This window comes from Eupeodes corollae, chromosome 1 (assembly GCF_945859685.1).
Source record: "Eupeodes corollae chromosome 1, idEupCoro1.1, whole genome shotgun sequence".
Lineage (NCBI taxonomy): Eukaryota > Metazoa > Arthropoda > Insecta > Diptera > Syrphidae > Eupeodes > Eupeodes corollae.
The window spans coordinates 210534097-210595930 of record NC_079147.1 but is presented as its reverse complement, the minus strand read 5'-3'; the positions used below and the strand labels follow the sequence as shown (position 1 = coordinate 210595930).

Here is a 61834-nt window from a genome sequence, read left to right as displayed (position 1 = left end):
AGTGAACTAAGAAAATTTTCCAGTCGTTTGTGTAAGCGTCTGGTAGCTCTATTCGGAATAAACAAATTTGTTTGAAAACGACTATCACATTTTTTTGTGATAGCTTTTTAGGTATCAATTTGACTATCACCTTATGTAGATCAAATTCTATCATTTTGATTGTCATTTATCAACAATCACCTTAGCCGATTCCACCCCTGGCGTTTTTAGTAATATATTTTGTCAGCCCTGCGGATCGTTCCTATAATTTGTTGGCTTAAATTTGTTTTTATGAACTATTCAATTATACAAAATCATTTTTTTATGATTTTGTAATTGAACATAGGGGGATAAGAAATATGTAACAGTAAGCACTCCTATTGTATTCAAATATGAGAATTGTACTTTTCGAGTTTCGGACGAAATGTCAATTTTGCGTAGAAACTGGCGATGCATGTAGCGGTACGTACATTTTTAAACTGATCCAGGGTTGATTGGGGGTAAAATCAACATTTTTGCCGATTTCAGTGGTCAACAACATTACGTGTTTTCTAAAGCTATACTTTTCTAAGGGACTAAGGCGTCTTAAATTCGAATCTTACCTTTACATGTTTCTATTACATATGTAAGGGTTTTAAAACATGCCCCTTTAAAATGCTAAAGACAAATAAAAACGTTTTTTTAAGGTAAAGTTAAAAGACAACATATCCCTTAGATACAGATTATATTATTTCAGTATCTTACTTAGTTTTCGTAACTTTACATTAATTATGAGATGACTTAGAGTCTTCATTTAACTCTATCTAAAGTTTTGAAAAACCTTGAATGTTTATGTTCTTATATATTTCGTTTTAGAGTTAATTTTAAGTGTTGATTTCGAATCCAAACTCCAATTTTTACTACGTACATATGTATGTATGTAATATGTGCTCACTCAGAATTTGGAAAATCATAATGAATTTGATTAAAAAAAAAAATAGTTCATGAATTTATGTACATAGCTTCTATCGCCTATGTAAGCTTTCACAAACCTTAGAAAAAGTTTTTCCAAATTAAAAATTATGTGAAAACCTTTAGTAATGTTTTAAATTATTCTTATATAAGATCTTTTCTGAAGAAAAAACCTTGAATAAGAGATTGCTAATTTGATATTATATTCTGAGAAAACTTTTTTTTATATTTTTTTAACACAAACTGAAGTTTTTTTTCTTTCAAAATTGATTATCTATTAAACACAAGCACTTTTAAGATCTTAATAAATTGAAGAAATCTTTCTTTTTGAAGTTAGTTTCCTTTGGATGCTGTAGAATTTTGATTTAAACAAAAAAATCAAGAATATAAATTTCTCTAAAAACTACAAAAAAGACACTTTCGTTAAACTATTGGTTAATTGAAATACTACGTAATGTTATTTCCTACCTATTAATTTAATATAAAAGTTCTGAACTTCTCGAGAGTTGAAGTGAAAAAAAAACTCTACAAGGTGGAATCTTTGAGTACCGCCACACTATAGTTACTTCCCAACTTACGTGTTAACTTAATTTGTTTTGATTTAATTTTTAGGGAAATTATTTACTTAAATACACCCATTTACTTAAATTCAAGAACCAAACAAATTTCTCTCCAATTTTTAAGTTTGTTGCCTTTTTTTATCAAAAAACAAACAAGCTCATAAGTCCTAACCAAGTTGCCTTTAAATCCAACAGAGGATGTGTCGACGCTCTTCTTCATATTGACTATTTTGCTACAAAAGCTCTATCAGCAAAAAACCACATACCCACTCTCTCCCTTGATTTCGAAAAATAGGTCTCCATGTAGTTCTGAAAAATCTTACAAAATGGGGTATTTGAAGAAAAGTATACGGTTATGTAAGATCCTTTTTAACAAATAGAACTTTTTATGTAAAGACTAATAACGTCTACTCTTCCAACTACCCATTGTATAACCGTATACTCCAGGGATCACCTCTCTCGGTGGTTTTATTTATAATTGCATTTGACGATATAAACATAATTTTGAAAAAGCAAAAATTACTAGATTACTGCATTTATGCAGACGATATATATATTTTATGTAAAGTTAATGATATTGACAGAAGTAAAATCTTGTTTCAAATTGCCCTAGAAGAAATTATAGATTGGTCGAAAACGTCAGGCGCCAAATTGTCGATCCAAAAATGTAAATTGCTCCACATTTGTAGAAAACAAAACTGTGCACAACTTAATATTAATATAAACAATGTACAAATCCTAAATGTTAGTAACTTAAGTATTCTAGGTTTAGTCTTTAATAGAACGTATTCTTGGAAACAACACTGTATAGATCTTAAGAAATCACTATCTGCGAGAACTAATATTGTAAGATATCTAGCTTCAAATAAAAGAAACGTACATATAAATACCCTTTCAAACACTACGAGAATGTTAGTTTTAAGTAAGATTGAATATGGATATATGGGCATTGTCCTAAATCAATTTTAAATATAATAAAACCAACTTACCACACCGCAGCAAGGAGAAGTATCAACGCGTTCCCAACAACACCTATAAAATATATATTAGCAGAAGAAGGACTTCCACGCATAGAGGATCGAAGAGATACTATAACTGCTAAACTGTTTGCGAAACTGTCGTTTTCCAGAAATTCAATAATCGATAACGACTTCAAAAAAGCATCTGATCATAAACTTAAAAAAAGGATCCCATCCGTCATTGCTACGTTTCTTATGAAAGCAGCTGAGTTTGAACTACCAACTAAACAGGAGCGCCAAGTTACTCCTCGTATTCCCCCATGGTTCATCAACCCAGAATCTCTAACCAAGAGATATAAAGTTAATGTAGACCCCTGGACATGTAGGAATCCAGGGCAACGAATGCGCTGACTCAGCGAATAATGCTCCTGTATATAGCTTTAATATCCACACCAAACAAGATCAGCTAAAAATCATTCAAAAAGAGTCATAACCCATGACTGGAGTCTATACCATCATCATTACAAGAAACTTAACCCCAATAAACTCGCCCCCGTATACGCAACAAACGTTTCAAAACACAAAATCTCTAATTTTGTACGACTTCGACACACATCAACCTCTCATCAGCATCTCCTCAAAAAAATTCCGCCACCACTTTGTACAAATTGAAATACCAGGTTGGACCTGAATCACATCCTAGAACATTGCCCTGTATTGCAACCCATTATCAAAAATTTATTATGAAGTTTTCCAAAACCCTAGTTCCACAAATATCAACAAAATATGAGATTTTCTTTTAAAAACAAACATTTTAACTCAAATTAAAACTAAAATAAGAGCCAATAGTCTCCGCAGCTAGGCTCGTTAAACTAAGTATTACCATGTAATTTTAATTACCTGTTAATAAATAATAATAATTATCGAAATATTTTCAACAGGTTCACTCAAGACAGCATTTTTTTCGAATTTGCCTTCTAGCATCAGTTACCAATCAACGAGTACGGAGACTAAAAATGATAAAAATAATAGATAAAATGTTTTGGATATATCTAGTTTCAAAGTAAGACTTGAAATTTTTTTCTTATTAAAAAAAGTTATACAAAGATTGAATTGTATAGGAAAAATTTAACTGGATATTATGAGCACAGAGCAGCATCATTAACCACTAAATTTAAGGAATGTGAGCAACATGGAACAAAAAATTCTCTTGGTTCCAGGGTTCGAATTCGATTCTGAACACCCGCTTCATTTATTTTCATATTCGAATCATTATCATAACTTTGGCTTATGATTCAATATGAATAATTATTTTGCATTGTCATACTCTCTTTGTTAATTTTGGGACTCAGTGTGCATGAAATAACATTTATGTTGAGATTTTTTCTTTATTTGGAAACTTGGTAGGTGGGACTTTTAGTTCTGCGATATCTTGAGTTAAATTTTCATTGAATGCAAGAATGAAAGTGATGCTAGTCAGCGCCCAAGAGATAACTTAGCACAGTTGTGATGGATGTTTTTTTGAGACTATTTTAAGAATGTTTGTGGATAAAAAATTGCCAATAGTAAGTAGTACATATTTGTCTGCGCAAGAGCAGATTACATTTACTTGCTCCTGGTATGCGTGCGCCCCCTGAATTTTGGGGGCATTTGCACATCTTGCACATATGCTTTGGTCGGCCCTCCTTTACAAAACACTTTTAAGCGGGGACCTCTATGTTAAGTGTGTATTGATTCAGTTTTAGGAGATAAAGAAAACACTTGTTAACTTTTTTATATCAATAATTGTTTTTTTTAATAATATTATTTTGTTTTTATATTTTAATATCATAGTATGTTTGTTTGTGTGTCTGTTTTGCTTCTAATTCTTCTACATACTTAATAGCACATAATGACGTTAAAAGGTTCTTTTATTTAACTATTACATATTCCAAATATATCATATTATAATAAATTGTCTTGTATTTTTGTTTTTTTTTTTAATTGTTTTTGTTTACCAGTACAGTAATCATAATTTATCATTCAATTAGCATATTCCTTAGCTTCACAATCTAAAGGTTAGTTTTTATTTTTAAAGACTAGTAGTGTGGTTCATGTGAAATGCAAAATGTACTTTTTACAAATATTTTTATTTATGTCATGTGAAGGAGAAAAAAGTTAAAACATTTTTTGTCAATTGATTCTTTATGTTACAAAATGGAATTCAAAGTCCTATGGAACTCTACGAACAACTGCGTACTAGTCTTTAGTCTTTAGAGGGAAAAAACCTTAGAACCATTATTTTGGGTTGTTAAATTTCAAAATAAGATAACAATTATATTTTTTTTAATGAAACAAAGAATTAAAAAACGAAATAAGTAACGAATGATTTATCTAAAAGAACAAATAAATTGTAATGTGTCTTGTCTACCATTCAGCATCACCATTGGACTTTTGGAAAACATAGTCCTTGCCTCCAATGTTCATGATGCCGTCTTTGAGATAGAATTTCCATTTATTTCTCGATCTTGTTATCTGAAATGTTTTATTTGTATACAATTATTATAAAACAACAAAAATATAATCGCACCTTATCATATTGACATACGATAACATTGTCCGTGTCAAATAAGTCACTGGCATCTTCGTCTGTAACATCGTCTTCACTGTTCAGAGGCTCTTCTTCAGGCCCACCGTCATTTTCGCCATCCTCGTCTTCTTCTTTGTCTAAGTCATCGTCGTCTTCATTGTCCATGTTGTCGTCACTTTCTTCTGATTCATCCTCATCTGATGTATCAAGAGCACCATCTAATTGTTTGGCTGTTGTGAAATTTTCTAAACGAAATACAATAAAAATAGAATTAGTTACACGTTGAAAAAGAAATTATATATTTAACTCACTTTGCATAGAAGCGTTCTGTAAAGCAGCGTTAACATGCTGTTGTAATACAGACGAAGCCAAGGCCGTTGGCAACGACATAATCGACGAAATCAAATTTGCCGTGAGGATTTGTGTCAATTGATTCTCTTGTAGCGCCGACGCCGGCACGTGGATTGTCAGAACTCGTGATTCTGTATTCATGGTACCGGGTTGAGCAGGTAACGTAATCTAAACAATAACACACACAAAACATAAAGAACAAAACAAAATTTGCATGTCAAAGAAACATACATTGACTGGCATGATCTTATTTGGATCTAATGCTGCAACTGCTGGTATAGCAGACGCCGATGTTGTCTGTTGTTGTTGCGGAACAGGTTGATGACTGTTTTGATTTGGCTGTTGTTTTTGTTGTACTATCTGCTGTTGCTGTTGCATTTGCTGCTGTTGTTGTTGCTGTTGCTGCTGCTGTTGTTGTTGTTGCTGCTGCTGCTGTTGCTGGACCATAGCTGGTGGTTGCATCAATTGGTGTTGTTGAATTTGCTGATGCTGAGGTTGGTTTGGTTCTGTTTTAATTATTGTTCCATTCACAGATGAAATGGAATTGTTTATTTGATTTGGTTTAACGTCGTTACTTTGAGTTGCAGCTGTATTATTTTGAGATGATACTGCAGCTGCAGCAGCAGCGGCTGCGGCAGCGGCGGCCGCTGCGGCTGCTGCGGCTTTCTTTGATTTATTAGCAGCGGCCTAAATTAAATTAATCACACATTAGTAAATATATTTCAAAAATGTATAATTAAATTATTGTTAAGCAAAATTAAATTAAAAAAAATAGAAAAACAAAAATAAATAGTTCATACCTTTGATGGCTGTATCCAAGTATATGTTCATATTCAAATGGATAAACCACAGAAATAGATTATAGAGTGAATTTGAGGCCATGGTGTTAAGTAGTCAGTTGATATGATGATGCGATTCGGTTGTTGTGTGGTTGAAATTTAGTTATTTTGTTTTATATTTTTTTTTGTTGTTCAAGCAAGCGATAGTTGAAATTTATATTTAGTTAATTTTCAAATTAACAAACAAGAAAACACGCAGTAGTATTATAAGACAGCAAAAACACATTGTACACATGAAAGGGAATAACACGCTATTAAGGGTTCAACAAGGCAACAATTGTCGATAGTGAACACAAACCTTGCTTACCTTTGGATTATTTGCAATAATCGGTGGTGGCTGGGGCTCTGGCGGCTCGGGATTTAATTCGACCGCTTTGCTTGCCAACAGTTTCGTACGCCATATTTGTTTCATCTCTTGTAGGACTTGTTCGTCGACACCTTCGTCGAGGAATGCATCCCGTACACTTGAGATGACATCTTCAATAACAGTGTGATATAATTTCAACTGGAAAAATAAATTAAAAACAATTTAATTTATTTTAATTAAATATAGATATATAGAAATGTTTTAAGTTCATTGATATAATTTAAAGATGGCTTAAACTACCCCCCACTCCTATACTTTATTTCTCTTCATCAATTTGTGTTTATGTGCGGTATAAAAAATGTTCCAAACATGACTTTCCTTCTTACTTACTTACTAAGCGTTCAAGTGTTCTGGCCCAGTTGATTCCTCTTTTTTTCATGTTATGTCTACTTTTTGTACATTTATGAACACATGCAGTTTCCCAAGGAAAATGATAATGGGGCAAAGAAACTCCGAGCACAAAACTGGGTTAGTAAGTATCCTTAGTAGTTTAAATTTGTTTTTCAAAGTAATTTCCAAAAGAAAACACCATATTGTTCATCAATATTCATCAATATCGATTTACAAAGAAACAACTCTTATAAATATTTAAATTGTTTAAAAATAAAAAACAAATTTTCATAATTTCCCTCAACGGAATAATATTTTATTTAAATTGACATGTAGGGTGAGGTAATTTACTACTAATTGAGTAGACTGGTAAACATATTTGTGTCTGTTTTTAAAACAAAGGACATTGCACTTTTTTATTTATGAAAAGTTATTACTAAGATGGTATTTTCGATATATTACAAAGGCTAAGGAATGATTTGTACAGTCAATAAATGCATACTTAAAGAGAATTAGAGCTATGTTGTACCCATCTAGAAATGTATAAGGTTCTCATTTCATAATTTTTCATCTAAGTTTATTAATTTAAGTATTTTTTATAACAACAGAGAGTGGATCTTGTCGTCTTCCATATTGTTTACTTTGGTGCATAAATGCTTGGCTCTTTCCCTATAAATATGTGGCGAAAAGTTATTTATGTTTGTTAAATGATTTAGATCTGGTACTGTCATTGATTCCTAGAATGTTAAGGTGTCTATATAATTCTGAAGATATTCTTACTTAAACTTATGCAGTCTTTGGAGCGGTTTTGGTTATAATTGTTCTTGCTTAATTTAAGGGAGTTTTTTAGACATTAGCCTTTAAGCCTCCTTATATTTTTGATTTGGTTCTTAACAAGCTTCTCTTATTACACTGAAGTGTAAATAGTATGCAAGTTTTCTCAGTATATAAATACATTCAAACACTCTCTTTTTAATGTTATGGAGCAAGAGACGAGTGCCTTAAATGTAGCTTTACACTCTGGCACAAAACATGTATTTTGGTGTTATAATTTTTACTGAGATTACGTTCAGTGCATTTTGCTATTGCATACAATGCCGCACTTAATTATTGGCATAGCAAGCTTTTTAAACTTGACATTTTGAGCCTTGGAAACACGCTATTTTTATATGCATGTCAAGTGTAGTTCGTTTGATTAAAATAAGTTTTTCATGTTTAAAGAAAAAATATTGAAGTTAGAAAACACCTTATATCTCTAGCAAAAATTATTGGCACAGTACGTTTGTCTTGAAATAATTACAGCTTTCTGGCAGTTCTGTCAGCCAAGTTAAAAACTGCAGTTATAGTTAAAAAAAAGTCTTGTTTGTGTGGATATCAGTAGTTATTTTGGAAAATAAAATTTGGTTGCGAAAATAAAATAAAATGTATTATAATGAGCCCAAAAAAGAAGGAAACCACCGAATCGGAAAGAATAATAATTATTATTAACTTGCATATTCATGGAAGGTCATACGCGGATATTGGACAAATTATGGACAGAAACCGATACACAATTCGAAGCGTTGTGCACCGTTTCAAAGGGGAATCAAACTCCAAAAGTGCAAAATATTCTGGTTGTCCTCGAGTTTTGAATGCTCGTGAATGCAGCCGCATTGTACAGAGTGAAAGTTAACCCTCAAATTACATCTACTGAAATAGCTGCTGAAGTCAACTTAGAATTTGGGAAATCAGTTCACCCTATGACGATAAGAATATATTCTATGAAGCTGAATACAACGCACTTTTTGCTAGGCGTCAGCCAATGATTTCGCCAGTCAACCAGACGGAATATGGAATATGCCTTTGAGTACGGAAGCAAGCTAAACGCTTTTTGGGATGATGTACTCTTTTCTGAAGAGAGTAAGTTCAACGTTTTTCGTTGTGATGGTCATACAAAAGTCTGGAGAAAACCAAATACAGCACTCCAAAAAAATAACTTGGCACTTACAATAAAACACTGCGGGAGTGGGCGAGCTTGTTTCTATCGACGGAATTATGGACAAGAAAGTTTAAGTTAACGTTAAAAAAAAACTGAAAAAAGTGCTGAAAAGTTGAACTTAACAGTTCCAAAAACTGAAATAGCCAGCTGCATTCCTCCCCTTAAACAGTTCAACCGTAATACTCGCGCTTCTAGGAATGCTCATCAATATACACCCGAGCCCAACTTCGGTCGTACTGTCAAGTACAGAGATTCGTTCTTTAGCCGTACTATGCGAATTTGGAATGCCATACCACACTCTGTCTTTCCCACCTATTGCAATATTCAGGAATTCAAAACCAATGTGCACCGACATCTCCTTTCAAACCCTCTCTCCCTTTCCTAGTGCTCACACTGTGTCTACATAATAAGGGTAATATATCCCTTTGAGTGTGTGATTATTATTGAAAAAAATAAAAAAAACAGGCTCGTTCACGTTTCAGCACGACAAACACCCGAAACATACGGCTCACGACGTGCGTATGTGGTTCGCATATAACATTGAACATGTGCTTCAACACCCACCACAATCCCCGGATTTCAATCCAATTGAGCATTTATGGGAAGAGTTTGATAGACGATTAAAAAAGCGTTTGATATCTAATAAAGCTCAACTCAAACTAGCATTTAAAGGAATGGCAAAACATTGGAGAAAAAACGACCAACAATTTGGTGCATTCTATGCCAAGGCGTTCGGAGTTGGGTGTTTCAACTTAGCCACTCCTGTTGACGCAAAAATTCGGAGAAACCCAAAGTCTTGTGACTCTCAACCATTCTTGTGTCATTGCATTAAGGGAGGGGGGGGTTGGGGTGGTTTCTTACGGCAAATTTAAAAGTAAAACGGGCACGGATTAAGCACAAGGCCCCTGGCATGACAATCATACGCACAACGCAATACAAATTGTAATATCCCGACAAAATTTCAGCAGACATATCCTGAATCCATAGAGAGTATATTTACAATTTCATATACTTTTAATTCTAAAAGTCTGTTACCAGGCAAAAGACTCGACTTATATTCCAAAGAATAGTCAACGAGCTTTAAATATTTTAGTCATTATTGTGTTATATGTTTGTATTTGGATTGATAATACCCAATTACATCAGTTGTGTTTTTAAATCTATTGTGTAGCTTCTTAAATTTGATGCGATCAAGCTCAATAGAAGTCTATAATTTTTATTCTGAAAATTCCCAATTTTAAGTTTATATTTTTGTTTTTCGTTCATTTATTTATGCATCAACAATCTACTCAGTTTTTGATTTTAAATTTTTTAGATTAAGATTGATTTGTCTCAAAACCTATTTACTTGTGAACTTAAAATAAATTAAATCATTAATTAAATATATTCTTTGGAATTATAAATATTTAAATTTAATAAAATATAAAATAATTTAAAACACACCTATATTTGTATAGAACAAAATGTATTTATTATTATCAAACTGTTTTATTTGCTCTATTACTTTTTATTCATTTAAAAAAAATCCGTGTTTTGTTGTTATCCAACCCTTTAACAAACTTACAAATAGATAAAAGTCTAACATGTTATTTTATTTCATTTAATAATTATCTCTTATAATAGAGTTGTCATAGTCATGTAATCAAGTTATCAATTTAAAAAAAAATTGTTTGCAATTGAATACACTTACAGTCTGGTCCAAAAATTGTCTATTCTTGGGATGAGTTAGATATTAACAAATCTAAAAGTATTGTGTATTAATTTTGAAAATACACACAACTCTTCACCAAATTTTTTTAACTCTAAAAGTAACCAATGTTTAAAAATAAAAAAAATAAACTCTAAAAATTCCAATCGTAATGAAATGCCGATTATTATGCTAAATAGTATTGCTTGATGTTGAATAAACATAGAAAATCCTAATACTATGCATGTGATTTTCTTCTCTCAACAAACTGACGACCCTCATTGTCCAATTCACACGTGCAGTTGAATTTGAATACAATTAAAATACCTAAACTTGAACACACTGATTTAATGCTTTTGTATTTAAAAGTAGTTATCTCATTTATGTATATACTGTACATAATGTATATCACTTTATAACTTCAAAGAGGAGTTTCTCATTGAGTGTTGTTTCCGTTTTCACAGTATGTAATTCGAGGAAGCCTTACTTGGCTATTAAAGGTTTCATATTTCAAGATTTTATGAACTATATCGGTCTTGTTTAGTCCTTAAATTTACACTTCAATAATATTGTCGTCGACTTTGAAGTTAAATTATATTCTAATATATTTTTTTTGGGTGAATGAGTAGGATTAGGGATTTTCTAAGTAATTGCATTGGCTTATAACATTCGATAAACACATGCAACCCATCCATGCCCGTCTGTCAATTTTTCTAAAGATTTAACAAAATATTAACAACGATATTTTGTGTTCGATAAAAACAAAAATTGAAGTCAATATCTTTGTTTGTTCTCATGTTATTTGAGTCGAAAACTATTTCCTATCATTTTTTTAGTTTATTTTGTAAGTTTTCAAGTGTTTTTTACAAAATTTGTCAATTAGATTTTTCTTACAAATTAAGTTAGGTTAGGTTAGGTTGGAGTGGCTGTCCAGATGTCATTGACGCACGTAGACCTCATGGGTCCATTGTGATACCACTAATGAGGTTTCTCATGGGAGAGTAATGAACTTAAACAAACCATTTCGTACTTTTAATAATGTTAGAGAGACGTTTTGTGTTAATCGTTGCCAGTTCACTGTAATACCGAAGAAGGGATTACCGAGCAAGTTATTCCCTCTAATGGAGAGTGCTGGACATGTACATATAAGGTGTTGGACAGTTTCCTCTTCCTCCTCGTCCATGCAGCTTCTACAAAAGTAATTTGTGTAGACCCCTAGCCTCAGAGGATGTCTTCCTATTAGACAGTGTCCTGTTATTACTCCAATTGTAGAGCTTATATTTTGTCTGCTCAGAGATATTAAGCCTTTTGACCGTTTTAAGTCTATGCTTGGCCATATTTGCTTGGTAGCTAGGCAGGTACCACCTGTATCCTCTGTGACCATGTAGCATTTGTTGATTCTAGAGCATATTGCTTGAGAAAATATTTGCATGTAGCAAGTGGTGTTCCTATGTTATGTTTTTGTCTAACATAAGGTAGAAGTGTTCCGTTTTTGGCGAGCTCACCGGTTTTGCAATTTCCCGGAATGTCTCTTTGGCCTGGCACCCAAATGAGGTGAATGTTAAACTGTTCCTACATCCCATTCAGAGATGATCGACAATCGTGAACTGATCTGAAACTGTCTAGAATAGTAGTATGTCCAGTATTGTTACTGGTCCATTGAGAGGTGTCTCTAAGCCTCACACATGAGTTGGCTGCCACCATTTTGGAGAAGATATCAAGAGGTGTTAGGTTTAAAAGCTGTGATGTACATACCTGCTGACCGCTGGACTTTGATGAGCTAATTTAGATTTACCATCTTTATCCAGTGCGGTCCACCATACGACAGCTCCATAAATGTGTATCGGTCTGATTACCGAAGTGTATAGCCAGTGGGTTATTTTTGGGGAGAGTCCCCATTTTGATCCTATGGCCTTTTTACAAATAAAAAACGCTACAATAGCCTTTTTTACTCTTACATCAATATTCGACTTCCAATTAATTTTTAGTCTAAAATGAGAATTTTATTACCTTATTTAAGGTATTTTGTAGGAGTTCCGAGAGAATTTGGGGGTGCTTCCCAGATACGGATATTGCAACGTCGTCAGCATAGGCAATCACCTTGAAACCCTCTGCTTCCAATGATGTAAGTAGGTCGTTTACTACAAATTAACTTAAAGTTAGCAACAATATTTTTGATTTAAATACCGAGTTCCCGAGATTTTCATTCGATATTATTTCTGATAAAAAAATTTAAATGGGATTTTTCTAAGTACATTATTTTACGTTAATAACAAAATTTTGCATAGAATGAAACAATTTTGAACTCAATATTTGTATCTTTTCTGGAGATATTCGAATCGAACATTAGTTATTAATAATTGTTTGTTGATTCTTATTTTGTATAATAAAATTTTTAATAAATATTAAAAATAATAAATTTTGTAAGTAAAACAAGTTTGAAGGAAATATTCTTAATTGTTGCCAAAAACCATTATTTTGGAAGTTAAATCTTTTTTGTTTGTAAAAATTCTAGGTGACAATTTGTTTCAGTTAAAATTTAATTAATGTTGTTTCAAAATTATACTTGTTTAGCATTACGTCATATTATATAATATAAAACTTAATTGAAGTCGCTAGCGTTATTAGTTTTAGTTTTCGGTGCTATAAAAAACAGAAACCTACCCACTCTATTTTTTGAAAGTCCTTTCTTCATCTTTCGATGTTATAATCTGTATAAACGAAAACTTTACTCTCTACTGGTTCTTGAGATATATACTTGAAATGTTGATAAATGTCGAAATTTTTAATTAGACCCAGTTACAATAACTTCCTATTGGAAGTTTAAAGAAGTGACACCGAGTTCTCAAACAACATTTTATAGATCTATTGATCAATAGAGAAAAATTAAATATCAATTTTAAACCCTTATTGAACAGTGCGTTGAATATCGATCACCACTACACCTGCTGTTCACCGACTTCGAGAAGCTTTACGGAGGAGCGGCATCCCAGAAAAACTAATTGCTATTATTAAAGCAACATATGATGGATCCAAGTGCCACGTTCTACACAATGGTAGGTTGACAGATGATTTTTAAATCCGTAGCGGAGTCAGACAGGGCTGTATTCTGTCGCCAATATTGTTTTTGTTGGTGATAAGCGATGCACCGCGCTCAGGTTTGCCAGGTAGCGGAAGGATCCAATGGACTTTGACATCCTATTTAAAGCACTTTGATCACGCGGACGATGTTTGCTTACTCTCTCATATGATCATGATAACAACAAGTGTGGAGAGAGAAGCAGAAGTTGTGGAGCTGAAAATTAAGTCCGGCAAAACAAAAATGATCAGCCTCGGAACCCGACAATCCGCTCAAATAAATATTTCCTCGCAACCGGTGGAAAAAGTGGAGAGCTTTCAGTACCTTGAAAGTATCGTCTCCATCGAAGGCGGAATCGAACAAGATGTTATTTGCCGCATTGGCAAAGCAAAAGCGGCGTTAGATATTCTGTCGAAAATATGGAGTCCTTCATAGAATGACAGGCCGGGAACCTGTAGACTCTAAATACGAAGGCGTAAGTGGCAATGGATTGGATAAACGCTTCGAAAATGTAACGACTGCATTGCAAGCCAAGCAATGCAGTGAATTCCGTTCACACAAAAAGAGAAGCACATAGCGCAGGACAGTTGAGGCAGAATCAGCTTCACTAGGCAAAAGTTGGAGCGTCACATACCCGAAAACCGTACACGATGGCGCGTAGGCGTAGCAGAGACCCTATGCCCCTTAAATGGTTCCCAACGATACTGGTCTACAAGGTTTTCTTCCTGGCAATGAAACTACATTTCTTCGATGTGTTTGAGCCATTAACTTAAAAATCACTAGTTTGTAAATAGAGTCAAATGAAGACTTATAACCCGGATTTAGATGCAAATGCATTTTTTTTGGGCAGCCTTAGTAGCGAAAGAATCAGATAGTTTTCAATATTAAGAAATTTGCTTTGAAATAACATGCAATCGTTGGCGCATATTTTAATATAAATGTATATTTTGCCTCATTTAGCATATTTAAACAATAAAAGCATATTTTTTTGGGTTTTCGATGAGATTAAAATAAATCTAAAAGATAATTTTTTGTAGTTTTCCATTGATGAAACAATTGATATTCAGGGTCGATTTGTTTCAAATGTAGTTGTTGGTATCTTAAATCAAGATGAGGATAATAGCAACAAAAAATACTTATCAATGTTATTGAGCTACAGAAAACAAACCACGCTACAATCGCTCGAGCTTTTGACGAATCTGTTAATCTTTTTGGAGAATACATCGACAAAAATAAAATCCTTCTCTTTTTAACAGATACACTGAAAATATTTTATCCAAACATAATTCATAACACCTGCCTGGTTTGTAGGCCTGGTACATAGTTCGAACTATGGGATCCGCAGTGAGACTATAGTCAAGTTAGAGGGTTGCTACTTACTCAAAAACTAAATAAATTTAATGGACGAAGCATTTCAAAAATACATGCTGTAGAATTGCCAATGGGTTAATCAATTTGCAAAGAAATGGAAAACGTCCTTAAAAAACGAAGGATATGCAAAAATGAAAAAAATCTTCACATCCTTAAATGGGAATGAAGTACAGCGTTTAGATTGTCAATTTTTAGTTAATGAGATTGTTTCCTTTAAAAATGCCCCCCTAACGTCTGTTGACGTGGAAAGGTCGTTTTCTATTGTAAAAAGTTTTTTGATACCAAATTGCATAGGTTTAATTTTTGAAAACTTTTGAAAAAACTTCATGATCCACGCTAAAATAACATACTTACAAATAATGTACCTAATACTACATAAGTATTATTTAAAATACAATTTATACCTTAATTATGTTAACTTTTTTCTGTAAAAAAACTGTATTTTTTTTTTATTATTTCAAGGTACTTTCATTTTCTTTTTGAAAAGTTCAGCAGAATATTTTTGATTTTTATGACATATTTTTATTTTTGTATGGGAATTTTTAGGAGCATATTTCTTGTTTTTTAGAGCATGAGAATTCGGGCCCTACTTATAACTAATGAGATTTTCCAGAGACTAACTTTATCTAAAATGGTTTAAACTGTATCGAAAAGACAAAGCTTTGTACTTTGCAAAATCATTATACAATTTATTATTAAGGGATTATTTAAAAAACCCAATGTGATAGAAAAATTTTAAGGCATGATTTGAATTCTGGGCAACTTAACTCTTCAGGAAAATATTGTTTTGTTTGCGTAACAATAAAACAAAATTTTAACGACAAGTGTAATTATTCAATTATATTTTCCTAACTACTGCTTTGAAAAATTTTGATGGTATTGATAACCCCTTGAATGCGAATCTATTATTCTACTTGTGTTGGCAAACAAAATCTTTCTTTTAGCATATGATTAAGCTTTGTTGATATTCTAGTCTAAAAAGTTTAATTAAAAAAACTTTTCATGGCCCCAAAAATTAACTTCATAAAGCTGCTTTAAAGAATAGCCAACCGTCCCGCCAAATTTAAATTTGAAATATAAATCGTATGATCGATTTTCAGAACCCATTTACTTAATTCAAGCTCGCTCCAAAAGTAAATATTGCACAAAACCTTTTGTAGAATTTTATATCACTTGGAATATAAAAACTCTTATTTGTTTCTTTCATCACCTTTCTTTATCTGTTATCTATTCAGCACATGTTTATTAATAGCTTTACCTTACAGTTATTTAGACTCTTATAATGTTATGATCGGCACCACTTTGAACTCGTAGGATCATCGATAAAATTGGAAACTTGTTTCAATGTGCCCTCTTCTGTTTAGTGTCACAACTTTTAAGTGCTCCCATCAGAAATATTTTGCATTAAAAACAGAATGATAATAATGAATTGATATCTATTTTATTGATACTCGTGCAATATGTCTCCAAACAGATAGATAGTTCTCATTTTAATTTTATTTTTATTTTTACGATTTGATGATTTACTACTTAGCCGCGAAAAACAAACATTATTATAACATCTGCCGGTTTTGAGATGATTGAAAATAATAATTGTTACCATATCGTCGTTAACATTTCAAATAATATCAACCTAGGTACAATGAATTGAATTGAGTATTTCTTATCAAACTCTAGATTGTTGTTACTGTTATTTTTTTTTGTAATGTCATGAAAATTCTTCGAAATTACAGTGGGGAGAAAAAATTGATTATATGAAGATTTTGCTGTATTTTTTTTTTTGGGTGTCAATGCTTCTTTGTTTGTTTTTACACTTTGAATTACCTAGAAAGTAAGCGAAGCAATTTCTTTTTTTTTTAAATGTTGTACAAATTTACCCATAATTTCGTTTTGCTCGTCTTCTTTATTTTGTGTAAGGTCAAAATTGTTTACAAATAATCATGCTTGAGTTATCTCTTATCATTTTGTTCAAAGTGCAAATTTGAATAGGTTTTTCTTCGAATTCCTTGACTTAAATTCAATAAAAAGGTCAAGTTTCAATAACACAATGCTAAAGTATTTTTTGTTTAAACCAGTTACCTAGTTCTTTGGGACTATGTTTATTCGAAATATATAGTAGCTTTATAACCTAGGCAAGGTTAGGTTATGGTGGCTTTTGACGGAAAAGCAACACACTTAGACCAATAGTTGGTTCGTTGTGATACTACATGGATCTTAAGATACTGGTCACTAGGTTAATTGTAGTAAAAATCGTCTGCAGGAGCTCCAAGTCAAAAAGCATGCAGTGTTTTGTAAGGACTTCTCTAACGGAAGTAATGTGCAATATATTAAAATTTATTAACTATAAAATTTACAAGTTAGTACAGATTGTTAAGAGACTCAGCTGCTGAGGTTTCTGACTCTTTAAAAAACTAAGCTTATGTATTTTTTTTGTTAAGTAAAGAATGTTAAAAGTAAATAGTATAAATATTTAGAATTAAATATTTATGTTTTAAAGTTATTTAGGTTTATAAAGTTTTAAGAATTATATAAATAGATTTTAAAGTTATGTAGGTTTATAAAGTTGTAAATTTTTCTGATGTTATTTGGATCTAAGTTTCCTAGGATCCAGGTGGTTTATAGATTTGTATACTATAAGGGGGTGTTAAAAGTCAAGTATTCCAGCACCCATTCCTAGAATGTGATTAGCGTCCAAGATTGCTTTGCAGCTGGTACAAGTTGGGAGGGCTTTTTTTGTTAGAAGGTGTTGGTGTGTGAGAGCAGTGTGCCCTAGTCGTAGTCTTACCAAAGTAGTGTCCATCTGTCTTGAAGTTGAGGTTGGGTAACTTGGTTAAGATTTATCAAAGTTAATGGAACTGATGAAATGCTGGTAATTCTGCCAGTTATTTAGTCTATGTGCTTTAATTTTACTATTGACTTCACGTAATAAGTCACGTTTTGTCAGTGCTAGCACAGCATTTTCTGCTTTATCAGATTGTTTGTTACCAACAATCCCAGCGTTACAGGGAACCACATGAGTTTAAGTTTGTTGGCAGACTTAATGAGATGGTCTCTTATTCAGCTAATAATGAGGGTGCTGTGGTTGGGGTTTTGTATTGCAAGTAGAACTTCCAAATTGTCCGAACAAATCACAAAGTGATTACAAGTTTTGTTATTATCTCTGCAGTCTTTAAGATGGCAGTAGCTTCAGCGGTGAATAAAAGGAGGGTATTGTCCAGAATTCCAATGGACAGAAGGGCACCATCTTCGTAGGTTGAAGCAAACGATGTGCTCTATTGGGTTTTGGAACCGTCTGTGAAAATTATTTTCCAATTTTTGAACCTTAGAGCATCAGTAGTTTCTTTGAATAAAGATCAGTAGATGTATGAAGAAGAGTGATTTGTGTTGTGTTCAGTCATGTCCATGATAGAAGAGTAATCTTCGATGCACCATGGTGGGCAACCTGGATAGTATTTTTCGGGTTTAATAACTGGAAGTTCCATAGATTTGGCAATTGTTATAGCGGTAGAAATTGCTGAAGGGATACATTTAAGAAACTTTGAATCATCAAGCGTTTTGACGTCTTCATCAATAATTGAGCCTCGGCTGAACGGAAATTTTAGCTCTGGTTTCAAGAATACACTCTTTCTAGGGAAACTCCAGTTTCTGCCAAAATGACCTCAAAGTGGTACATCAGAATTTAAAATTTTCACACTTTTTCTAATTGATGTCGGTATGAAATTGAAATTTGTTTTTTTCAGTTCTAATGAGAGTTTAAGAAACTTTGAACTTGTTGTGTACTAGTTGCATTCCAAATGTCCTATATTAAAAATGCAAAGAGTCGTATGCAATATGCTTTATCTCAGTATCAAATCTCATTACTTTGGTCTTTTGCTTATTTTGAGATATATTTCACAAAAATGATAATGACCTAATTTGAGAGATTTGTGCATGCAGAAAAATGGTTTCATTTCAATTAAACGAGCGGAGCATACGGTAGCGTTATCACCTTAAAAAATAGACATATATGCTATTGCGGTGTTTTCGTTTTGAGAATTATTAAAGGGAATAATTCTGTAGCTAAATTGATCTATTTCTCATTGCAAATTCTCATGAGACTGATCAAATGAATTATACATTCCACACAATAGCCTTATTTAGAACACTTTAACTTTGAAGTGATCTAAAAAATTTGAACATTATGTTGTCTCAAAAATTTATCAAATAAGTTCAAATTGTTTGACTTAAAGGAAACTTGAAGGAAAGATGTTAATAGTAAAATTAAAACACTCTAAGTGTGTTGACTTTTAAGCCAGTAGCAACTTTTACCCAACTTAAACTTTAGAAAAAAACACTTGAATAAATATTGTGCTTTAGAATCTTTGTTTAAATGAAAACGAATAAAAGTAAGAAACAAGATTGTCCATAAACGGACCAATGAACTTCTGAAAACAAAAATACTGTAATGTGTCAATAACCGGACCTTTCGTTGTTTTCTGTTGTATTGTATTTGATGCAACAAGTGAAAGTTGTTGTTGTTGTATTATTGTATTCCTCTGGTATTTATGACTTATTTAAATTCTTTTGATTTTCATGTAACGATATTTTGTATTACCTTTAAAATTTAAATGCATGAAATTTAGTTCTTGAAGAGTTTTTGTTTTGAATTCAAGTTTTTGTAGCATAGCTGTGCGGATAATTATTATAGATTTAAAAATTAATTTAAACGAACAAAAGTTTGTCTTAAAATGCAATTTTTATTCCTACGGTAAAAAAAGGTTTACCATATTTTCAACTCTGTTCTGTTTTTGATTTAGTCAAAATTCAGATGACGGACATAAGTTACGTGAGACTATCTTAATTGTTGAACATTACAAGATTTATTATTCAGCTCTTTCTGTTTCCATGATGATCAATAACGATAATTAAAAAAGGGTTGAGGGGGTCTCTTATAACAACAGGGCGTTACGGATTTTGTGTAATGCCTTAGATTATATGTTTGTTCAAATTTTACTACACTTACAACTTTATTGTTTGATTAACCCATAACAAGGTGCTCCTATGGTAGAATAATTTTTGAGATACTACCTATTTCATCATATCAACTGTTGATAACGTCTATCATAAGTTGGCTCTTAAATGTATCTTTGAATAAAATAAGTGTTAAATAACCTAACGAAAATATGTGGTGTTAGTTAAAAGTGCAAACCTTTACTAAACAATAACTTTAAAATCAGAATTGTATTTTTCTTTATATCGAGCAAGTACCGAATGTGGAAATCTAGCAAAACAATTACACAAATTACTACCCCCATAAACTATGTCATAACTCATTATTACGAGCTACAATAACCACAGATTCAAGCGTAAAATTTCCAATGCATCATCGCCACCAGCATCATGCACACATTAAACCTGACACGAGTAACAAAAAGAAAAACAAAACATATCCGTTCTAAATTCAAATCAACGAGTTAAAAAATAATAATAAAAAAAAGAACAAACGAATAAACCAAATCATTACAAAAATTCCAGTTTCTAGTCCAGAGCTGAGCTCAACCCAGAAAGGGAAGTCGCAAAAGAGGTGAACATTATTTGATAAATTGCTGCAACAGCAGCCGCCTGCAGCTACAGCAAATATTGTGAAAATATTGTCTTAAAACAAACAAAAAATAAGGAAAATAACTCTGAAGGTGAGGTCTGAGGTAAGACATGAACTACTGATTATGCTTTCCAAATCGAAGCATCAATATTGAGCTTAACTTTCTCTCCCGACATCGAAGCAATCCACGGAAGGTAAAGACAACGACGAAGTAAGGAACACCCATCTTAGTCATTCAATTGGGAAACTTCCTCCCTACCTACCTACATAGCTACTCTTTCGCGTCTTTCGACAGCGATTTATTACGCAATGAATGTTACTGCTGGAACTTGCAAGTCTCTATAGAATGACCAGAGCCAAATGAGAGAGAAACTTACTTCGAATCGTGGTTCTGCATTATGTTTTGCAAATCTGTCAGAGTGCATAAAGCAAATCCCCTCGTGCGGGGTCGTCTCAAGATTTTGCACACTTTTTTTATGAAGTGTGATATGATAGTAACTCAGGAAGATTTAATTTATTTATTTTTGTTCTGAAAATAAGTCTTAAAAATGTAAATACGTCGTTTTTCCCTTGTGTCATTTTATTATCTCGGAACTTAATGACAAATTGTTTTCCATATGGTTTTAGCTTTTTGGGTTTGGTATCAAACTTGGATGGAAGATATTGACCCTTCTTCGATGATGTGAAATGGAAACTATTTTTAAACTTAAGGAAACACAACATTTTTGTATCCATAGACTTACCACTGAGGTTTGGCACAAGGCCGTTGGGACCTTTTTTTCAGCAATCTTGAAGCCTTTTCTGTTTTATCTCTGGGCCACAGGTGAACTTTAAAATTAAATTCTCTTTTCTTTCTTTATCTCTTCCCACCACACCGCACCGCACCGGCAATGTAATTGAGTCAACCTTTTGAAGTACGAAAAATAAAATGGCACAAGTTGGAGCGATCAAAACATTTCGTGACTTTTCTTTTAACTTTATCTTAAGGTGATGGAGAAAAATAAAAGAACTCAAAAATACCTCTGCCGAAAAAATTAACCTTTTTTTGGAAAATTAAAATCAAATGTCAGCGGTTTTTGACACAATAGTTGTTGGTTAAAGCGAGAGAGAAACGAAAAAGAAAAACGATAAAAGCAGAAATTCGACGACACTAAAATCTAGTACGTCCTTACGGGTCGAGTAAAATTCCAAGAATGGTGTAGTTGTTGCTGCTGGTGGTAGGGTAGCAAAGCGATAGCGAGACAACTACGACTGCCACAGTCAGACAAGACAGCGACAACAGACGAGATTACAACAACAAAATTCACATAACATCGGAGACAACCACATCGGTGGGCGATAAGGTAAAAATATCGCTCTCTTCGTCGCACTCACACACAATTGTATGGGCGATATGGACTTCGAGTTGACAACGAAGCCGAAGCCACTAGCGAAATGAAGGCTTTTTATACATTTGTCGTTGATTTTATGTAGCTGGTAGTAGTTAGTCAAGCTGTGATAACATATGTGGTTTTATTTAATTATCCAAGAAATTTACAAATAATGAAGACTGTGAATGTAAAATATGTGAATTTAATTGATTTTGGCTTCGAAAAATTGTATTTAATTCATGTTTTGATTGATTTAATGGGTTTTTTGATAAATTTGTGGATCGTAAATATATGCTGGATACAAATGTAGTAGATTTGTTACGAACATAATATTGTTTTGAACTTTCAAACGAATTCGACTCTGAATGTTTCATTTTGCAGGCATGTAATGTGACATTTTTGGACATAACATTTTGTCATATCAATTATGGCCTGATAGTGCATATGCTAGCTATGCTTCTACACTCGTATGAGGAAAAATTAATAATTAATTGTTGATCTAGGGCCAAACAAAGGTTATTTTTGAAGTAACTATTTCATCTATTATTATCAAGTACCAAGTTGAACCTTTGGAAGAGGGCTAGTAGCCCTAAGGAATTTTTCCAACGTAACGTTGGCTACTAGCAGTCTTATCTAGACGACTAAAGGTCATACATACAGGGTAGTATGCAGCTCACTCTAAAATTAAGTTCATATTTATGTCTCCAAACTCCAGTTAAAAACATGAGCATAAATTTGACATTAACTCAAGTTACAAATTTAACGATGTTGCTTCACGAGCATCGCCAAATTCTTTTTCTCCAAAACTCAAATTCTTTGCGTTGTTTTTTATGGCTCCAAAATACTTCTTCACATGGGGTCTTCATTTGACATTTTTGATGACAGGACTATCGGGTTGTCATCAGAGTATCCAATAGAGACCAACAATCCAACAACCAGTTCGTGATCCGGTCATCTCGAGCGGATCAAAATCCTGCCATCAAATTTGATGTTTGTGTTGTATGTTGTGGTGAGCATCCATTTTCCACAGTCTTTTTGAAATTAAAATTTCATTATGTTTAAATTGTCGTCGAGTGCCATTCATTAACTCAAAACTTTCCATACTAGGCACAGAATAGCTTCAAAGCTGTCGACCGACATCCTACGAAAATTCTAATAGTCTGCACCGTTCTAAGTCATAGTAAGTCCTTGAGTACGTGAGCCACCAAATCATGAAGTTCCCTTACTTCGAGAAATGGATTCACCCAAAAAAAAAGACATAATGTGCCTAGTCAAAAAGAAATAGGTTGCGGAAGAGAAGCTGGATTGCATTTTACTCTTGTGGAGAATCAGGGTCTGGAGCCAACACCTCAATATCAATTTTAATTCAAATTAAACTCACGAAATCCAATTTTTTTTATGACAGAACCCTTAAGAAATGAAAATAGCGTTGTGCTCTAATAAATTGAACGTAGCCATTGAAAATTTAGCTTGACTATGTTTAGGAGAGAATTTTGTATAACAGCTATATTTAAGCATGAGCTGCGTACCGTGCTTAATTTATTTGATGATTTTGGAAATAAAAGCATTTTTTTGTTTTATGAAAAGTACAAATTAAGAATTCTTACTAAACTTGGTCTACACAAACCCTTAACTCAAACTAGACCATTATTTTGTAAAAGATTTAAGGGCCGGTAAGGCAGTATGTTGTTGTCACTTAGCCGTCAGTTCGTCGTATGCCTATTTGACATTTGATTTTCTCCTCAAACTTTTTCATTTCTTTTCGAAAAAAATAAAGAGATTTAAATCATTTCAAAATGAATGTTCCCGGCCGAATATTCAATAAAAGTAACTTCCAAGTTCAATCCTTCAAACGAATCGGTATGAATTAATATTAACTTCTTGTTGTCAGCCTGTGAAATGTTGCTTTTTCTTTTCAGTCACGTTCTCAACAAAACCACAATTGAAGGATTCGCCGCCTGTTACCCAATCATCATCATCGTCTTCGTCGACAACAACAACTCCACCGCCACCTTCAAATCCTCAAGAACCAAGAAAACCCATAACTCTCACCAATTACAGATTTATCTATCCAGAATTTCTTCCCGATCCGAAAATCGAATGGCGTAATTCAGTTCGTGAGAAACTCGAACGCATGGATATGATAGAACGGCGGAAGCTTATCGACATCCCCGAGTTCTATGTAGGTTCAATCCTTGCTGTGACAAGTTCCGATCCGCATGCGGCTGGAAAAGTCAGTCGATTTGTTGGTAAGTTAAGTTTACCAAAGGTATATACAAACTTATGACAAAAACTCATCCTTAGGCATTTGCATTGACCGCGACCGTTGCGGTCTTCGAGCTCGTTTCATTCTTCGCAATGTTGTCGATCATCAGGGAGTTGAGATACTCTACGAAATGTACGATCCAACAATTCACAAAATCGAAGTTCTTCGCCTTGAGAAACGTCTCGACAACAAACTCTATTACTTGAGAGATGCTCTCCCAGAATATAGTACCTTCGATTTAAACATGGAAGCTGACATTCTCCCCGAAGGTACTCCAGTTCCAATCAATGACATCAAAGTCAAATTGAAACCACGTCCGTGGCTAGAACGTTGGGAACGTCAAGATCTTCTTGGTGTTTCGAACATAAACGAATACATCAAAGAGAAGCATATTCTCAGTGCGGAGAAGGTCAAGAAACCTTGGGAGAAATATGATTTAATGAAACAATACCGTAGCACTATTGCAGAAGAGGAACAAAAAGAAATCTTTGCCGAAGTACACTCGCAATTGCATCAATTGGAATTGGCCAGGAAGAAGATGAAGCGCAAGCGTACGTTTATTAGACCAACTAATTTAGCTTAAGGTTAGAAGAAATGTTTGTTTTTTTTTTTGCTGTTGTAATTTTATGACCTCATTTCTAACAAATAAATAAAATTAACGGGGTATACATAAGAATAATAGTTGCCTTGAACTCTGTTTGATAATTATCGAAATCTATGGATCAATCTTATCCGAAGAACTTTAAAATCCTCATTGCATCTTCCGTCTATTGTTGTATCAATATACGCGCAAGATTGCGTTGCTCGAAATGTTTAAGCAACTGAATCGTGAGGTTTCGTGTTTAAAAGAAAAAGCTTTCGAAGCTATAACCCCTACTTAGTAAGACAAAACAAAAACTTATTTATCTTGTTAATTATTTAAGTGTTTTATTTTATTTTTTAATTATTATTTCGTGAGAAAACTCGGTTTTCTATTTACAACTTATTAAATTCCTTCCAAATCAGTACAACCTATATTTATAGAACATTATAAACGATACTGTTACATTCCATCCAATTATCATCGTCATCAAATAGAACAAAAACACAATGGGAAGGGGAATTAAGAGCAACCGAGTGTTCTTCAGATGAGGTATACCTGAAAATAGACAAACAAATTAAAATAGTAAAGTACAAAAACACATACGACTTGGTCTTGCTTACAATTGTACCCCAAGAAGGTAATGTAGACATAATAACAAAAGGCCAACAACCAGAATGTATTTCCAATGAATCTCGAAATGAACCACGTCTGACTGATGAGCCAATTGTAAAAGAACAACTGGATAAAGTGCAATAGCATGAGGGGCGGAAAGAAGGCATTCAAATGGACATCGAAGGCATAGCCCCATTCGATGTCTGGTTCGAGATTACTGGAACGCATGTATCTGTTGGTCACAATCCAGTAGAACGTTGCAACCAAACACCCGGCAAAGATACAATCAACAAAAACAACATAGAATATGAACGATATGCTTTGCCAGAAGCTTAAACCGAGAACGTAAGCAAATCCAAGGGATGTCACTAGAATGATTTATAAAGGCTTATGAGGTTATCTCTTTAGGTTTTACTCTTCCAGCAAACTTACCACACACACAAATTAAAAGAAGAACCAGAAAAGCTGGATCGTCTCTTGCAAATTGGGATTTCGTCTCTGAAAAAATAGAATGGATCTTTATTTTTGACTGGAAACAATTGTGTTATAAACAAAAACCACTTACGTTTTCTATAGTTAAAATTCCTATAGACTTTCTGTGGTGCAATAAGTAGGTAGATCATTTGCCAGAGAGCAAATTCGAAATCCATTTGATTGAATTTCAATAATCTCCGTAGATATTTGTAGCTCTTTGATGTGGCCGAGAGACAATCACGACTATGATTTGCTGGCGGTGGCAAGGGTGATGTTCCACGGGAATAGTAGCTTCCTGTGCCACTGGCATAAGAAGGAGCCAATGATGGTGTGGGAGATGTTGAATGTTTCATTGTGAATTTTATATATGTATTTTAAAGGTTTTGATACAATTTTCGTTTCAATATTAAACTATGAGTTTTGGTTTCTTTTGTTTCACTTTTGCAGGAATTAATAAGTAGAAACTATCATTTTTTCTTTGTAATTTTGTTTTCGTATTTTAGTAAAGTCGAAGTTTTTCTCTTTATTTTTGATAATTCTGATTTTGACACATCAGTGACGTTTTTGTTGCAATGTTGTCCTGTCATTTTTTTGTGTGACGTATGAGTATTGACAGTAATGTTAACAAAGTGCAACATGGGCTCTTTTTAAAGCTTATCAAACATATCGCAACATCTTTATCCCATTGGAATTTTCAACAATTTCAAATTCATATTCTACTTGAAAATATTTAAAATATTTATGTATGTTTTCTTTTAAAATAGCACAAAATGTACTGTAATATACGTTTAGTGGTTAAAAATTTGGGCTCAACTTTCCATTACCGCAGCACGAATTTCAGAGAGGAAACACTTATTTCTATTTTTAATTAATTTTTAAAGTTCACTTTTTTACATACAAAACACACAAAAATGATTGATTTTGACATTTCTTCCCTGTTTTTTGTTCAGTGATGCCATAGTTGTTTTTTTTTCTTGGTAATTTCTCTTATTTAAGCGCTCGAATGAAAAAGTACTTTGCATATACCCAAACTCGCACCCACCCCAAATTCTATAGTGACCCCAAGCAGAGGGGTTGCAGAGGGGCAGCCCCCCGTTTGCAGAAATGTAAAATTAGTTATGTTTTGTTTTAACAATTTATGTTTTTTCATTGTGTTTCAATATTTTTTCATCTTTTCGTATCTGGTTCTTGAGATAAATGTATATAATCTGCAGACAAAATTTCTTACAATAATTTCGTTTTCGTCGAGATCAAATATTATCTGAAATATTATGTTTACCCACTTTTTTCGCTGTAACATATATAACCTTGATTGCTGATTCCAATTTGGCTTTTTTAAATGTAAAAATTAAATAAAAATTCAGTTTCCTCTTACGAAAGGATATTATCTTAAAATCACCTGTTCAAGTTTTAAGCTAATGTCCATGATCAAAAATGCCTAATACACATTGATATGATCATCCTTTTTATCTCAATAGTAAATCAGTAGTAAATCCTTAATTATACAATTACATTCTTTTTGTTAAAGTAGATTTGACACTATGCAAACAGCAGGAATGTTAAGATGACATACGAAACTTCCTTTGCAATCAACTTTGAACTAAATTTAACAAGTTCTTTCAGGTGTACCTAATTTCGAACTTTATTTCACTTACTTATACCTTCAGAAACTACAAATTCAATAAGTTTTATTTGTACTGATAGTTAATTTATTCATTTTGAATTTTACAGGGAAGCTTTTAATACAAAACTTGATATAAAATACAAAATTAGCTTCAGTTTAAAAAAAATATGATCATTTGACACTAAGTACACCTGAGTTAATTGTAGAGTAGACTTTTATTGACTAGCTTTCTAGGAGACTGCAATCAGATACAATGAACTCTCCTTAACTTCAAATCCCTTATGTCTTCTGAACCTGCAAAATTATTGTGCATATAGTGAGTCATATATTCTGATGTCGGGATAATTACTAATCTAATAAGTGCGTTTTCAAGGCATTCTGATGGGATATATACAACTACAAATTGAGTTATAATTTCTGCTTTGACAGACATTTGACATTTCGTCTTCAAAGTCAGTGGAATTCACTAATTTTGACGTTTTGCAATCAGCAATAAAATCAATCGTTTAGTACTAAAATGGAAATAAATCATGTTATATCTTATATTTGATTTGATTTAATTTGAAAACCAAAGATAATTATAATTTCCCAAACAAACAATATTTCTTATTTCATAATATAACAGTTCATTGATTTATAGTGCAATTATGCATTCACAACGCTAGTTGAATTTTGATTTTAATGTGACTACATTAGTGAACGCCCCCTTTAAATGAATATTGAGTTGTCACAATTCCTGTATATCTTGAAAAAATAGTGATCATATTTGTCAAATTAATCTATTTTTTTATTTATGTATATTTTAAATTTTGCTTAATGTAATTTAGGCCGCAGCTACACCCACAACTATTTTCCGTACTTACCGCACGAACACATCCCACATTGGCATGAACTTAAATAAAATAGAAAAAAAAAATTAAAATGCACTGTCGCCATATTTATTTCGTTTTTCATTCTCGGAAGAACTTTTCATCGCCGCAAAAATACTTTTTAACAGATTGTCCTTTTAATTATTGAATATTTTCCATAAAAAACACTCAAATATACACAAAACATCGTAATTCAACGGCGCATTATGTTAATAAATAGAAATAAGCCATAGTTTTCTCAAGAAATCCAATTGAAAAGAATTCTCATCCAAATCCAACTCCAAAAGGTGCATAGAAAAGCAAAACAAAAAATATTAGAATAACCGATAAGTGCGTGTGGTGTGATTCAACAAAACAAATTCCATGAAAAAGAAAATAGAAATAGAACAAAAAAGAATGTTGTGAAATAAAATTAAGTTAAAAAGTTGTAAGAATTTTAATAAAGTTGCTTTTAAAACTAAAAAAGCTAAGTACACAATATAAATTTAGCGGCGTGGGAAGGTAATCATATCACAGCTCAAAGTGGATGCCCGGAGTAGCCTGGGTGTTCCCCAGGATTATTCAGGAATGGTCGGCCTCGCTGGTGGTGGGCATTTGTATGCCAATGTATCGCCGCAGGATAGTAAGTTTAAAGTTGATAGTTTTTGTTTTAACTCAATGCTGAATGGAATTATGTTAACATTTGCAGCGATCATTGTTCGTGAAATGAATTCAATGCCTCCGCCCCCGACTTCGGCGCCAACATCCGCTGACGCATGCTTGAGCATTGTGCATTCGTTAATGTGTCATCGGCAAGGTGGTGAGAGTGAAGGATTCGCCAAACGCGCAATAGAATCTTTGGTCAAAAAACTCAAAGAGAAACGAGATGAATTGGATTCGTTGATAACCGCCATAACAACAAATGGGGCTCACCCTAGCAAGTGTGTAACGATTCAAAGGACCCTCGATGGCAGGTTGCAGGTAAGTTTTTAAATAAATTTAATTTCTTGACTTAAAATTCATATTTAAAAGCATTAGCATTAGAAGTATATAGCAAGGGACTTATTTGCCCTTAACCTTGAATGTTGAAAAGAAAGAAACTAAATATCTTTAAATAAATCGTTCTTATTTACTCTATTGCCCTTTAAGTAGATTACATAATTAAAACAAGATTTTAATTGCCGAGATTAAGGGCGTTCCAACGATTTTCATAGAACTTTCTAAATGTTAAGTATTTAGACCATAGTCTTGATTTTACAAATCAGGTAGTAATTCCCTTTAAATAAAATTCAAGGACTAGAAACTGGTTATACTAGGAAAACAACAACAACGATAACCCTAGACAAAATAGACCCAATGGAGCTCTACGAATGTAAAAAAACGACAAGCAAAAATAACAAAGAATGAACAAAATACAAGTTTCTTTCTGTATTATGGCTTTATTAGTAGGAACAAACATTCCCAAAAATTAAGGGACAAAACTTAGTTGTGCTAGTTGGTCAATCCCATTCTAGAAAGTTGCACCTTTATGTCCCTTATGTCATCTAAACTTGCCCAATTACTTTTCTCATTTTTTTCAACTAAGAGCTCTGTATTTCTTTTCTTTCCCCCCTTGAATTTTGTCATAGAGAATAATTGAAATTCTCAGAGTTTTGAAAAGAAATTTAAGAAACTTTATTTATACATACTTCTGTTATGGAAATACGCAAATTTCTGAGGTCTTAAAAATATCAACAATCTAATTCGTTAAGTAAAATATTGATGCCAACGTCATATCATATCATAAATTATAACAAACTCAAAACATGTGAATGTTTACAATATATAGAATAAAAATACTTTAACTCTCCATTGCCTCCCAACACACTGTGAAAGAAATAAATGATAAACTTAACGGCTAGCCAAGCCTTAATTATTAACTTATCAAATGTTACTAGTTATCAAAATAACAAATATTTTTTAAATTAAATTTAATATTTTACAAATAGTCATTGATCATCATCCATCAAGTTGTTCCTGTAGACTATTAGGGGCTCTGGGCCCAATAGGATTTGGGGGCCAAAAAAGTAGGCATAATATATTTTTTTTAAATTCTTTAGGTTACAAAAATGATTTTGATAATTAGTTTTTTTTTGTTACATATTTTTACTTTTTATAAAGAACAACAAAAAAACATAATTCAGATATTTGTTTATACTTTTAAAATTTTATTAAATTAACCTTTCATAGTTAATCTTTATACTTGATTTTTGATAATTTGTATTTCTCTTTTGGTTGGTTTTTAATGTTTTTTTTTTACATTTTTTTTAATATTATGTTTTTTTTTTTTGTATATATATGTATGTATGCATATGTAAGTTTGAGTATACAATTGAAGGCATACTTTTCTGACTTTGTCAGTTGCAAAAGCATGAACTAAGTCATCAAATTCAATTTCCTGCAGTAATTCATTTACAATTGATAAAATTGGCAAGCTGTTTAGTCTTTCTTGTAGCATTGTGGTTCAAAGTTCATTTTTTATCCGGTTCAATTTCAAAAATGAACGCTCTCCACTGCAGTTTGAAACATTTGGAAATGTGTTCCCAATTTCATCCACTGTAATTAGACTGTACAATTTTGATATTGTAATAAGATCTTCATTTACATCTTTATTGAATTTTTTTAAATACTGTTCGAGGTGCAAGCATTCTACCTTAAGTTCTTCTGCATTAACATCTCTAGGGTTTTTTAAAAAGTCAAATATTGCAATCGACAAAAAAAGACAAACAATGCATTCATTTCTTGATATTAATTGGAGCGAGTTGATATTTTAAACTTTTCTTTTCCAATCAGCTGGACGGATGGTGCAGGACTATCAAAATATGTGACAAACGACCTTTGTACTATTTTTCGTTGCAATCAGTCTTTATAATTTTTTTGATTTTGAATCCGGATGCTTATTTATGAAAGAACAAAGTAAATTAGCAGCAACGTCAATCGTTATTGTTTCTATTTGAAGGCTCTTGCTGCATCAGCTTGTGCAGACTTGGCTTATGTTCGATATGAGAAAGGTCGGGTGTACTGTCAACACTTAGGAAAAAATATTTTGCCGATCTAATTTCATATAAAATTTTCATTAGGACTTGTTTTCCCATTATATCAATGAATTCGTTGGAAATATTTGATGATAAATAAGAAGTGAGTTTTTTTCGTGAGTTCACACATGTTTTTAAATGATCTGCGATAAATGAATCATCATGGGACAACTTCGTGTTTGTTTGTGGAGTGAGTTGAAAAGTCAACATGTGAGCAGAACTATAGAGTAGAACGAAAACAGAGTTGTTAAAATAAAGTTGACAGCGTGTGCAGGCCCTGGCCTATTTTAATACCATATAGTCGTTAGATCTGTGGATTATAAATGAGATGTTTTAACAATAATAATATAGTATTATAATTTATATAATAATAATATAATTCTAGAACGATCCAGCGAAAGGACATCAACAGAGTAAATTACAGTTTGCTTTTCGTGTTTCCTCAACTGCGGCAATGAGTATTGCTGCATGTTTTCTTATTGACTAGAGTCCCGTACATACCTCAGTGACCCTGGCTGTATCACTTTTGTTTAAGAGATCAATAGAACGATTATACATAGCTAAGTCACATCTTTCTCAATATAATACAGCAGGTTGGATTCTTCCTCCTGCGGTTGAATGGAAAATATTGTGCCCTTCATAGCAAAATATAATTAGCGAACACTAAAAGAGTTTTGTATCCCTCTAATCTGCCAACATTGCAATGACAGGGAAAGATAGAGGGTGGCAAGGCATTCCACATTCGCGTAATACGGCTAAGAAATGATTCTCTGTACTTCATAGTACGACTGAACTTGGACTCAAGGGAAAATTGATGGGCATTCCTACAAACGCCGGTGCAACTGTCTATTTCACTTAAGCATAGTCCGTTAAAATAACGCTAAAACAGGGTGAGACAAGAAACGACGACGATGTTCGAGTGACGTATTCGAGTTAATGATGGTTATGCAACCAATCATTTTAAAAGCTCTGGCTCGGGCCAATATAGGTTTAGATTGTAGCCAGATGAGACGGAGAGACATTTCTTGCATCCACTCAAAAAACCTAGACATCTTGCTGCATTTTTGGCGGCATCGCGTATGTGATTGTTCCACAAAGGGGTGGTTGCTGATGCACATTCCGAAGATTTCGAGATTTTCAGTTTCGTTGATGCAAAGGCCACTCAAAGATAGTGGCAAAGAGTGCGTATCTTGCTTTAAGTATACAAGTTTTCAATCGAAAACTTTTATTAAAAAACATCAACATTTCATCATTACTTATTTTAATCATAAATCATTCAACCTTGTCGTTCCATACGTTCTGGTAAAAGTACAAAACACAATAAGACAAGAACTTTATAATATTTATATTTACATTCATTGTTGTTTCATTTATTTGGTCATATTATAAGTTAAATTTAAAAAGTAATTTCACTCAAAGTGATCGTCCTCACCTTAAATGCCAGCCCTTAAATATTGTGGCCTTCAACTTATAATGGCCAGCACCGTTTCTACTGATATTATTGAAATTGCTTTCGTGAGAAGTCCTCAGGCAGACTCTCCAATTCTGACCACAAAAAATATCTTAAGGATTATCATATGGACTTCCCAGGAGCAAATATTAAGATTCTCTAAAACCTACGATATTGACCCTAACGCTCTTTTGTGTTGTCTTGGTTTAGTTTATCTCACCAAATAACTAGAAGAATCCATTTATCTCCATTGAAAAGGGGTATTTGTTGAACGCTTTACCAAACCTTCTACCACATCTCTAAACAACCGTTGTCGCTTTCCTTCCCAAACATTTCGGGATTAAACACTTTCGAGCTAGATTTTCAATCAAACTATTTTAGAAGCGTAGTGATGGTAAAGTTTGAACCTTAGAGCAATAGTTTGTATCGTTTTCTTTGTTTTAAACTTATTCTAAAGTAATCATCTTTTCATTCGAAAAAAAAAAAGATTTTCATGGTCAATTCGCTCAATAATAGGCATTTTACTCTTTCCGCAATAACTTTAGAGTTAAGGTATTAATAACTGATCTGTTGAGCGTCAATAGCACTTTATGTGTAGATGCTAGCTAACCAGCATTGAAATGGATCTAGTGAACATATTCAATGCTCTGGACATTATTTTTCTATTCCAAAGGGGGTTTAGAAATGTTCGTTTTCGTACTACTTTCATAATAGTACAAATTAGGACAGCGCGCGGAAGACTACTTTTTGGTCTGTCATATTTTCTTGAAGACGTGGCAAACTGGTGGAGAGCCCGAATTTCTTTAGAGACTCACTCCATATTAATAGAAGCGAAACTGAAAACAAATTAACATAAAAAATATCATATGGTTGTTTTGAGTAGCGAGGTCCTGAAGTGTTGTAACATAATCTATAGCACTTTTAGGTATAATGAAAGGTATGATAACTATAATTAGAACAGAGCACAGTTACTTATAGAACTTTCATCATATTCATTTGCCATGGCCCATTAAAATTGAAAATCCATCACATATCAAATTTTAATTGCGGGGAACTAAATATTTCTTTTAATTTTATTTATTTGGAATCGTTTTTTTGTTTTTAGGTTGCAGGTCGTAAAGGTTTTCCTCATGTCATCTATGCCCGCATCTGGCGTTGGCCCGATTTGCATAAAAACGAATTGAAACACGTCAAATACTGTTCATATGCGTTCGATCTCAAATGCGATTCAGTTTGTGTGAATCCGTATCATTATGAACGTGTTGTGTCGCCAGGAATCGATTTGTCCGGCTTGAGCCTGCAATCGGGTCCTAGTCGAATTGTCAAAGACGAATACTCGGCTGGTCCAGTGGTAGGCGGTGGTGGTGGAATGGACATCGATGGCAACGACATTGGTACAATACAACATCATCCGTCACCATTGGGCCCCCAAGGCTATGGCTATCCACAGGGATCCGGTAAGAAAGACACTATCGTATTATTATTTTTGCTTAAGCATTTTATTATTATTATCTCTATATAAATGGATTTTTATGAGTTTTACTTCTTCTTCTACTTTGAGTTGCTAACTTATTGTGTAGTAGAGATGTTTTTTCTTCTTATTCTTATTCGTATTTGTATTCGTATTCGTATTCTATTCTACTTTATAATTTTATTTCATTTTGGTTTTTCGTTTTCTTTTTTCTTTATATCTGTTGACACTTTTTTGCTGCCGTTATTTAGTGCCTGATCCAAGTCAAATGAGTGCAATGTTCTCGGGACGAACTATACCAAAAATTGAACCGACCGAGGGTCCGCGGAGTCCATGGATGGCTCCACCACCTCGGTTGGCACCGCATCCGCTCTGTAAGATTTATGATTTAAAGTTTATTATTTTTTTTTCTGTTTGTTTAAGTTTTTTGTTTGCATTTTGGTCTATTTCTTGTTTTATTTTTGAATTTTTGGGTTTTGCATTGGTGTTGTTGTGTTCATGGCGACAGTGATAATTTTATTTGGTGGCAGAGTTGCTTTAATGGTTATTCTTTTCAGCGGTTTCACACGTAATGCCTTTGCAAGGTCAAGGGTCAATAAACCCTGCCTCTGTGATGCCTCCACCGCCGCCTCAAGCACAATCAACGCAATCCACACAGTCGTCTCTGCAGGTGAGTTTGTCCGGTGGCGGAGGCGGCGGCGGTGGTGGTGTCGCCTCTGACGGCTCCAGCCATCTGGGGCAAACATCACCCACAGAATCGAGCCAGCAATCACAAAGTAGTGGTGGCAGTGGTGGCGGTGGAGGCAGCAGTTCCTCTGTTGGTTCCGGACAGGGATCCTACTATGGACAAACGGGCTCATCACAAATGCCAAATGCCGAAGGGAAATTTGGGTCGTCGCTAAATAATGTTGGCGCTCCTTCAGGCTCGCCTCACATGCAACAAAACGGTTATGTGACAATGGCTAGTCAACAGCCGAACACACTGCAGACGCAGACATACACGCAACCGCCGCCGCCACAGGGTGTTGGCGGGGTTGTTGCAGCTGCTGCTGCACAAGGAACCTGGACAGGGTCTAGTACACTCACGTATACACAGTCAATGCAACCTCCGGATGTGCGATCACACCATGGAGGCTATTGTGAGTAGGAGAGGAGGCAGTTGAAGAAAGAAGAAGGAACTATTTGTTTTTATTTTTTTTTTAATAGGGAATGCACCCATTTCGGGTGATATGACTGGACAACCAAGGTTGTTGTCTCGTCAGCCAGCTCCTGAATACTGGTGTTCTATTGCGTACTTCGAATTAGACACTCAGGTTGGAGAAACCTTCAAAGTGCCCTCATCGAAGCCTAATGTTATCATCGATGGCTATGTGGATCCTTCAGGTGGGAATAGGTTCTGCTTAGGAGCTTTAAGTAATGTTCATAGAACGGAGCAGAGTGAGAGGGCTCGGTAAGGTTTAAAAGTGTTGGAATAGAAGTTTTATGATCTTCATGTTGGTATTTAAAGATTACACATCGGCAAAGGTGTGCAGCTAGATTTGCGTGGCGAAGGGGACGTTTGGTTAAGATGTCTGAGTGATAATTCGGTATTTGTTCAAAGCTACTACCTGGACAGAGAAGCCGGACGAACTCCTGGCGACGCAGTCCACAAAATATATCCTGCAGCTTATATAAAAGTAGAATTTTCAACTGAACTAGTAAAACTTATAGTTTTTTTTTTAATTATTTTTATTTTTGTTGAAAAAGGTATTCGACCTGCGACAGTGCCATCAACAAATGCATTCACTTGCAACAAATGCTCAAGCAGCTGCTGCAGCACAAGCAGCAGCCGTAGCTGGATTACCTAGTACACAGCTTGGTGGAGCACCAAGAGGTAAGTGTCGGTGATGATAAAATGAAACCTACCCTACCCTCTCCCTCAGAGGTATTTGTGTACACTTTACTAATGTCATCCCCTGCTGTTGGCAGGTATTACAGCGGCCGCAGGCATTGGTGTCGATGACTTGCGTCGCTTATGTATTCTACGTTTAAGTTTCGTCAAAGGCTGGGGACCTGATTATCCACGACAATCGATCAAAGAGACTCCTTGCTGGGTGGAAGTGCATTTACATCGCGCCCTACAGCTGCTCGATGAAGTCTTGCATGCAATGCCTATCGATGGCCCGCGAGCAATTTCATAAATCCCCTAAGAGTTATCTCTTAACAACACTCACATCAAACAAAGAAAAAAAAGAAAACAAATAATAAATATACAAACACACACTCTCTATTTATTGATTAGCTTCCTTTGTCCAATTTAGAATTTTTAAATAAAACAAAATCAATAAATTGGACAAAGTGAGTGAAAGTGAAATATTTTTGCTACAAACAAATAATAAAATAAAAAACAAATCGTTAATTTATAAAAAGAAAAAAAACATTAACAAAAGTATTCGTTAAATCGATAAACAAAAGTCAAATATGCAAAATTGCTTATTTTATGTAATTTTTAAATCGACAAAGACAAACAATAATTAAAATTGTTTAAAAAAGATAAACTTAATGAAAATTTTTATGATTATGATACAAAATTTAAAAAAAATTATTTATCTCTTCTATCGCCTTAATGCAGCAGTTGCAATTTTATTTTAGTTCTTTTTTACACATAATTTGTTAAGCTTTGTTTCGGTTCTTTTTGTTTCTGTTAAAGGTTCATATGGACAAAAGAGAAAAAGAACGGGAATGATATGAAATATTTTAGAAATGTTTCTTTAAGAAAAAAAAACTACATTTATTGGCTTTTTGCTTGTTTTTTGTTTTAGTTTTTTTTTGTATTTTGTTTTTAATAATATTAAAAAAAAATGATAATAACCAAATAAGAAAATTAAAAAAAAAAAATTAAAAACGTTTTGTTTTCTTTTTTCGACGAAATTTGTTTTTTTTTTCTTCTGCTTAATTGAAATGTTTTTCTATCTTAATGTGAATTAAAAAATCAAAGCTAAACTGACGTTTAAAACTCAATATTTAGTGAGTTGGGCGGTTACAGAAAGATCGCGAAAGGAATCGGGACCTAACAATTGCAGAGTTTTTTCAAACCGAAAACTTTTCGATCGATTTTTTGTATCAGTAATATTTAAAAATACGCGGGTATAAGAATGGCCCATGCCATAAATAATTAACTGATTTTTTGATTCAAAATTGCGGAGTAATTTCTGTGACTGAATGAGACATACAACGTTGTAGAGCTTAATTCTAAGGCATCATTTTAGATTACGGGCCCAGGGCTGTAAACCATAAGGTTGAGACAGTATGTCAAACGAAAAGATTTTTATCTTTAAAAGGTCATTGAAACGCTGAACAATATTCAACTCAAAAAATATCTTGCAGAATGAAAGCATCTTAACGATCGGTTTCGAACAGTTTAATTCAAGTAGTATTGGACGGGTTCAAATTTGATATCCACAAAATAAAAGCTAATGTGCCCAGGGCTCCGTTTTGTTCCTTGCTTATTTTTATAAATTATATCTTTTTCTGAAACTTCCAATCCACAAAACTGTTTTGCTGATGACAGTACCCTTAGCTTTTCATATTCGGTTTTAAATGTCCTTCCTTGTCCTTCGGATGTGGACTATCAACGGAAATATATGATAAGCGTAATCCTCCCCTAATGCCACTATCCATGGTTGTATTGTATTGAGGATATCTGTGCATCACAAAGCACTTGTTATGGGGCGATTATAAGGTGATTATAAATTTAACATCGCCAAAAATGCAAGTTTTTTTTACCCCTTTTAATGTGGCTATAATCTACAGAGCTTTTATTCGTCCAAAACTCGAATATAACTCTTATATTTAGCTAGTGCCTAAATAACGTACTTGACCCCTTAACAAAAAAAAGAGAGCTCTAAAAATGATAGGAGATCGTTCTCTTACCGAGACATTTGCTTCTCTTGAACACCGCCGAAAAGTTTCATGTCTAAAAATATATAAATAAATTAGGTGGCGCAACAGTCCGTTGAAAACTAGGGCCTAGTGACTTACAACTCTTAACCATTCCTGTTTCTGGGTAATGTTGTCAGAGATGGAGTAGACCTACAGTCCTCGGAGAATTTGTCAACTCCTCGCAAGAGACAATACCCGTGAAAAAAAACTTTAGATGGCATAGACATAAAATTAGGTCCTTAAAATAGAACTTAAAACTAACTTCAACTACTTAAAACTAGAACAACCAAAGCAGCGACTATCTAACATTTTTTTGTTGTCCTTTTTTTTGCAGCATGAAACCGCGGTTCTCAGATCGCCATTGTGTCATTTCATTTCGAAGGTAAAAGTGATTAAGTAATTCGTGGTTGGGGTGAATGCCAACATTTCCCTTGTACACTTACTGGAAAGCAGCTCCCACCGCCTCCACTTTTTCCTTCTGATCTTCATTTATAAAAGAAGTCATCGTCAAAAATCTTCTTCTGAATCTATTTGCGCTGTCCTGAGTACGTCACTGTTCTCTTCAGTTCTTTGGAGTTACAGACGCAAAAGGTCATTATCGCTCTTTTTCCTAAATATTATGTTGATTTTAGAAAACATACTCGGGCCACTGGAATTAAGTGACCGGATCCCAGTACTTGTTAATTAATAACCTGTAGTTCTTCTTAATCAACACATTGATATTTTTTATTAACGACTTCAGTGTCCTAACCTCCAAGTCGTGTGTGTCTGTAAGTCGTCTGCATAAGTTGTTGAGTCTTGTCAGTAAGCCACTCTTGTGCCTGCGTAATTCATCAATAGTCGCGATTCTGTAGGCATCAATTTGGTCCCTTTCTTTGTACTTTGGTATTGTACGTTCACTCGTTCGTTTTATTGTTTCGTTCATCTGTTTTAAATGTTGGTTAATTTCTGTCTTTGTCAGGTTTCTGTTGTTTGTTGAGGGTATGTCACTCGAACGAAGTTCTAAAACGAGGCCAGCACATCTTACTGTAAGTGCGCTGCAACGTATTACTCCAACTCCACGCGCTTATTCGGAATCTGCATTACAGCAGCCAGTCCGCAGTGATCATTGTCGCTAGAAGCTCGACGCCATATTCAACGCTGTAAACATTCATCAAATCAAAAAGATGGTTACCTGTGGAATTGATTTCCCCTATCTTTATGTTTTGAGTTCAAATCGGCGGCCAAGATGAAATAGTTTTCTTCCAATCTTAAGCAAAATAAGTAAACTGCCGAGCTCCAGCCGCATAAGCCGATATCATATACATCCGCTTCCCTTCACAGCTAGGACCTTTAGAGATGCATAAAACGCAAACTTCTAGCGTCCTAAGCTTTCGGAATTTATTGTTATGTATGACTTTATAATTAATTCCTTTTCGTATAAAGAGAGCGACACCCCCTTGACTGGAGTGGACCGGTCTTTTCTTACGATATTGTAATTTTTATGAGTTAATTTGTGTTTGTGGTTTAGCTTGGTTTTGCTAGCCATAAACACATCGGGAATGAAGTCTTTCAAAAATTTGAACATGTTTGCTCTTCGTTCAATCCTAATCAGTGAACTTATTCACAGCTAGGACCTTTATGCGGGTCTCCGGCAGCGCGCCCATTATGGTCTAAGTTGCACCAGGCCAGCTAACATAGAGTTGAGATGATCTACGCTTTTGCCTTGCTCCTTTATCTGACTTTGCAGGCCTGTTAGTTGACCCTGAAGGCTCAACAACAAGGCTAAAGTGTCAATCTGTCACGGAGCCTTTGGGACAACAGATGGTGGAGCCTGTCAGTCCAACGCACTAACCATCATGCCACGGGTACTACTGAAGCCTTATGTCTATCATTATTTTATCGATATTTTCACCAACAATGCCCTAGTGAAAAAGCCAATTGTATGCCTACCCTCAAACAGTTTAACCGTAATACCCGTACTTTTAAGAATGCTTATCAGTTTACCCTTGAGACCAACTTCGGACGTATTGTTAAGTGTAGGAATTCTTTTTTTTTTTACTGCACGAATGTGGAACGCTTTACCAGACCCAATATTTCCAACTCAATACAATATGCAAACATTCAAAACTAATGTGCATCGGCATTTATTTTAAAAATAAGCTTAAGACAATAACTTGTAAATTAACACCTTTAATAAAAAATGTTAGTTTTGGAAAGCTAAGTAAGTTTTTGAAATCTTGCTGAGTGGATTTGATCTCGAACGACCTTCTGTTAAATTAAGATAAATTAAGATTGATATTAGATCTATCGAACTAAGTTCTTCAGAAATTATCCCGACATTTAATGACGTAAATTTACTGATTGCTATAAACGCTTATCAGTAAAACATTTTAGATTCCCTAATAAAGTTCCGGTCCTTAATAAAGTTCACCTTTTAAGTTTCAGTTGAATGAAAAAACATGATCAACTGTCATTTTCAAAGAAGTAGACTTGACTTAATAGTTAGGGAGATTTTTCTTGACTAACTTTCTATTCAACTTTCCATTAAAGTTGCCTTAATTGGAAAGTAATTCTTTGGCAGATACTAGAAACTTGCCTAACTTTCAAGTCCCCAATGTCGTCTGAACCTGCCCAATTTCAATGAAGTATCTTCAAATATTAATTTATTTAATCTTAACCGTAATAATTTCAAAAGTAAGACATTATTGTTATTCATATATTAATTGACTTTTGCAATGCTGTTATTTATATGTTAGCTTCGATATTGATTTTAGGTAAGATTCCAACTGGAATTCAGGTCAAAATCCCTATTGGCACTTTAAGCAGTGAGAAATCCACCTTATGTAGGTATCCCCTATTCCCCTAATCCAAAGAACCACATCAAACTTCAACTGGTTGCTTCTGACACTTCATTCCAATGACCGCGTCCAGAAAACAATAACAAACCGCAAATTTTCTCGATTTTCCTTTGCACTTTAGAAAGACACATATTTTTTTTATTTACATGTTGCGCCTTTTCTTTTGAATTTTCCTAAAATAGAATTTTTCACTTTTTGGGGGAAAACTATATTAATCCACGTGAAGTTCGTTGAAGAAAGTTCTTTTCTACTTCTACCTGAATCCAGAAGATTCTTGCACTCTGTGTCTGACGAAACAAATAAAATCTTTTATAAATTAATACGATTTCACTAAGCGGTGATTCATTATTAATATAATTTTTTACCAAGAAGAAGTGTACTTAAAAAAGAAACGCGAGTGAGTTCTTTAAACTATTTCGTCGTCTTTATTAATTCTAATTATAAGAATTTCGAAAATATAAAAGACAAAAATGACAAATTCCGACGCAGATCTTGCATTAACCTACAAAGATAAGGGCAACGATGCATTCAAAGCAGAACACTGGGAGGATGCCGTTCAATATTATTCGGAGGCCATAAAGTTGGGCGAAAAGCACAAGGACCTACCAATATTCTACAAGAATCGGGCTGCTGCATATTTGAAGAAAAGAGAGTTCACAAAAGCCATTGACGATTGCACTGAGTCACTACGTTTAGCTCCAAATGACCCCAAAGCATTGTTTCGTCGTTTCCAAGCGTACGAAGGTTTGGAAAAGTTCGAAGAAGCTTACAAGGATGCAACAGAGCTGTTCAAAGCTGATCCCGCCAATAAGGCTATTCAACCTGCCTTGGCTAGGCTGCATGTCATAGTACAGGAACGGGCACAGAAAAATGCCAAAACGTCGACAAAAGTAAAACAGATGTGCGAGTTGGCCTTCGACATTGAAACTCCATTGGAAAAACGACGTAACGCAGTGAACAACCTGCTGGTTCTGGCTAAGGAGGAAGTTGGGGCTGATTTGATAACAAAGGAGGGTGTTATTAGCAGGATCGCCAGCCTGGCTAAGAGCGAGAAGGACCAACAAATCTATGTGAATATAATCCGAGTGATTGCAGAGCTTTGTAACAAGAGTGTGGATCGCACAAAAATCGTGCTAAACGAACTGGGAGTTCCATGGTTCTTGCAAGTTCTGGATAGTACAAACGAGGAGCGTGTTTCGGCTGCCCAGTATTGTCTACAGACGATTCTGAACTCGCTTTCAGGGATGGAGAACAAAGTGGACAGCAAACCGGATCCTGAATTGAGCAAGAAATACCAGAAGGAAATCGATACGCTACTGACTTGTTTGGTGTACACAACCACAGATCGGACAATTTCTGGCCAGGCGAGAGATGCTGTCATAGAACTTCTGACCCGAAATGTTCATTACACTGCCCTATCGTGGGCAGAACGATTGGTTGAGATTCGGGGGCTGCATAGGCTGCTGGACGTTTGCTCGGAGCTGGAGGAGTACAAGTACGAGAGCTCCATGGCTATCACACCCTCTTCGCGGACAGTGGCATCTGTGTGCTTGGCTAGGATCTACGAGAACATGTACCACGATGACCTGAAGGTGAAGTTTGCCAATCAAATCGATGAATATGTGAAGGATAAGCTTCTCTCGCCAGATCTTGAGTCTAAAGTAAGAGTCACGGTTGCGTTAACTTCGTTGCTATCTGGAACACTGGATGTGGGCAACAACATCATAGGACGAGAAGGTAAACTTGGGTGTCTAAAGTTGTTTGAGGTATTAATATAACAAACCGATATCTTCTTGCAGGTATTTTACAGATGATTCTCGTGATGGCGACAACTGAAGACATCCTACAGCAGAAAGTCGCGTGTGAATGTATTGTTGCTGCTTCATCGAAGAAAGACAAAGCTAAAGCACTCTGTTCTCAAGGAGTTGATATTCTTAAGAAACTCTATCACTCCAAGGATGATGGAATCAGAGTGCGAGCTTTGGTGGGTCTGTGCAAATTAGGAAGCTATGGCGGTCAAGATGCTAGTATTCGCCCATTTGCGGACGGAGCAACTAAGAAACTTGCGGAAGCTTGCCGTCGTTTTCTGGTCAAACCTGGAAAGGATAAGGATATTCGTAAATGGGCTGCAGATGGTCTGGCCTATTTAACTCTGGACGCCGAAGTTAAGGAAAAACTGATAGAAGACCAGCCTGCAATTCAGGCCCTGATTGAAATCGCCAGAGCAGGAGATCAGTCGTGTCTGTATGGAGTGGTTACTACTTTCGTGAATTTGTGCAATGCCTATGACAAGCAAGAACTGCTGCCTGAGATGGTGGAGCTGGCTAAGTTTGCCAAACATCACATCCCCGAGGAACACGAACTTGACGATCCTGATTTCATCAATAAGCGTATAATGACACTCGCCAATCAGGGTATCACGACTGCGTTGTGTGCTTTGGCAAAGACCGAAAGTCACAATTCACAGGAACTCATTGCGAGGGTGCTGAACTCCCTTTGCAGTTTGCAGGACGTTCGTGGTAAAGTTGTTCAGGATGGTGGCGTAAAAACTCTTCTGAAACTTGCCTTGGAAGGCACTGAGAAGGGTAAAAGACAAGCTTGTCAGGCACTGGCTCGAATCGGGATTACCATCAACCCAGAAGTGGCATTTGCTGGCCAACGTGCTCACGATGTCATTCGCCCTCTGCTGAATCTGCTCCATCAAGATTTCACAGCTCTGGAGAATTTCGAATCGCTGATGGCATTGACGAATCTTGCTGCGATGAATGAAAGTGTCCGCAAGAGGATCATTAAGGAGCAGGGTTTGTCTAAGATCGAGTTCTATTTGATGGAAGACCATGTCTATTTGGTTCGAGCTGCTGCTCAGTGTGTCTGTAATTTGATTATGTCACCAGAGGTGGTTGAAATGCATGAAAAAGAAAACGATCGCGTGAAATTCTTGTGTCTGCTGTGCGAAGAGGAAGACGAAGACACAGCCAAAGCAACCTCAGGTGCCCTAGCTATGCTCACATCGGTAAGCAAAAAATGTTGTGAAAAAATCCTCCAGAATCCCAAATGGCTGGACAATATGCACACACTGATTGCTAATCCCAGTCCCGAAGTCCAACATCGAGGTGTTGTTGTCATTTTGAATATGATCAATGCTGGCGAAGACATTGCATCGAAACTCTTCGAAACGGACATTATGGAATTGTTGAATGGTCTATCACAATTACCCGATGATACGCGAGCAAAGGCGCGTGAAATCGCTGCACAATGTCTGGTTGCAGCTGAGAAGTATAAAATTATTGAAAAATCCGACAATGCTGAGATTCCGGATGTTTTTGCTCAAGCTAAAGCGCTGGAAGAGGTCGAGGAAGATTAAAGACCGAAACAGAGACCGGGACAGAAAGAGAATTCTTATTTCTCTGTGTTCTCGAGATTATTTTTGATTGTATTTTTTATTCAGTATCAAAGTTTTGTTTGTAGTTTTCCTTTTTTTAATTCATATTTTATTTTCATTGATTTGTCGTTGTCGTTTTTTCATTAAAAATTGTTTTAATTTTATGCAAAAAGAAATATATATTTATGAAACATTTTCTAATTTTGTTATTTTTATTTCTATTTTTTCGGTGAAAATTGGGATATGGGATGTCTATAGTCAAACCCTAGAGTGATTTTCTCCAAATCATTAATTGATTGGGAATTAGAATTGGGATTAAAGAATTTAAACAGTATTTTTTAACGGTACTTTACTTTGGTTGGCGCTACCGCCAGGAGTGCTCTTAGCCAGCTTACTCGATCTCTAGCTTGTTGTCTCCAGTTTTGAATACCAAGTAGGCGTGTATCGGTTTTATGAGTTTGAAGCTTCGATATTCATTCGCAAAACATGATCATCTAGCCATCGTAATTTTTCAATGCAAAGTTTTTTTACCAGTGTCAAGTCACATGTACACATTGTACGGTTGTATGTTTGTTGTGTGATGACTTTACAAATCGGTTTATAGATCGTGCATAGAAACTTCCTCTCGAAGATACCAAAGGGTCTCTGCTTCTGCTCCATACAACAAGACAGCGATGATGAATGTTTTGCGCAACGTTTCCACTCCACGTTGTATCATATTTAACCTTTCTTTAAGTAATGGTGAGTTGATAGATGAATGGAAACACTCGGTTCGGTTGAAAACTACCGACCAATTGCAAGGTTTTCGAAGCTGTAGTTAAAAACAAATTGTTAAATCTTATTCACAATAACATTTTAGTTTACCAACATGGTTTCTTAAAAGATAGATCCATTACTACAAATTTTTCAATATTTTCAAATTTTTGTTCATCGTAGATGGAAACGCGTTCTCAAGTCCACACTATTTTTTAAAGGCTTTCGACGGCGTTCAACATAGTGTTCTCTTGCGAAAAATAGAGACATATGGATTTCACTCTCAGCTCCTAATGTGGATAAAGGGTTATTAAGTACATAGAAAAAAGTGTTAAGAATTGATTTTGCCTTGTCTAAGTAAATTATACATTTGTTGGTGTTCCTCAAGGTAGTCACCTTGGACCACTTCTTTTTATTATTTTCATTAAAGGTTACTTTTCTGAAATGTCTTTTATTTGCTGACGATTTGAAAATATTCAGCTCCATAAATTCATCGAACGATGTTCAAAAATTAAAATCTATTTAAATAATTTAATTAAATGGTGTTTAAAAATAAAATGGGCTACATTTTAAGAATAAGAAATGTACCGCTGTGACATTTTCTAGAAGTCATAGTCAATTATATTATATGTACCTATATATATATATTTAAAAAGTGTAATCCGAGTTCACCAGAAAATTATAGAGGCATTTCAGTTCTGAGCTCACTAAGAAAACTGTTTGCACAAATGTTGAACGTTAGGCTTGTGAATTGGATTGAAAGAAATAATTTGATAAGTCGATATCAGGCTGGTTTCCGCGTGGGCCTTTCAACTACTGATCAAATTTTTGCTCTTACGAGCGTTTTATCGACAAAAAGAAGCCCCTTTTTCGTCGATTTTAAAGCTGCCTTTGATACCATCAACGGAAGATCACTTTTACATAAGCTAGCAGTTATTGGTCTTTCAATCAAATTTATTCGGATTTATGAACAACTTTTATTAAACACGTCACAAGGCTGTATATGGAGTCCGCTGATGTTCACTCTTTTTATCAATGACATTGAAAATAAATTACGGGGAGGCGTCAATTATGGCGATTTATCTTTGAAGGTTTTTGCTGATGCTGATGACATGGTGGTGTTCTCTGATAACCCAGTAACATTGCAGCTTCAGACAAATAAACTTAAACAATATTGCGATACGTGGGATCTCAAAATCAACATTATGATTTTTAAACCTCAAAACCGCTCAGATAATAATGTACGAAATTGGTACCACTGTTTTAGTTGTCAGCGAGTATAAATATCTTGGTTTTACTATCACTCATAATTTGAACATACAAAATTATATTAAAGAGAAACTTGTACTAGCCAAATCAGCTATAAACTCGATGTGGTCACATTTTATTTCAAAAAGCTTCGTGGACCCTACATCGAAATTTAAGGTCTTTGAGGCTACCGTGAACAGTTCCTTTTGTTATGGGAATCAAGTGTATAGATACCCATATCTAGAGGATTAGAAAGTTATTCAAAGATACTTTTTCAAAAGAATCTTCCGGTTGCCGCTTAGCACGCCTAAATACGCCATATGTATATGTTGAGCCAGGGCTTCCGCAAATGTATGTTAGAAATTTAAAGGCCAACACAGACTATCTTATTAAAGTTATGCATAGACCTGATAGTAATCTGCACAAGCAAATCCTGCTTATATCACTCCATTGTGTATAGTCACCATTTAGAAATAGGTATGCTCTTGCCACAGCACATAATTTAGGAATGAATCTAAATGCAAAGAACAAAAAAGAATGGTTGATGAGGAAATGTACAAAACTAATCTCGAAAGGGCTAGGGGATCACTTTCTAGAGCAACCTATAGCCGTCTTAATTTGGATTTGGGTGTTAATAATTATTTCTGTGAGGACCTTTATGCTTCTAATATAAGTTTAATATTTAAAATACGGACTGAAGTTCTTGAGCTCAACTACAGGCCACATAGAACATACTTAGATGCAATTTGTTCACTCTGCAACTCAAACCAAAATGAAGATGTTTACCATTTTTTAGTAACTTGTCCTATTTAACATGAAATCCGTAGATAGAAGCTTCTTTTCGTCGGAAGACGTGTTTTTAACGGGGAGTATGGTTGGAAATTGCTGGTACGCTATGGCTCCCATGCAAACAATTACAGTAATTGTTATTTGAGTCTGTTTTGAAGTATCTACATAAATAAGCAAAACAATTTTTTTTTTTAGCTAAACCCAATATTCCATAACTTTAACCTCTTAGAGTTCGCCTTTTTTCCGTTTTAACTAAAATAAAAGTCCATATTCTCTGAAACCTTTCAACTTCTTAGCCATCTTCGTTTTCTTAGTTAAAAACAAGAAAAAATTAAACTTAAATATTTTGAACAATCATTTAAAGTACTTAATTGTTAATTGTTTTCTTTATTCATTGTAACACATATTTATTGTTAACTATTCTTTTTCTTCTTAAAAATAACTTTGCAATTTTAACAAAACAACATTTAAAAAGTTGATCACATTTTTGCAATATGTATACATTATGTTCTTTATTTTTGTATCCATAATTTTATACTCTTTTTTCTCAATGTAAACGTCTTGATAATATTTGGCAGACGGCTCTAATGCCATTCTTGAAAGTTTTTTTCTATTGTAAATTATTGTGTATCGTTTTTAATGAATAAAGATTTATCTAAAAAAAAGAAGATTTATCTATATTATATGTAATTATAAACTAGAAAAGACATTCAAAGATATTCTAGTCTTGTCAGACCACATGTAGAACATTGAACTGTTATATGGAGCCCCTTTACAGTGTTCAGCAATTGTCGTATAGAAAAAGTTCAAAAAAGGTTCACAAAGTTTGCCTTACGAAAAATGTTTGTTTTTTTTCTAATGTTCCATCTTTTAGGACGAGCTGTATTTTGATTGATCTAAGACCTCTTGCTCAAAGAAGAAAATTAAACTCAATACTTTTTGTTTTTGATTTCTTGAATTTTAATTTTAGGTTTTGTTATCTATATTTAGTATTCATGCGCCTTCTCCAACCTTGCAGCCGCTTAACCGTGATTTTTTAAATGTTCCTTACCGCAGTACTAGCTATGCTAAGCATAATCCTATCCCAAGAGCTGGTATGGATTTTAATGAATATTATTTTGCAATTGATTTTAATATTAATAGAAATGTTTTGAAACATAAACTAGTAAATTTGTTATAATGCTATATGTAAACTATGTATTTTATTTAAAAGTTTTATTAAAAAATTTTGATAAATAATAGTGTGTAACTTTTAAGACAAATAAATAAATATCAACTGTTACTTAGTGTAAAGAAACGGGGATTAGGAAGAGTTATTCTACACTTAATTTCAGCACTGATGGCATTTGCAGAATTAACAGCAGTTCCCTGGAAATCGAATTTTTTGATCACCTCGAAGTTATACATATCAATGGTCACTTTCTGACCAAGTCTGCAGTATCAACCATCACTACTCTGCACCAAACTGCATTATTATAAAAGTTTAAATTACGGGCTTATGGTATGCATCCAAATATTTATTGAAATTGTTTAAAAAAATTGTCGACCGAGCTTTGTCTGTGCCTGCTCGGCCATTTATGTGTCCATCCTTGTCTAGGGGAGTGCTAACTTGCTCTCCTTTCAAACTACACGCTTTATATATGTATATCATTCTGTACTAATTTGTGAAGTGACGAAAAATATTCTGCGAATTATAAAGAAATAAAATAAAATGACATGTGTAGGTTTTCGATTGTTTCATGGCTTCCTCTGTATTTCCATTACATCTATTTTTATGAATTAAAAATATATTTAAATAGTTAAATTATAATTCTCGTGCTCGTTTTTTTCTTGAAATGAAAAGTTCGGTTGTTGTCATTGCATCTCTTCCATCGCATTACTTCTTGTGTAGCTTGACTTCTTTTACTTGCGGTTGTTCAGTTTACCCACCTTACCATTCTTGTCTAGATATTTTTCTTAAGAGATCATAAAACAAATGCTTCTTCTGAAATCTTCTTCGACTGCAAGGAAATAAAACCCAGCATTTAAATTGTATTGTTTCTTTATTTCATTTACTTTTCGAAGAAAAATAAAACAAAACAAAACCTGAAAATAAGACAAAACGCACATACAAATAAATGCTACTACATATTATTATTATATTATAATAATTGAAATAAATAAATTTCTAGTTTGTATTCTCAATTATTATTATTCTATTCCGATGGTCGGTCGTTTGCCATTGCAATTCGAGCCATTAGATCTGCTTCAACGTCTTTCAGAGCATTTTTGTATTCACAAATCTCCAAAGCTTCCCATTCAGCTTTGAAAGCATTCTTTGGATCTGGTGGCATGGCCATGGCTGCTCCAGACATTTGATTTTGAGTGAATTGTGTTTGATCGGCTTGGTTGTTCTCGCCCAATACCAGGGAATAGATGCTCCTTAATCCAAAGACATTGAGGAAATACCATGAAGCTGATGAGACCCAAGCTGCATCCAAAGAAGCCAACTCGACACCACGTTGCAACATTGGTTTGAAGCGCAATGTCAGAGGAAATGGAACTTTGGTTGTGACGAAACCAGAGAACATCCAATTGATCCAACCACCGATTATGACCATTGGCAGGACATTTGTAAAGTTTCCTTTAACCATTTCCGAGAGCATTGCTGTGGGATTGGTTGGATTTGCTGCCACTGGTTTGGGAGCTTTGAAGTAACCATATTCCTCGTGATTGAAGAAACTCTTACGCATGGCATAGGAATATTCAGTCAGGTATTTGCCATTTTCCCTAAGTAAACGAGCTCGAATCATTGCCTGACTGTCTTGGATTTGACTCAATTCGACTTGTTTTTGGCTCGATATTAGGATGGATATGTAGTGGCGAATGATTCCGACGAGGAATGTTATCACAATTATGGGTAAAAATACCCACACTCGAATATTAGGATCTATTAGAAGTTCAGTCATGTTTTATCTTTTCAATTTTTTCCGATTCTGATTTTTAATTAATTTTCTTCCTTTTTATTTCTCGACTGCCTTGCTGAAAAAAGTGACAGCACCTGTCAGAAAGAAAATTAATGTCAGTCGTGGAATATTCCAAATTTTGATTACAAATGTAGAAATGAACGAGTACAGTACGAATGGAAAATTGAGACTGAGGCTGTTATAACACTATTTAATAAATTGATGGAATTATTTTTATTATTGTTAAAATGTTTTATCTGTAACCAGAAAAATTTAAAAAACGATGAAGAGTTTTGATTTTTTAATGTAAACACTACGTTTTTATGATTACCTTAACGAGGCAACTAGTTTTGTTTGTTTAACAGCATTTTTCTCTTTGACTTTGACGTGAAGCAATTGTTTTTATTGGTTGCGTTCAATTTCGTGTTTGATTTGCTACTTTGGAAAGGTGAATTTTTAGATAACTTTTTGAATGAGTTGAATAGCTGAATTGATATAGTTGTCAAAAAATAAAATAATTTTCAGCTGTTCTCGAAAAGCAAATACAAATTTATATAAAATAAAATATCCAAAAGATAACTATTGTTAACGATCGTAACTACTGTCGATTCTTAATGTTATGATTGTTACGAATCGTATTAATATGACGTTATAACACCGTTTCACTCACCATTTTTAAGTGTCCAATAATTACGATTTATGTATAACAATATAAAATACAAGTTAGCTTGAGAGCTCAGTTCAGAGTGTTGAATTGTCAAATTGAATAACATGTTTACAAACAAATTATCATTTCGGGCTTGGGAAAAAACAAATATATTACAAATTCGTCATCATAATAAAACCACAACTTTTCATTGCCCAATAAATCTATGTTTTTCTTTTTGCTTTTAATCTTATTGTTAAAAAGGATGAAAAAGTATTTTTATTCATCTCATTTATTATTATTCTCAATTTTCCTTCGCTATTTATTTGTTATTTAAGTTATACAAATATTTAGTTTCCATTCTGATATTGAAAGATTGACACATCAAACTTTTTTACCTAAATGATCCTAAGAAATTTCAACAATAGGTAACAATGACATTTGAACATTTCGTTTGACTTGACACCAAAAGTTAAAAAATCTTAAAAAGAGAACAGACCTATTATTGAAACAGTTGGATAGCTTCCAAAAGTTGGAGGCAAACAACTTCTCCATCATCTATTCAACATAAAACTCTTCCAAAACATAATTTCAACTAAGAACTTCTATTTTATTCTACCAAAACGTATATAAATTTGAAATCTTGTTGAAGGTATATTTTAATCCAATCATATGTTGAATCAGCTGTTCTGTCAGACAGCCACATAAACTAGGAGTACATATCATTTTCTGATAACCCAATTTTTTGGCATCAGCTGTTCTTTTTTACGTAAAACACTAAAAAAAGTAATCAGTTACTTTAAAATAAGTATTTGTTTTTTTCGTGTACTATTAAAAAGTTATAGTTACAATGGTACTGGTTTTTCGATGGCCTTGAAACTATTCTCAAAAAGTTAGTTACTACAACTGCACAAATATTTCACTATTTGCCTATGTATAGTTAGTTTTAGCAATTTCAATGTTTTATTGAAGGGTGTATTTTTCTATTTGGAGTAATGGAGTATAGTTTTTAATTTCATGTGTCAAACGGTGATAACTAAAAAAGTGACCGCTATCCTAATACCGAACTATTGAAATTCTTCTTATAGAAGAACCTAATATCTAATCTCAAGTTTGTCTTAATCCTCTAGAAGTTTGGGGGAACTTTCGAAACAGTCAAATTACTTTAACTTTAAAATTTGCTTATAACTTTTGAAAGCTCATTTTTATATTATGATCAATCCTTGGGTCGTGGTACGATAATTATTCTATGCTTAACAACACTTTACCCAAGATAACCGGTGATTAAATTGCTGAATAAGTAATCAAATATAGAACCACAATTAGCCCTTGATCTCTTGTCAAACCTATATATTTTGATTTTTGAATACCTTTGTTAAAAAGGGTCTAATTGAAAAATAATCTTAACAAAATCTGATCTCACCATTTTTTAGAAACAAAAATATTAAATTAAGTGAATGGAAGGGATTAACTTGCTGTTTGGTTTTTCTTTTTCTTTTTAGTATAAGAACGCCGCTCGAAAAACTTGTAAAAAGATCGCCGTTAAACCCCATATCTTTTGTCATTTTGACTAATTAAACTGACATTATGTCATGTCAATCACCTGCGTTAACTACTTCTCAACAAACAAAAAACCAAAAAAAGAAGTTGAACAAAATATAAATAAAGCATTGCTTAAAGAAGAATAAACCATTAGCACAAACTCAACAAGATGCCAAATTAAATAGCCATTTTGTACAAAATAACTACTGAGCCACGCGATATAATGGTGTACATATCACCATCAAGTATTTATTAACATTCAAGCAAAACGCCAGTTGCGTGATATCCAGATCCACTAGCTTCTTTTCGTTGTATGTGTTTGTATATTAAGCTACAACAACAACTGCTGTCATGTTGTTGTCACGCTAAACTCTTTTAATTAGCTAAAATCTGATGTTTCTTCTTCGTCAAAAAGTTTTAAAGTTTTGTAAGTCGACGAATTGTGGTTGACGTTATAGCCGAACCGTGCGTCGCGTCGTCGTCGTTGTTGTTGCAAAAGACATTGGCGACAACGACCATTGGCGACAGATTGCTTGATCTCAATTTCCAAAATCGATTTCAATTAGTTAGCGTGGAATTTGACCAAATGTGGTAAAAAATGGTGGTAATGTCACCAAACAAGATGAGTGCATGGATCAGAGTGAATTTTGAAATGTTCAAATACTCGTAGTACCCACAATACGCGAATATGTTTGGTATGATGTTGTTTGTAATTTTAAGAAGTACAGTTGATAGTCGATACCTGCAATCATTTATGATCCATGTTATGTGTCCCAAGGGGATTATGGCACATTGTTTGGTTTGCAACGAATGCAGTGCAATAAAATTGACGACATTGGGATAACTTAACGAGAGTTAGAAATGTGAGCAATGTAACATGTGCCATTATGCCGGAAGGTATTTTGTTGTTGTGAAAAAAATCCTATATAGAAGGGCATTGATCTAGTTTGCATGATTGTTGTTTGGTTTTCTTACGATGGCATTTCGACATTTAGTATTTTGACAGATTCTGTAAGGGGTGTAGTTTTAGGAAAATCCTGTCATTTTCTGTCAAATTTTAGGTGAGATTCACATTTGTAGACACTTGTTTCGAGGTAGATTGTGACCAGTTCGTGATTTTAGAGTCTCCGAAGTTACTGTCGATCTCGTACGGAGCAAACCGTTCTTCAAACCTATAACTTTTCTCTCGAACCTAGTTTAGAAGTTGGAACCAAGTCTCGAACCCGTGTGTGAGTTGGTGCAAAAAAGCGATCTTTCCCCACATTTGCATCTCTTGTAAGTTCGGATTGACTGTATAAATTCTGATGTTGATGAATTCATAAAAATTTCGTTTGTGTTTTTTTCAAAAAACAGGGTTTATATTGACTTCTCAACATTTAACCACGCTCTTATTTGACAGAATAAGGTACCTGCTTGAATGTCAAATTTAATACAATTGTCAAAGTCTATCCAATTAAAATATTGTCTTTTTATTTGATTTAAAAATTCGTATTCGCAGTTTTGTACAGAAAACGAGAATTTATCATAAATAGAAAAAAACTAAGAAGACACCATTTCTAGTGGATTTACATGTAACTCTTTTTACTTCCTATCAAGCACATGAATAACTTTTTGACAGTACAGGGTTGCCAAGTCTTAACGAAAATGAAATTCTTGGAAAAAGGTGGTGTAACAAATCCTAAAAAAGTGACAGTAACAAAATTTTAAAGTAAATAAGAAATGTAATGATTAAGTTACACTTGCAGCATTGTTGCAACACTGATTCAGACGAAGATGCTATAATAAAATGAACATGTTCGTCTTCACTATAATCTTCATCTGATTTCCTATAATCTGCATTTTTGAAGACGTCTGCATTTTTAATCTCTCTCTATCCACCCAGTGGGATTTCGTTATTTTGCATCTTCTTTGTTTGCAGACTTCGAAATGACATGTACATAAATCCACCATCAGTTGTCTAATTTGACCCATGTAGTACAAAATGGCCAAATTGTCGTACGATGTCACAATTATTGCATTATATAGATGATAATAACATTTGTGGTAAATCATTTTGACGTTTCAATTGCTTCTACTTATGAAACAAGTTTATAAAAGATCTCAGATTTCTCAGCAACAAAAAGAAAATGTATCGTTTCGTGCTGTCAAAACATTTCGGGTTCGAATAGAAGTAAATTCTGTTGAATAGTATTTCATTTTTCTGCTCTGTCAATCTGTCACCTGAAAATTCTGAGAAATCTCGGAAACATAAACTGGCCATTTCTTTACAAACATTAAAAATACAACCGCTTTCATTCTTAATTTGTATCAATGACAAATAAAATATTTTGTTCATATTATAATAATTAAAGACATCATTTTCTTTAATTGATATCATCCTATTAAGGAAGAACAACTTCAGCAACAAATTTCTAGTAATATACAGATTAAACTTTCATTTATAAAAACGTCAATAATGACGTTGTGGGACGTATGCAGGTACATTTATCATTCAATAAAAATCCCAATAGTCGATTTCTTGACTTTCATAATTCCAAATAAATATTTATCAATTGAAAGTATAAATATTATAAATTCGTATTGACATTTTTTACGAAGTGTCTTTTGAGTTATGGTATAGAAGCAGTAGTTTGTTGTTTCTCAATTTTATACTTGTTCCTCAATCATGTACATCATTTACAACCATAAGCATCGCTATCACCAAATTCTGCGATTGGAATCGAAAGGAAAAGACAACAACAACCACTACAATATTTGTATTGATCATGCTACGCAATTGCATTTTTTTAACCCATAAAAAGAGTTTGACGCGACCCGCCGCACTCCACTCAATCAAAGATAAAATCACATATTTAAGTTTCCGATCCGAAGTTGAATACTTCATCAACTATAACTTGCTTAATCGCGCCATCGATAGATCGCATCGATCGTAAACAGACACCATCACCGCCCGCATTTCGTTTCGGAATGGATTCAATCCAAACTGAACACACGATTATGGCTGACATGTTGTCGATAAAATTACTAAAATTAGCAAGACCACATGTGTGGAACAACTGCGCTCTGCGCAATGATGGAAGTAAGTCAGTGATTTAAAATGGATGCTACTTCGTCAACTTTGATGGTTGATGATGGTTCATTTGTCATACTTTTTTGTGAAGAATTAAATTTCTCTCTAACGACTGAAGCGCCATTTCGAGAAGGTGACTTTTGTGACTTTACATGGAAAATTTTAAGATTTGAGAAGATTTTAAGAACGTTCGCATACAAAATTGTTGGAGTTTCAAAGCATATCGGTATTACTGATAATAGAAGTTTATCAAAAATGCATCTGAGCATTTTCACAAACAACCGAAGTTCTCTGACTAAGTCAAAGACAATCCAGTGCTGAATTGGTTTAAGCAGTGGGGAATTGATGTTAGCATACTGGTAGACGTTTCAGCTTTTAGGGTAACCAGAATGGCAGATTGGTTTCATGTCTTTATGTAGAGGGTCTTTGGACTATTCGCAAGCGTAAATCTTTTTCATACATCGTTCTTCTCATTTTTAAAGTTCTTTCCAAGTTGAGTTATATTTTATTGCTTGGTTGATAAAATCTTATTTTTATTATCAATTAACAAATTATCAAATTGCATTTAATGTGTACGCAGATACGTGTGTTTGCAATTCTTATAAACCCTATAAATTAAAAATAAATGAACAAACATAATTTTGTAGGAGGGTTCAATTTTTAAGAGTGTTGCGGTTTTGCATGAAAATAATGTGTCAAAAAGTAATGCAAAGCACAAACAATTAATTTTCATATTCTCGGGCGTATGAGTAATCTTTCCTTGTTCAACAAATACATATTTACAAACTTTTCTAATGTTTAACTGAGATATGAGTGAATTTGCGGATAGTTACATAAGTTCGGCAAATTTTTAACAAGTTTCACAAAAGTGAGGACATTTTAAAAATTAAACACATGATGTCGCGGACTTTATTTTTTTAGTAAAACCGTTTCTCCGATTTTGAAACATTCTCTAATTGTACTCGAATAAGCCTTATCGTGATATATAGCCTTAATAAATGGGTTATTTGACACTGGAATAATTTTTCAATTCGGACGTTTAGTTCCTGAGATTAGTGCGTTCAAACAAACAAACAAACAAACAAACAAACAAGCAAAGCTGTCAGCTTTTTTATGTTAGTATAGATTGAGTTTGTATTATTCAAGATATTTCATAAAAATTTGATATTTTGAGGTCTGAAATATAGAGCAATAGTAGTATTTGGTGTTTGGAGATTCTGTGTCCAACTCATACCGAGTAGTTGTGCTACATCTGACTTTCTAATAAAACTCAATTGTTATATTCAAGTTTGTAGAAAAACTGTTGTGACAATTTTTAGAAAAAAAGTGTAAATACTTATTAACTGAAATAGTTTTACATTCCAACTTTTTTCGTATATAATTCTAAAATGAAACAATAGGTTAGGTTAGGTTGGAGTGGCTGTCCAGATGTCATTGACACACGTAGACCTCAAGGGTCCATTGTGATACCACTAATGAGGTTACTCATGGGAGAGTAATGAATTCAAACAAACTATTTTGTACTTTTAATAAAGTTAGAGAGACGTTTTGTGTCAATCGTTGCCAGTTCACTGGTATTATTGAAGAAGGGATTACCGAGAAAGTAATTCCTTCTAATGGAGAGTGCTGGACATGTACATAGAAGGTGTTGGACTGTTTCCTCTTCCTCCTCGTCCATGCAGCTTCTACAAAAGTCATTTGTGTAGACCCCTAGCCTCAGAGCATGTCTACCTATGAGGCAGTGTCCCGTTATTACTCCAATTGTAGAGCTTATACTTTGTCTGCTTAGTGATATTAAGCCTTTTGACCGTTTTAAGTCAATACTTGGCCATATTTGCTTGGTTGCCAGGCAGGTGGTACTTTGTGACCATCTAGTATTTGTTGTTTCTAAAGCATATTGCTTGAGAAGATATTTGCATGTAGCAAGTGGTGTTCCTATGTTATGTTTTTGTCTAACATAAGGCAGAAGTGTTCCGTTTTTGGCGAGCTCATCGGCTTTGCAATTTCCCGGAATGTCTCTGTGGCCCGGCACCCAAATGAGGTGAATGTTAAACTGTTCCGTCATCTCCTTCAGAGATGATTGACAATCGTGGACTGTTCGAGAGTTTGTGGAGACAGACGCGAGAGATTTAAGAGCGGCTTGGCTGTCCGAGAAGATTCGTATATCCTTACAAGATATAACGTTTTCTTTGAGCCAGGATAGTGCTTCTTTAATCGCCATTACTTCTGCCTGGAATACACTACATTGATTGGGAAGTCTATAGGATAGACTGAGATTCAGTTGTTCCGAAAAGATACAACTTCCAACTCCGTGATCGGTCTTTGAACCGTCAGTATAGAAGTGTACCGCATCGTCTTCCAGGGGTCCCTCTTCTTCCCAGGAGGATCTTGAAGGGATGGACACATGGAATCTTTTACCAAATACCATTTTTGGGGTGGTATAGTCTAAGCGATCTGGGATAGATCTGAAATTGTCTAGAATGGTTGTATGTCCAGTATTGTTACTGGTCCATTGAGAGGTGGCTCTAAGCCTTACACATGAGTTGGCAGCCACCTTTTTAGAGAAGATGTCAAGTGGTGTTAGGTTTAAAAGCACTTCCAGTGCTGCGGTTGGTGTTGTGCAAAGTGCTCCTGTGATGCACATACCTGCTGACCGCTGGACTTTAATGAGTTTATTTAGATTTACCATCTTATCCAGTGCGGTCCACCATACGACGGCTCCATAAATGAGTATCGGCCTGATTACCGAAGTGTATAGCCAGTGGGTTATTTTTGGGGAGAAGCCCCATTTTGATCCTATGGCCCTTTTACAAGTAAAAAGCGCTACAGTAGCCTTTTTGACTCTTTCATCAATATTTGCCTTCCAATTTAGTTTTTTGTCTAAAATGAGGCCCAAATATTTAGCTTGGTCGGAAAAGCTTAATGGTATTCCTTTAATCTTGGGTGGGCTAATCTGAGGAATTTTTTATCTTCTCGAGAAGAGTATTAATTCTGTTTTGTGTGGGTTGACGTCCAATCCACATTGATTAGCCCATTTAGTTAGCCTGTTTAGGGCATTTTGTAGGAGTTCCGAGAGAACTTGGGGGTGCTTCCCAGATACGGATATCGCAACGTCATCAGCGTAGGCAATCACCTTGAAACCTTCTGTTTCCAATGTTGTAAGTAAGTCGTTTACTACCATGTTCCATAAAAGAGGAGAAAGGACTCCACCTTGGGGAGTGCCTCGATTCACCGATCTGGTGGTAGTAAAACTTCTCATGTTAGAAATTATTGTCCTGCTTTTGAGCATGAGACTTATAAGATCTATGAGTGACTTCTCTAATTTCAGCTTATCCATTGCTGTTGTGATCGCCTGGCAACTGACGTTGTTGAAAGCTCCTTCAATATCTAGGAACGCTACCAGGTTATATTCTTTGTATTCGAGGGAATGTTCAATAGTACGTACCAGTGAGTGAAGTGCTGATTCTACTGATTTTCCCTTAGAGTAAGCATGTTGAGCTGTGGAAATGAGACATGGTTTTAAATTATGTCTGATATAAATTTCAATCAATCTTTCCAAGGTTTTAAGAAGGAAGGATGATAGGCTGATTGGTCGTAGATCTTTAGGGTTAACGTGTGAGGGTTTCCCTGCTTTGGGAATGAAGACTACTTTTGCCATTCTCCAGGCTTTGGGAATATATCTCAACCTTACACAGCTTGTCAGAATGATTTCCAATGGTGGAATAATCATGTCTGAGCATTTTTGTTGTTCGGCCGGAATGATTCCATCTGGTCCTGGAGATTTATATGGATCAAAGCTGTCTATGGCCCATTGCAGTTTTTCCCGCGTTATTAGATCAACTAAATCGCTTGTAGAAGCTTGAGACTCTGATGTTAAGTCGTTGAGTATGTTAGAACTACCTGTAAAGTGGGTGTCTAATAACAGATTAAGAGATTCTTCATCTGTGATAGTCCACGTGCCTGTTTCTGTCTTTAAAGCACTAGGTATTGTTGGACTTTTTGAAAGAATTTTCCTGAGTCTTGAGGCTTCTGAAGTATTTTCTATTTTACCACAAAAATTTCTCCAAGAAGACCTCTTACTCTTTCTTAATTCTTTTTTATATTGCTTTAGAGCTTGTTTGTATAAGTCCCAGTCAGAAGGAGATCTAGTGTACTTAGATCTGTTGAAGAGTTTGCGACAGCTCTTTCTGAATGGTTCTAGTTCTTTATGCCACCAATGAGGTTTCTTTTTACCCTTTAAAATGGTTACAGGGCATAAAGATCTCATTGATTCATTTAAGGCTTCGGTGAGATGATTTACAGAAAGGTCTAGTTCATCTTTACTGGAGGAGCTTTTAAGAAGGTTGTGATTAAGCAGTTGTGCTAGTACCTCCCTATAACGCTCCCAGTTTGTATTCCGGTGATTTCGAAATCCCGTAGATGTATTTGCTACATCTATGAGCTCAAACTGAATGTATTTGTGGTCAGAGAAGGAATTCTCTTTTGAGACATGCCAGTTTAAAATCATATTGTGGATCGAGTCAGAGGTAAGTGTAATTACAAGTACCTCTTTCCTATTTTTGGTTACAAAAGTGGGTTCATTACCAATATTACTTATGGTTAGTGCTTAGTAAATAATCAAATAAGTACTCACCTCTCTCATTTATATCAGATCTACCCCATACCGTGTGATGGGCGTTAGCGTCTGAACCAATTAGGAGACCAACTTTTTTCGATTGCGCGTCCGCAATTGCCTTCCTCAAGGTGTTTCCTGGAATTGGGCTGTAGTGGCCAAGGTAGGAGGATATGAGCCAGTAGGTGGCTTTATCCGTTGTTAGGACAGCGGTGGTGGTGTCCTTGTCGCTGTAATTGGGGAGTAAAAATATGTTTAAGTCATTTTTTACTAACATGCATGACCTTGGTTCACCTTTCTCCGATGCATACAATATTTTATAGCCAGGAGTCCTCAGACCTCTGATGATGGAGTTTAAGACCCACGGCTCCTGTATTAAGACGATGTCTCCCTTGTTCATATGCAGTCGGAGTATCAGGTTGTTCGTGGCCATGATGGCGTGATGGAGATTAATCTGTACTAATCGCAGCATTGCTACTATTAGTCAGATCAACCTCCACCACTGTTTTGTCGGCGTTTTCCTCGTCTGAGGAGGAAAATGAAACAATACAATAAAGACAAACTTGTTCTTAGAAAATATAAAGACAAAAACACACTAATGGTGAGTTCCCAAAAAATAAAAATCTTGTTTTAGTTAGGAAACTTACAAATTTCTCCTGGAACCATATTGCAATCATTTTGCTAGAATAATTTTTCGAGAGGAAGCAATACCATCCACATCAATATCAATGATCGTTAAGACCATTGCCGATTTCGAAACAGAAATTGGCATATACTCTGAGGAAGTTTCAAAACTCGAAAATATTCTTCGATTGCATGGAGATGATGTTATGTTCTGTTCGAAGTAAGTGTGAACAATGTTTAAATAAGGTTGATAAAAATGATTCTTTTTGAATTTTAGAATTCTCTATTACACCTTGAAGCCTCGAAAAATAATTGTTTTTAAAAAACTTGTTGATCTAGGATACACTTGCATTCGAGATCGTCATTTAAATGTTGACGAGGTTAAACTTTGTCTAGGAAAAATCGCCTAATGGCATGTAACGAGTTATAAATTGTCATAGGAAGATGGTGATATTTCGAGTAAGAAGTATAAAGAAGGACTTTTAAGGAGACCCAAAATCGAACAGCCTGAATTTATTGCTAAAGGTCTCAAACTACTGATTGAAGCTATTTCTGAATATTTTGAATTCTGAATGAGTAGAAAAAATACATCAAAGGATTGCGGAAGATTGAACCGTTACTAATTTCTAAGCTCAAAGATATTTTCAATGCCAGTTTTAGGGAAGATAATAAAAATCAGTAATGGAATAATGGAATCATTAAGATTTACATAATCGAAATGTCGTGTTTAAAATAACATTCTGACATTTTGGATACATTTTAGGTTGAAATGCAAATATCTTGCTATGGGCCTGCAGTGATTGATTTATTCTGTATTCTGTATTGGTATTGATTTGGAATTACGACAAAATCATCGTGACAAAATGATTCAACATTATTTTTCGATTTTTATCGAGACCTTGAAGGAAGAAGAGTTTTATATGCTGATTTATACATTCAAGTACAAAGAATTTGGTAACTTTGTTTAGCTCAAGAGTTTGGTTTTGTAATAATATTTTTTTCATTGAAACACTCTGTCTAGCTGCAATTAATTTGTGATATTATATCACAAGGTGGAAATGTCCAAACAGAAGGCCCGTTTGCTGATAT

At 34.3% G+C, this 61834-nt stretch overlaps 6 protein-coding genes, 1 long non-coding RNA gene and 1 other non-coding gene across 11 annotated transcripts; 4 read left to right on the top strand and 4 right to left on the bottom strand.

Moving 5' to 3' along the window:
* Nucleotides 1-4341: 4341 nt before the first annotated feature.
* LOC129938436 (transcription initiation factor IIA subunit 1) lies at nucleotides 4342-22036 on the bottom strand. Of its 2 annotated transcripts, none has more exons than XM_056045995.1 (6): nucleotides 21345-22036; nucleotides 6507-6713; nucleotides 5601-6056; nucleotides 5330-5537; nucleotides 5019-5263; nucleotides 4342-4963 (listed from the first exon to the last, which is right to left on the bottom strand). In XM_056045995.1, exons 2-6 carry the CDS (start codon nucleotides 6618-6620, stop codon nucleotides 4856-4858), a joined length of 1131 nt encoding a protein of 376 aa, XP_055901970.1. In that variant the 5' UTR covers nucleotides 6621-6713; nucleotides 21345-22036; the 3' UTR covers nucleotides 4342-4855. The 2 variants fall into 2 exon arrangements, with proteins under 2 accessions (XP_055901970.1, XP_055901971.1); XM_056045996.1 differs by having other exon boundaries at nucleotides 6516-6713.
* On the top strand, nucleotides 19722-21556 carry LOC129938437 (uncharacterized). The gene is made up of 2 exons (XR_008780464.1): nucleotides 19722-21151; nucleotides 21229-21556. It is a non-coding gene; the product is annotated as an uncharacterized LOC129938437 (long non-coding RNA).
* A 1629-nt stretch (nucleotides 22037-23665) lies between the features above and the next one.
* On the top strand, nucleotides 23666-24916 carry LOC129938857 (39S ribosomal protein L19, mitochondrial). Its single transcript, XM_056046662.1, has 3 exons — nucleotides 23666-23831; nucleotides 23891-24220; nucleotides 24276-24916. The coding sequence occupies exons 1-3, from the start codon at nucleotides 23768-23770 to the stop codon at nucleotides 24818-24820; spliced, it is 939 nt and encodes a 312-aa protein (XP_055902637.1). The 5' UTR covers nucleotides 23666-23767; the 3' UTR covers nucleotides 24821-24916.
* Nucleotides 24917-25135: 219 nt separating this feature from the next.
* Nucleotides 25136-26472, bottom strand: LOC129939054 (protein unc-50 homolog). Its single transcript, XM_056046920.1, has 4 exons — nucleotides 25998-26472; nucleotides 25865-25930; nucleotides 25441-25800; nucleotides 25136-25375 (listed from the first exon to the last, which is right to left on the bottom strand). Exons 1-4 carry the CDS (start codon nucleotides 26257-26259, stop codon nucleotides 25239-25241), a joined length of 825 nt encoding a protein of 274 aa, XP_055902895.1. The 5' UTR covers nucleotides 26260-26472; the 3' UTR covers nucleotides 25136-25238.
* Nucleotides 26473-28462: 1990 nt separating this feature from the next.
* Nucleotides 28463-37349, top strand: LOC129939569 (mothers against decapentaplegic homolog 4). 3 transcript variants are annotated; one of them, XM_056047626.1, is made up of 9 exons: nucleotides 28463-29021; nucleotides 29088-29359; nucleotides 34008-34359; nucleotides 34625-34747; nucleotides 34931-35512; nucleotides 35580-35823; nucleotides 35881-36049; nucleotides 36120-36246; nucleotides 36351-37349. In XM_056047626.1, exons 1-9 carry the CDS (start codon nucleotides 28967-28969, stop codon nucleotides 36551-36553), a joined length of 2127 nt encoding a protein of 708 aa, XP_055903601.1. In that variant the 5' UTR covers nucleotides 28463-28966; the 3' UTR covers nucleotides 36554-37349. The 3 variants fall into 3 exon arrangements, with proteins under 3 accessions (XP_055903601.1, XP_055903600.1, XP_055903602.1); XM_056047625.1 differs by having other exon boundaries at nucleotides 36342-37349; XM_056047627.1 differs by lacking the exon at nucleotides 34625-34747 and having other exon boundaries at nucleotides 36342-37349.
* Nucleotides 37350-41222: 3873 nt separating this feature from the next.
* On the top strand, nucleotides 41223-44717 carry LOC129938816 (protein unc-45 homolog B). Its single transcript, XM_056046599.1, has 2 exons — nucleotides 41223-42871; nucleotides 42934-44717. The coding sequence occupies exons 1-2, from the start codon at nucleotides 41605-41607 to the stop codon at nucleotides 44496-44498; spliced, it is 2832 nt and encodes a 943-aa protein (XP_055902574.1). The 5' UTR covers nucleotides 41223-41604; the 3' UTR covers nucleotides 44499-44717.
* Nucleotides 44718-48840: 4123 nt separating this feature from the next.
* Nucleotides 48841-48937, bottom strand: LOC129943637 (U6atac minor spliceosomal RNA). Its single transcript, XR_008781345.1, has one exon. It is a non-coding gene; the product is annotated as a U6atac minor spliceosomal RNA (small nuclear RNA).
* Nucleotides 48938-49329: 392 nt separating this feature from the next.
* Nucleotides 49330-50356, bottom strand: LOC129938684 (ER membrane protein complex subunit 3). Its single transcript, XM_056046370.1, has one exon. It carries the CDS (start codon nucleotides 50252-50254, stop codon nucleotides 49502-49504), a length of 753 nt encoding a protein of 250 aa, XP_055902345.1. The 5' UTR covers nucleotides 50255-50356; the 3' UTR covers nucleotides 49330-49501.
* Between the last annotated feature and the right edge of the window lie 11478 nt (nucleotides 50357-61834).

Coding starts and splice junctions, on each gene's coding strand:
- LOC129938436 (XM_056045995.1), bottom strand. CDS start 6,620: ATGAAACAAATATGGCGTACGAAACTGTTGGCAAGCAAAGCGGTCGAA. Junction 5,264..5,329: donor ACAGAACGCTTCTATGCAAA/GTGAGTTAAATA, acceptor TATTTCGTTTAG/AAAATTTCACAACAGCCAAA. Junction 4,964..5,018: donor TCGTATGTCAATATGATAAG/GTGCGATTATAT, acceptor AAAACATTTCAG/ATAACAAGATCGAGAAATAA.
- LOC129939054 (XM_056046920.1), bottom strand. CDS start 26,259: ATGAAACATTCAACATCTCCCACACCATCATTGGCTCCTTCTTATGCC. Junction 25,931..25,997: donor GAATTTTAACTATAGAAAAC/GTAAGTGGTTTT, acceptor CTATTTTTTCAG/AGACGAAATCCCAATTTGCA. Junction 25,376..25,440: donor TACCTTCTTGGGGTACAATT/GTAAGCAAGACC, acceptor GTCTATTTTCAG/GTATACCTCATCTGAAGAAC.
- LOC129938816 (XM_056046599.1), top strand. CDS start 41,605: ATGACAAATTCCGACGCAGATCTTGCATTAACCTACAAAGATAAGGGC. Junction 42,872..42,933: donor CAACATCATAGGACGAGAAG/GTAAACTTGGGT, acceptor ATCTTCTTGCAG/GTATTTTACAGATGATTCTC.
- LOC129938857 (XM_056046662.1), top strand. CDS start 23,768: ATGAATGTTCCCGGCCGAATATTCAATAAAAGTAACTTCCAAGTTCAA. Junction 23,832..23,890: donor TCAATCCTTCAAACGAATCG/GTATGAATTAAT, acceptor TTTTCTTTTCAG/TCACGTTCTCAACAAAACCA. Junction 24,221..24,275: donor AAAAGTCAGTCGATTTGTTG/GTAAGTTAAGTT, acceptor ACTCATCCTTAG/GCATTTGCATTGACCGCGAC.
- LOC129938684 (XM_056046370.1), bottom strand. CDS start 50,254: ATGACTGAACTTCTAATAGATCCTAATATTCGAGTGTGGGTATTTTTA.
- LOC129939569 (XM_056047625.1), top strand. CDS start 28,967: ATGGTCGGCCTCGCTGGTGGTGGGCATTTGTATGCCAATGTATCGCCG. Junction 34,360..34,624: donor TGGCTATCCACAGGGATCCG/GTAAGAAAGACA, acceptor GCCGTTATTTAG/TGCCTGATCCAAGTCAAATG. Junction 36,247..36,341: donor GCTTGGTGGAGCACCAAGAG/GTAAGTGTCGGT, acceptor TGCTGTTGGCAG/GTATTACAGCGGCCGCAGGC.